This window comes from Loxodonta africana, chromosome 4 (genome assembly GCF_030014295.1).
Source record: "Loxodonta africana isolate mLoxAfr1 chromosome 4, mLoxAfr1.hap2, whole genome shotgun sequence".
Lineage (NCBI taxonomy): Eukaryota > Metazoa > Chordata > Mammalia > Proboscidea > Elephantidae > Loxodonta > Loxodonta africana.
In genome coordinates this window covers 136106945-136168601 of record NC_087345.1, presented here as the reverse complement: position 1 = coordinate 136168601, position 61657 = coordinate 136106945, and the positions used below count along the sequence as shown (strand labels likewise).

Sequence of the window (61657 nt, the reverse complement as noted above, 5' to 3'; positions counted from 1 at the left end):
CAAGGAGATCTGATCCAACAAAAGCTGATCAAAGTTTTGCTGAAGTTGCAAGAAAATTAAAACTTCAGCAGCAAAGATCGTAGGTGAGAGGGCCATTCATTTCCAGAGGACTCTGATGTAAATTTAAAATGACTGGGCAGAAGAGAGAGGCTGGGCTGAATATGAAAAGTTGTCCATCACCTGTCAATGAATTCTGCCTTTTAACCACAGAATATTCGAGAATGGGCTGTTTTATCAGTCCAGTGGGATTTCCTACCTCTGTAGCACTGGAATAGTGAGCCACAGAAGACTCCAGAATATATTTTTAAAGTCAATGAAGATGCTGGGATGTTCTTGCTCAGCTCAAGATCTTGTTTCCTCCCTCAGTCTTCCATGTACCTCCCCCTTGTTGGGACTGAAGAGTGACATCAGAATCATACCTGGTGATATCACTGTCTCCATAGCAACAGTGGTGAGCTGACCAGAAATGAGTCAAAGGACAAGGGGAGTGGGTGACAGTGAAGGCACACTCGAAGGCTCTGCTGCTTTAGTTTGGAAGGATTAGGTTTATTGTCTTCATATGAATTCTCTCCTTTGAATGTCTAATTTAGGTAGGGGATATGGGAGGGGGAGATTTTGCCAATTGATTCCACTCAAAATAACAGAGTAAGTATTGTATATTAACAAATACAGATGGTTACGGAGGAAAATAAGAATTAAAAGGAATTGAGGGTCTACTTAATTTCTGAAGCAAAGCCCATGGAATCACTTCATTTTGTGGGATCCAGCCTGGATTGCTATAAGCATCTTCTTGTTGTTAGTTACCATTGAGTCGATTCTGACTCTTGGCGACCCCATGTGTACTGAGCAGAACTACTCCATAGGGTTTTCAAGGCTTTTGGAAGCAGATTACCAGTCCTGTCTTTTGAGGCTCTTCTGGGTGGGTTTGAACAGCCAATCTTTTGACTAATAGCTGAGCACTTAACCATTCGCACCACCTAGGGACTCCTATAAGCATCTTCCATGTTGTCAAAAATAAAATTTGGGGTATTTTGCCTAAACTGGTCTTCTCTGAGCTGATTCTTCTTAGAAAGTCCTCTGCAACGCCTCAACCTCAGGAACTCTACTGGGCTAACTCAGACCAAGAGGCCTGTGGTTGGCAATTTCTTCTAGGCTTGAGGACTTTATTATGAGTACGTTCTCTTTAGATATGTTACCTTTGGTAGTCTGTAATTAATGATTAAATATAGGTATAATATAGAGTTTCCATGAAGCAGAAACAATTTCTGATCAAGGTGACAAGATTAAGATTAAAATCCTAATTCGAATTCAAAAGTGACTGGTTTATTACTCTATTAGTGATCTTTTATATCAGATCTCAGTTTCTTCAACTTTAAGATGAATGGAAATTGGATTTATCTCTTAAGATCCCTTCCAGCTGTAACCTTCCATGACTTTGATACTTCAATGATATTCAAATAGGACTGCACGTACATGCTTATAGCACTCTGAGGTTGACAAAACACCTTCACATCCATTATGTCATCTGAATCCTCACAGTAACCTTTTGAGGTAAGGGGATAGGCATTATTTTCTCTTTCAGACAGATGTGGAAGCTTGCTCAGGTCATAACTAGTAATTGGTAGAACTGGGACTGGGATCTAATACCTTAGGCTTTAACGCAGTGTTCTTTCAAATGTATCATGCAACCTTGAAACTAGTAGTGAGAACATGAGGGAATGTTTGACTTGGATGGCTCAAATAACATAATTGTTGCTAATAATACTGTGGTCTGTTGATTTATCAGAACAAGCATATTATGTTAATATTCATATTGACCTCGGAATCAAATATTAGCAAATGGTAAGTTCTGAGTGAATATAGAAAGAGGTAAAAAAAAAAAAATAACACAGTCTAGCATTAGTAAGTTTCTCTGATCAAATTTCTCAAGGGTTTCCTTTTTCTTTCAATTTATTTTGATAGGTGACTCTTAAGTAGTTTAAACAGTGGGGGAGGGGTAGAGTAGAACAACCAATATTACAAGCCTAGTATTAGGCAATTCCCACTCACTCTGTAGAGTCGCCATGAGTTGGAATTGACTCAGTGGCAATGGTTTTACTCATTTACCAACAATCATGAAGATGGACCAGAACCAGGCAATGTTTCGTTGTTACACGAAAGGTCTCCACGAGTCCAGTTGACTCAACAGCAACTAAGAAGAACACTCACTCCAGGCCTTTTGTCCATACCAGCTGTACACGCTCCCTCCCTTCCTGAAAAAAAAAAAAACACTAAAAGAATGACCGAGCCTAGACAAATCCCCCAAACTAGCTTGTTTTCAGAAAAACCCAAGGCAAATATCTTCAACAATCACTGGTTGCTATCTCCTGACAGGTATGACCAAAATATTTAAAAATGCAAGTATTTAGTCTAATCTTTCTGGAATCTCTTCAGGCTCCAGATGGCTCTTTCTAGAATAATGTAGATTCCCGAAGGGGTTCATAGTTTAAAAAAAAAAAAAAAAAAAAGTTTGAGAGAGACCCATTTGGAGTTTCTCCCTGGAAAAATGTCCAGATGGCATACGTGGCCACTAAATTTTGCATAACGTTTGAAAAGGCTCAGACCTCCTATAGCTTCCTCATGAATCACAGACTCCAGGTTAAAAACGCCCGGATTTTTTTATGGTATGTCAGGTACTGTTAAGTGCTTTGATAAATGAATAAATAATTATATAAAAAAAAGCACCGGTGGCACGACGACCACTTTGGATAGGGTGGTCAGAGAAGTCTCTGAAGAGGTTGCCTTTGTGCAGAAACATGAGTTTGTGCATACGTATGAGTGAGCATTCCAGGAAACATGAACAAGAGCAAGGGCCTGAATGTGCTTGGTGGGCTCGATGTGCATTTATTTCTCTGGGGCATATAATACATTCTAATACACATCCTCATTTCTATTTCTCTTCCCTTTTTTCTCCTAGTCCTCGCGCCCCTCCACCCCTTTTCTGGGCCCTGGTTTTTCTCTTCAAGAAATCCTCAAACACAGGGGCCACGCCTCCTCTCTAGTCTCACCAAAGCCTGCTCTACCTGACAATTTCAAGAAGCACTGCACTGACAGTCAGGAGAGCTGAACTCCTCGAGCTCGGGTTCTGTCATTTTGTATAACCTAGAGTAAGTCGTGGAAACCCTGGTGGTGCAGTGCTTAAGTGCTATGGCTGCTAACCAAGGGGTGGGGAGTTCGAATCCACCAGTCGCCCCTTGGAAACTATCGGGCAGTTCTACTCTGTCCTATAGTGTCGCTAAGAGTCGGAATCGACTCGACTACAGCCGGCTTGGTTTTTGGTTTGGAGTCACTGGCTGACTGAACTTCAGGTTCCCTATGGACAATATGACATTATCTTTACGGTTCATCCCAGGTCTGAGTATCAGACCCACGATTCTCTCCTTTTCATTTCTTCCCCCTCTCGTTCACTTTCCCTCCCCTTCGGTCTCTTCCTCTTTCCCCAGCTGTACGCTAACCTAACCTCAGACCCACGCCTTCTTTTCCCATGCAGCGCCTGCGCAGACAGGTTTGGAGGTAAATTTTGGCCCAGATTAGTCGCCGTAGCCGTAGCCGTGTCCGTGGGGATTATGGGAAAGATGGCGGCCGCCGTTCATCGTCTGGTTTTCCGGGACTTTCCAATGTCACGTAAGTCATCGGGAACGGCGGCTCCAGAGCAGGGTTCTAAGTAGGGCACTTAAAGTTGTTGGGGTGCTGTCGTGCTGCAGCGGACACGCTGACACCCTAGGCAGTCTGGTTTTTCTAGGTCTGGAGCTGCTTTTGGCCAGTCTCCCCTATCTCTTCCCCCCCCCCCGCCCCACTCATATATTGTGTTTTTGGGAAGGGGTCCGCTTTGAAAAAGCGTGAGCAGCTGGAAGGGAAGAGGAGAAAGGGGAAGAAGGAGGGAGAGCAGGTAAAGGATCGAGAGAATTCTTACAGGGTTGTCACGGTTTGGGGTTATGAGAAACGTTTTTTTTTTTTGGCGGGGGCGGGTAGGGCGAGGAAGTGAAGGATGAATCCGTAAGGGACGGAAAAGGAGGGTAGTGGAGGAAATGGATCCGAACAAGGACCTAGTGGTCAGAGGTTCTGTATGCATTGGTTTTATGACCTTGTGCAAACCTTTAATTGGTCTCAATCGTAGATTCTTCTTGTCACAATGGAAATGAGAATACCTCAACTTCAGAGAGTTTCTGAGAAGATAAAATGAAGCAATATCTATAAAAATACGTTGTTAACCAAAGGCATTTCTACAGATGTATAGTGTGTTAGGTGGAGGCACTAGGGTCGAGGGAGAGGGAATGTTTGGGGAGGGAAGAAACAGGAGCTTCATGGAAAGGAGAGAGAAGAAGAATGAAGGATATCTTAGAATTTCTCAGCATTGTTCAATTTCCTGTCTCTTGTGATTGGATCTGACTCGCATGATCCTTACATTGAGAATACATATTTGCTTTTCCACTCGCCAGAAGGCTAGAAAGAAAGAAAATCAGGAATACAGTTATACCTCATTATTCTTTCACCGTCTATTCCTCTTACCCAAAAACAAGCCCCAGTCGACCCCCCCAATTTTTTTTTTTTTTGCCGCAGTGTGTTTTAGTCGTTACAGACTGTCATATGCTCTCAAAATTGGTTGCATGTGCACCCTTAGAACTCTATAAAAAAAGTACAAATTGGGACCCCTTACAGAGCTATTGAATAAAAATTTTTGAGATTGGTTCCTTGCACTCTAAATTTAAAAAACGTTCCACAGTTAATTCTGATGTTCAGCTTAAGTGAGAACTGGAAATATTCAGAGGATCCTTTCCTTTTTTTGGTTTTCCTTGTAGGGTAGAGTTCCTGTACACCACTGAGAAGATGCTTGGTGTATATCATTTCTAGTGGATAACTTCTCTGCAAAGACATTTGTTGGGTCTTGTTAAATTATTACATTGGCGTGACACAATGTAGATTGTGGATAATAGTAAAACCCACCACTGTCAAGTTGGTTCTGACTCATAGTGACCCTGTAGGACAGGGTAGAACTTCTCCATAGGGTTTCCAGGGCTATAATCTTTACAGAAGCAGCCTGCCGCATCTTTCTACTGCAGAGTGGCTGCTGGGTTTAGAACCACCAGCCTTTTGGTTAGCAGTCAAGCACTTAAACCACTGTGCCACCAGGGCTTCTTGTGAATAATCGTAACTGCTACTTATTGAGCACTTGCTATTTGCTAACTATAGTTTTAGATATTTTTGTAGGTCCTCTCCTTTAACTTACTTGTCTTTAACTCACACGATGCTGGTGCTTTTTTTTTTTTTCCTGGAAATAGTTTTTTTTTTTCTATTGCACTTTCGGTAAAAGTTTACAGAGCAAATTAGTTTCTCATTAAACAATTAATATACAAATTGTTTTGTAACATTGGTTGCCAACCCCGCAATGGGTCAGCACTCTCCCTTTCTCGACCTCGGGTTCCCGATTTTCATTTGTCCGGTTTTTCTGTCCCCTTCCTGCCTTCTTGTCTTTGCTTTTGGGCTGGTGTGCCCATTTAATCTTGTATACCTTGTTGAGCTATGTGTATTATTGTTTGTTTTATAGGCCTGTCTAATCTTTGGCTGAGGGTGAACTTGATGAGTGACTTTAGTACTGAATTAAAAGGGTGTCTGGGTGCCATAGTTTCAGGATTTCTCTAGTCTCTGTCAGACCAGTAAGTCTGGTGTTTTTTTTTTTTTTGTGAGTTTGAATTTTGTTTTACATTTTTTTTCTGCTCTCTCTGGGACCCTCTATTGTGATCCCTATCAGAGCAGTCAGTGGTGGTAGCTGGGGACCATCTAGTTGTTCTGGAATCAGTCTGGTGGAGGCTATGGTTGTTGTGGTCCCTTAGTCCTTTGGACTGATCTTTTCCTTATGCCTTTGGTTTTCTTCATTCTACTTTGCTCCAGACGGGGCAGAACCAGTGGAGCATCCAGATAGCTGCTTACAAGCTTTTAAGACCCCAGACACTACTCATCGAAGTAGGATGTAGAATATTTTCTTTATGTTATACCAATTGAGCTAGATGTCCCCCAAGATACGCTGGAGCCCTTAACCACCATGCTGTATTGCCTCTGGTAAAGTATGCTTTTGCGTAAATTCTGGAGAGAAAAATCTAGTATGTAGTATAATCAAACACTATAGACTCAGAATCATACAACAGTGATAGAAGATAGACTTTGCCATCCCTATTTTACAGAAGAAAAACCAAGACTCAGGTTACTTGTTCGAGATCACAGAGCTTACATGTGGTAGAGAGTGATTTGATCACAGGCCTGGCTGACTCCCATGCCTTTTTTTTTTTTAATTACCTTTGCTGTATCTTGTTGATTGCCAAAGGCACCACTTTGGAATTGAGGTATTTATACAGCAAGGGATAGATGATCATCATAAACCCAAAAAAACCTGTTCCCACTGAGTTGATTCTGACTCACAGCAACCTTATAGGACAAAGTAGAACTGCCCCATAGGGTTTCCTAGGAGTGGCTGGTGGATTCGAACTGCCAACCGCTGTGCCACCAGGGCTCCAGTGGTCATCATAGGAAGTAAAATTATCAACTATAATTTTCTGCTACAAAGCTGACATATGTAACAGTACAGAATTTCTCTCAGGGTTAAAAAAAGTTTACTAAATTATAAACTGAGGTAGTTTATGTAGTATCACACACTTTGAATTGGTTTTTTTTTTTTTTTAACATTAGGAGTCACAATGTCTTTTATGATCATTTTAATAGCTACTTTAGTAGCTAGCAAAGGAGCGCAGGTGGTGCAGTGGTTAAGATTGGAGGAAGACTCATTAACAAACTGCATTATGCAGATGACACAACCTTGCTTGCTGAAAGCGAAGAGGATTCGAAGCACTTACTGATGAAAATCAAAGACTACAACCTTCAGTATGGATTACACCTCAACATAAAACAAAAATCCTCACAACTGGACCAGTAAGCAACATCATGAAAAACGGAGAAAAATGTTGAAGCTGTCAAAGATTCATTTTACTTGGATCCACAATCAACGCTCATGGAAACAGCAGTCAAGAAATCAAATGAGATATTGTATTGGGCAAATCTGCTGCAAAAGACCTCTTTAAAGTGTTAAAAAAACAAAGATGTCACTTTGAGAACTAAGGTTCTCCTGACCCAAACCATGCTTGTCTACTATGCATGTGAAAGTTGGGTGGTGAATAAGGAAGACCAAAGAATTGATGCCTTTGAGTTGTGTTGGCGAAGAATATTTAATATGCCGTGAACTCCTAGAAGAACAAGCAAATCTGTTTTGGAAGAAGTACAGCCAGAATGCTCCTTAGAAGCAAGGATGGCTAGACTTCATCTCATGTACTTTTGCATGTTATCAGGAAGGGCCAGTCCCTGGAGAAGGACATCATAGTTGATAAAGTAGAGGGTCAGCAAAAGAGAGGAAGACCCTCAACAAGATGGGTTGACCCAGTGGCTGCAACGATGGGGTCAAACATAGCAATAGTTATGAGGATGGTGCAGGACCTGGCAGTGTTTCGTTCTGTTGTACATAGGATCACTGTGAGTCAGAACTGACTTGATGGCACCTGACAACAATAACAGACTCCCCAGAGGTGTTCATAATAAATGAAAGAAAACATAGAAACGAGTCAAAGAGGATAATAACGTATTTGTTGAGCGCCTACTATTTGCGAAAAGGAGCCCTGGTGGTGCAGTGGTTAAGCTCTTGACTGCTGACCAAAAAGCTGGTGGTTCGAATCCACTGGCTACTTTGCAGGAGAAAAGACCTGGTGGTGTGCTCCTGTAAAGATTACAGCCTTGGAAATCCTATGGGGCAGTTGTACTCACGTTCCTGTAGGGTTGCTGTGAATCGGAATCGACTTGACGCATTGGGTTTGGTTTGATACTATTTGCAAGGCACCATGACGGATACTTTCTCATGTATTATTCTCGTAGCAACCCTCTAAAATATAAACTCCATGAGGGCAGGGACTTTGTCTTTTTTACTGTGGTAGTCACAGTTTCTGTATAAGTGCTTGGTCCATAATTGTTGAAAAAACAAATAACCTTGTGAGGTTAGTGGTAACTTTACTTTTTGAGGAATTCCGAACTAATAGTAAATATAAGCAGCTGTTATTCATGGAGTGCTTAATGTATCCTAGGTAATGTGCTAAATGCTTTGCGTACATGTACTCCCTTTGTGATGCTAATATTATCTAATAATATACTAATTATTACTAATACTAATATACTAATTATTTTGACTAATAATTCTTAAACGCCATCAGTGCTTTCAGTTCATTGACTCTGCCATCTCCTGTGCCCTCACTTCCTTCCTTACTCATCACACTAATCATTCCCCTTTGTATGTTCTGAACTCCCCAGCCCTTCTCCCCTTTTCATAAAAAAACATCAACCTTGGTTCAGCCAAGATTTCCACTTCTTGCTTGTACCTTAGAACAGGGCTGGGCAAAAATCCAGCCCGACTAATGGCTTTATTTTAAATCCATGAACACAAATCTCAAGTGTATTTTCAGCACTACATTTTTCCAGGAAATTTGTTTTCCCGCCTTCCATAATGATTGTTTAACATTGCCAGTCTCCTAAAACTTTGAATGTGTGCTTGTGTCTCATCCTCAGCTTTACAGAGAAATAAAAGGAATCAGATGAGAAGAGCATCTTTTTCCCACCATAAAAATCTAACAGCTGACCCGTTCTTATTCTTGTAGTGCTCTGACTTCTCTCCTGTTCTGACCTAAGGCCGGTCCCTTCACTGATGTCCTTGTTCTGTGAACTCTCGTCCCCTGCCTTCACTTATATCTAACATAAGCATATGCTATACTACTGTCTGTAAGACTGTATTCACTATATCTGTCTTACCCGTTAACCCAAAAGCACCCTTTATTTCTTTTTGGTTACTTTCTTTACTATACCTTGACCACCAGCCTGTTATGGACAAGTACCAGGCCAATCGGTTTTAAAAAGAGCTTTACCAAAGCTACCAGGACAAAGTACCAATAATTGCACATCTTTTTTCTTGTTAGCTGTTCTTACTACCATGATGGGTATTTACTTGCCATTTGTCAAGTAGCCTGGGAGATGCAGTATTGCCACAGGGCTAAGAGTGCAGGCTAGAATCAGCTGGTTCTGCCACTTACTAGCTGCATGACTTTGGGCCAGTCACTTTCGGAGCCTTAGCTTCTTCATCTGTAAAGTGGGGGTACAGATAGCATTAAATAAGATAATAATATCAAACACTTAGCACCGTGCCTGGCACCTGGTTAGAGCTCTGCAAGTTTAGCTGTTACTGTACATCTGCTTTGTGATGCTTGCTTTGAATCTCTGTGATTTCATTCACTGTGTGGTGAGCTAGGCTCTTTTTTCCAATTCCATACTTTTCGATATGGAAAAACAGCTCAAGGCAGAGTGTCACAGGGAAGTTATCCCCAGAAAACAAATGTTGCATTTTCTAAAGCAATTCCTATTTGTCTCTTTCAGCTTTCTCTGGATTTAGAAAGCACTAGACCTAAAGTCTAAACTTTGGTGCTCGAAGTAGAAAAGTTTTCAGCACTTTAAGCCCTTTGAGTTGTTTTCTGTGTATTACACGGAAGTTAGGTAACTTGCTGTAATGAGTTAGAAAACTGGTTGCTGTTGAGTTGATTCCGAGTCATAGCAACCCAGTAGAAGAGAGTAGAACTGCCCCATAGGATTCCAAGGAGCAGCTGGTGGATTTGAACCGCCGACCTTTTGCTTAACAGAATGAGTTAGAAGGGACTTGAAAATTGGAGTTATCCAGAGGGGATGTACATTTCTGCCATATGAAGACTAGTTAAAGGAACTTAGCCTGGAGAAGAGAATACTTAGCGGGAATATAATTGCTGCCTTTAAATGTGAAAGAGGGATTAGACTTGTTCTGTGGTATTTTAGAGGCATCTAGGGTTCAGAGCTGCTGGGAAGCAGTCATTGATGCCCATATGGCAGAACTTTTGTTAGAGTGGCTCAAATCAGAATGGGCCAGTGCAGGAAGTAGTGTTTTCCAGCCCTGCAGGTGATCAGGCTAAGGCCACCTGAGCTCTTTGTTCACATGCCATAGAGAAGACGTAAGCATTGATGCAGGGATTACTTGGTGCTAGGTTTCTTCTAGCACCAAGTAATTCTATGAAAAAGAAATAGTGGAAGGTCTGACAAATCACTGGCTATTAACCTTTTTAGAAGCCAGAAAATCATTTTTAATGTTCTCTTCTAACAGTTCTCTGCCTCCAACCTGTATCATTAACTTTATTTTTCATAGTCATCATTTTCAGTCTTCCAGGTAAATGTTTTGTGGCTCCCCCACACCAGGCATATTTATTTCCACATCTGCGTTATTATACGTGTTATGTGTTAACTTAGAAGTCTCTATTATTCTTCTTAAAACCTTTTTCAAAACAGTTTTTTCAGGAATCCTTCCTCATGTTAGATCCATTTGATTTTTGCTCCCTTATTTTGCATTCTCTCACCTCCCTGACTGTAGAAGTTTATACTCTGTAAATATCCATTTAATTTTTTTTCTGTGCTGTATCTTCCTAGGTAAGTAGAGCAGGGGCTTTACTTTCTAATTTTAATGTATATCCACATGTCGGGTGAATTCTTTGTTGGAATAATTTGCGTTTCCTTTTTTTTTTTAAACTTGTGTTTCTTATTATGTTGGCACTTAACAACTAATGAAAGATTGGTAGCAAACTAATATTACAGGTTTCCAGGGAAAGAAGCTACTTGTATTCATAGCATTTTGGATCAACATCTGTCATTTTTCTACTCTGGTGTTTTGTTTAAGGTTCTGGTATTACTGCAATAGCCACATCCGTGTTTCCTGGCCCCCCCCAGCGCCAGCTTCATCATGTGCTCAGGCCTCACGGGAAAGGTGGGCGTTCCTCAGTCAGTGGGATTGTGGCCACCGTGTTTGGAGCGACAGGATTCCTGGGCCGATATGTTGTCAACCACCTTGGTAAGTGAAGTTCCTAGAATTCGATATGCTCTACTGGCGTTTACTAGGGCTGCCTGATGAAAGGCCATGAGAATGTTTCTTCACATTTTAAATTCCTATCTTGAAATTATGTAATTTTTATCTACTGTGGCATTAAGAGCATACCCATGCTTCCAAACAATATACAGTAAAAGCTGCGAAAGCCAGCGCCTGTGTAAGGCATAAACCTGTCAGAGAAGGAAAGCACAAATATTTTCCACTAAAACTAGCGGTAGAAAAGTAGTTAGACGGCACCGTGTTAAAGGCGGAAAACTTTCAAGATCTGGAAAAACAAGGCAGTCCTGTCGAGTTCTGGTTCGTACAGATTTCATCGTAGGATGTTAAGACGGGCATAGAGAACTCTGAAAAGTTACGGCATTTTGAGTGCAAACTCATTGGTGTTGAGTTGATACTCGAATCATAGCAACCCTATAGGACAGAGTAGTCCTGCCCTATAGGACTTCCAAGACTGTAAATCTTTAGCAAACTGCCGCGTCTTTCTCCCGTGGAGTAGCTGGTGGATTCAGACTGCTGACCTGTCTGGTAGCGGCCAAGCGCTTACCCACTGTGCCACCACGGCTCCTATGGCATCTTTAGCATGGCACAGTATGTTTTTTTGTCAAACATAATACCAATTCGCATATCACACCAGAATTTAAATATTTACCAAGTCATTGTCTTATAATGTATCCATATGTTGATGTTGATTCTTGTTTCACTCCATCTTTTTTAGGTCGTATGGGGTCACAGGTGATCATACCCTATCGGTGTGATACATATGACCTCATGTACCTTCGTCCCATGGGTGACCTGGGCCAGATTATCTTCCTGGTAAGAGCCATTGTGACTGGTTATTAGAGCTAAAAAATGTAAATCATTAAACCTTTTTTAGGAGAGAGAAGCAGCGTAATAAAGCAACAGTTTCACCACAGAATGGACCAAGGGCATCCTCCACCCAAAAGGCATTCCTTCAGCTAGGTTCCTGCATCCCATGTGTTGCTCGTAAAAACTTTATCTATAAAGGGCCAGATAGTAAATATTTTATACTTTGTGGGCCATAGGGTCTTTATCATAATTACTCAACTCTGCTGTTTTAGCCTGAAAGCAGCCGTAGACAATACATATATGATTGGGCATGGTTATATTCCAGTAAAACTTTATTTACAGAGTTAAGCTGCAGGCTGGGTTTGACCTGTGGGCCATAGTTTGCCAGCCCTGGCTCTAGACTTACACTGTCCAGTATGGTAGCCATTAACCACTTACGGCATTGAGCACTTGAAATGTGGCTAGTCTGAATTGAGTTGTGTTGTAAGGGTAAAATACACATTAGATTTCAAAGACTTAATACAAAGAAAATAACGTGCACTATATCATTAATATTTTACATTTATTATATGTTGAAATAATATTTTGGATATGTTGAGTTAAATAAATTATTGTCTTAGTCATCTAGTGCTACTGTAACAGAAATATCACGAGTGGATGGCTTTAACAAAGAGAAATTTATTCTCTCACAGTCTAGTGGGTTACAAGTCCAAATTCAGGATGTGAGCTCCAGGGGAAGGCTTTCTCTCTCTGTCAGCTCTGGAGGATGATTCCTTGTCCTCAATGTTCCCCTGATTGAGGAGCTTCTCAGGTGCAGGGGCTCCTGGTCCAAAGGATGAGCTCTGCTCCTGGTGCTGCTTTCTTGGTGGTATGAGGTCCTCAACTCTCTGCTTGCTTCCCTTTCCTTTTATCTCTTGTGAGATAAAAGTTCGTGCAGGCCACACTCCAGGGAAGCTCCCTTTGAATCAGGGATGTGACCTGGTAAGGGTGTTAGAATTCCACCCTAATCCTCTTCAACATAAAATTACAATCACAAAATGGAGGACTACCACAGAATACTGGGAATCATGGCCTAATCAAGTTAATACACACATTTTTGGGGAGACATAATTTAATCCATGACAGTTATTAAAATGAATTTCACCTGTTTCTCTTTACTCTTTTTAATGTGACTGCTAGAAAATTCAGGATTACATATGTGCCTTGTGTTATGTTTCTATTGGACAGTTGTGCAATAGACAGAATATCACAAATAGGATGTTTTATAACTTGATTTGCTTGGCATAATTTAGAACAGCCCTTTCTGAGCATTCTCTGTCATCATTCTTTAATCTTCAGGCTGCTCTTTAGACCTGTAGTTCCTAGCAGGGCAGGTCAGGGAGAAGGAAGTGCAGGGGAGGAGGGTGGACACCACTCCTTCAAGGGAGTCAGTAAAAATACATGGAAACCTTTTTGTTTTCCACAATGACTGGAGAGCCATGCTGGTTTATTAGTCAGGGGCCAGGGATGCTAAGTGTCCTATAGTGCACAAAATAGCCCCTTTTCACAAAGAGTTGTGCTGTCCAAAATGCCTGCAACTTTACTATTGAGAAACACTGCCCTGGGCCTTGATGCTTAGGCCAACTGTTGTTTTTTTTTTTTCCCAGCAACTCTTATAGAACTGAGCTCTTCCATTTACATACTTCTCCCTTTAAAAAAATGTTTGGTAACTATGCTCAACATCTCTGGTGTTACTTTTGTACAGATTATGTTTGTACTCCTTATTTTTAATAGTATTTTCATTCTTTACTGAATTTTCAAAAGCAAAGCATAATGCTTATATTGGAAATTTCTTGTTTCTAAAATGTTTCTCTTCCAAAATCTTATTCTCAACTGTTTTCTTGATATTACAGTTATAGGAGCTTAGCTTTTTCCTACTTCTTTGTGACTTAAAGTTTATGGGTCACCTGTCATGTCCTCAGAATTAAAGTGTTTCACAAGTGACAGGTGAAAACTTTTACTAGGTTGCCAATGTGAAATCATTGGAATTGAAACATATAACATTTATTCCATTTTTCCGCAGATGTTTGTTGAGTGTCTGCCATGTGCCTGACATTGATTTAAGCTCTGAGGACGTCTTGATGAACAAGACTGCAGAGAGCTTGTAGTCTTAACAGGGAGTACAGACTCTAAATGCATAACTTGATTCCAATAATTATTAGGAAAGGGAAAGTATAGGGGCAATATAGCAGAGGGACTTCATTATTATTTGTTTTTGAGAAAGAGGGACCTTTTAGGTGTAGGATACTGTTTCCTGTCTTTAGTCTCTGTTTGAAAGTGCTATCTGAACAGCCACTTGGTTTACCAACCTGACTGCCTTCTGGGCCTTATTCCAGGGAATTTATTTGGTTTACTTTTGATTTCTTTTCTTCAGGCACTGCTCTAGGGCCATTCATGCAGCTGTGCTGTAAGCTCCTCCACCCTGAGTCATCTTGGATTCTTCCTCTCTCACCGTTGGCATTTGATATTCTCCATTAGGAGTGAACAGCCTCTTTTCTAGTTCCATCATTTGATTACCTGAGTAAATGTACTTTGACTTGTTTGCTTATAGAAGAGTCAGAGAATCAGAAGAGAGTTTGAGACCTCAGAATTATTTCTATTATAATAAATGGAGCCTGTATGAAATGACACTGTATTTTGACTACAACAGATGGCTCATTTTGAAGCTCGCCTGGGAGGGCTATACGAGTGTTAAGCGCAGGGTGCACCCCTTATGTTTTCACCTGATCAGCTATTGTCATTACAGGAATGGAATGGGAGAGACAAAGATTCCATCCGAAGAGCGGTGGAACACAGCAACGTGGTCATCAATCTTGTTGGGCAAGACTGGGAAACTAGGTAAGTCTTTGACTCTCGTTTCTTCTCCGCATAATTGTTATGGTTCAGTAGACATTTACTGAGCACGTTCAATATGCCAGGCATTATAGGGGTGACGTTTTCAATAGTCCATCAATAAGCTTTGATTGAACAACCATTTACATACCCAGTGACCCGTTAAGATACCTTGTTGATGTCTAAAAAAAAACCAAACCGGTTGGCCTTTGAGTCAGTTCGAACTTATAGCGACCCTATAGGACGTAGTAGAACTGCCTCATAGGGTTTCCAAGGAGCAGCTAGTGGGTTCAAACTGCTGATCCTTTGGTTAGCAGCTGAGCCCTTTAACCACTGCGCCACCAGGGTATGTAGTTGGCATTAAGTCTGACCTATGTCAGCAGCATGATGTGCTGCTCGTAAAAAGCCAGTGTGGGTTGAGTCAGTGTGGTTAGTGCCATCAACTTGACAGAATGCCCCATATTGGACTTGTGCCTGGATCTGTCCATCTGGGATGGAATTAGGAGGTAGGATTTTGCCTGTTCTGCTGTTCTTTGATGAGCACTGGCTCTAGATCTGGACAGTATTCTAGATCTGTTCTTTACAATGCTAATTGAAAATGGTATGAGTACTGGTTTGAGCAGTTCTCTTTAGCCTTTGTGTGAGTTGTTTATCAGAAAATAATGTTTTACTCCTATGATCCCACAACACTTTGTTTGTACTTCTTTTATGGCATTTATTAAAGTTGGACTTAAATTTATTTACATATGTGTCTGTGTCATCATATATTTTATCAGCTCTCTGATAACTGGAGGGTCATCTAGTCTTAAATATCCCCTATAATGACTAATACAGTTTCTTGTACAGAGTAAGCATTTAGTTAATGTTGTTGAATTAAATCAGCAACTGATTTTTTTAGTGTTTTTTTTTCCCCCTGAGGAGACGGAGGTGCGGGGACAAGAAGTGATTTCCCTCTCTGCTCCCCAACACGCTCTGTTCCCAGCCAGTGCACCCAGGTTATTTAAAGGGCCTCAGCATGATGGAATATTTTGCATGATGGATTTATAGCTTATACTGTTGCCATCGAGTTGATTCTGACTCATACCAACACTATAGGACAGAGTAGACCTGCTTCATATGGTTTCCAAGGAGCCGCTGGTGGTTTTGAACCGCCAATCTTTTGATTAGCAGCTGTGTTCTTAACCACTGTGCCACCAGCGTAAATTACGTATAGTAATGACAGTAAGCAGACCTGTAGAATTAAAACAACGACATTAATTTGGACTTTGGGTTAAATCATTGCTGTTTAAAAGTTTAACTGTTATGAATTCCAACACTTATGAGAACCAGCTTATCCTAGGAAACGTTGAAATCCTGAGTCATTTTGGTGTTATTAACCGATCTCTTCTTTATTCTTCCAGAAATTTTGATTTTGAGGATGTCTTTGTGAAGATTCCCCAAGCAATTGCTCAAGTGTCCAAGGAAGCTGGAGTTGAAAGACTGATTCATGTGTCTCATCTGAATGCTGATATTAAAAGCTCTTCTAGATATCTGAGAAATAAGGTAAGTAACATGTTGATTTGGAAGTGGCTCACAGAGCCAGAGTTTCTTGGCCCCTTTGAGACATGATTTAAGTGTGAAGGGTTTCTCATTGACATATCCAGAATTTTACTTCTCCATATCCAGAACTAGAAGAGTATGTATTTTGACATTTTGGTTGAGTACTTTCTGTTTGTGGAGAACTGTGCTAAGGGGCTTCAAAGATGGGTAAACCATATTATTACCTTCCCTCAAATGCTTAAAAATTTCTTGGGGGCATAAAAGAATCACACAGTAAACGTCATAAAAAAGTAGAGTATGATTCCTGCCAAAAGACTCATCATACCTGTGTCACCTACCAAGGTTAAAAAACCACCTTTCTCTGTCCCTTACCCAGCCATGGTTTTATGCCACTCTTAAAGGGATGATGTGAAGGCTGAGGATGACAGGGATAAATATTTGTCAGAGAAATGGCTACTCACATAGCGCTTTTATACTCCAGAAACCGTGTCGTATCCCAGATCATACCTAGGGATTGACCACTCAGGTTTCGAGTCAGCCTGTAACCTGAAGTGTCTTTATTATCAGGGACTCAGAAGGGATTGCAGTACTTGGGACTGCCATTGGCAATTGGTTTCTGCCATAATGACCCTGTTTTGGATCAGCCTGATAAGGGCATCAGTGTTCCTTGACAATGGCTCTATTTTTTTGGCCTACTGCATTAATGTATTCTAAAAAATTATTAGGCACCTGCTGTGTGCCAGCCGGAAACCGTGGTGGCATAGCAGTTAAGAGCTACAGCTGCCAACCAAAAGGTTGGCAGTTTGAATCCACCAGCCAGTCCTTGAAAACTCTATGGGGCAGTTCAACTCTGCCATGTAGGGTTGCTGTGAATCAGAATCAACTCGGCAATGGGGTTTTTTTTTTTCATTTTTCATGTGCCAACTATTGTGCTAGGGGTCGCTGGGGATAGAGTAGTGAATAAAACAGACAGGGTCCTAGCCCACTTCAAGCTTTCTGGTCCTTTGAGGAAAACAATTTCAGATGTACCAAGTGTTGCAAAGTGGTAAGCTGTGCTGTAGGAGCATATAATAGGGGAGAGAGAGCACCTATTAGTTAATATTGTTAGTATCAGAAAATCCAACCCAAGCTGGCTTAAAGAGAGGGAATTTTTAGGCCCACATATCTGAAAAAATCCCGTGGTAGGGAACGTTAGGCACCGATTGGTGCCAACATTCATCAGGGCCCCGGCGTCATTTCTCTGTGATTCTCTCAGATATGATTGTCTGTTTTTGTAAGCTTTGTTTCTTGTAGTCACAGAGCTGGCTTTAGGTGCGTTCAGGTGTCAGATTTTCATACTACATTGTGGAGAGGGAGAGCGAGGGAGATGGTGCATGTGTATGCATGCACCTTTGCCCTACCGCTCACAGAATTACCTGAATTTCATAAATGTTTGGAAAGAAGGAGGAGTCAGTGGTGAGAGAGAAGAGTCGAAGGTGTTCAGCCCTGTGGCTTAAGCCACTGGGTGAATGGTGGTACTACTTCATAAGATGAGAAACACTTGAGAAGGAATAGGCTTTAGGGCAGTGGTTCTTAGCCTTTGCTGCACACTAGAATCACTGAGGGAGTTTTTAAAAATCCTATGCCCAGGCTGCACCCTAGACCAGTTAAAACAGAGCCTCTGGTGATGGAACTTGGGCATCAGTGTATTTTTTTTAACTCTCCTTGGGTAATTCCGTGTGCAGCAAAGACTGACAAAGACTATTTTACAGAGAATGGAAGATGGTGATCCACTTTTGGGGTCTGGTTGCATTTCAAATGCATGTTAACCTCCAGGTAACAGTAGTGAATGGGATTTATGATCCTGGAGCTCAGGTCTGGGTTGGAGATAAATTTGAGAGTGATCAGCATTGGGAGAGGATAAGATGGTATAGTGAAGAAGTGTAGATTGAAAAGAGGGCCTTGGACTGGACTCAGAGGAATACTACTGATTAGTGATCTTGTAGAGGAGGAGGCACCTGTAAAAAACAACAAAAAGATTAAGGAGTGGACATAGAGCAGTGAGAGGGAAACCAGGAGAGTATGATGTTATAAAAGCTGAGCGACCACAGTGTTGCAAGAAGGAAGGAGTGGCTCCGTGTATTTAATGCTACTGAGAAGAAAAGTAAGATGAGAACTGTAAAGTTACCTGTGGACCTATTAATATGGAGGTCATTGGTGACTTATCAAGAATAGTTTCATGCAAGTGCGAGTTAGAATCCAGAGTACAGGTGAGTGAAGAGTGAGTGGGAGCCGAGGCAGTGGAGACAGTGAGGGTAGACGACATTTTCAAGCAGTTTGGCTGGGAGAGGAAGAAGAGATAGAGAGGGTAGATAGCTGGAAAGGGATGTGGAGTTGGAAAAAAAAATTTTTTTTCTTTTAAAATAGAAGATCTTGACATAGTTTAATGCTGGTGGGAGGAGCTGGTAAAGAGGGTGAAACTGAAGATACGAGAGAGTAAGTTGGGCAGGTGCAGAGAAAGTGAGAGAAGTTGAGCTCCAATACTGTCACTCCTCTGTTGTGATAAGAAAGGAGAAGCAAGTGGTGGCGTGTACACCGAGTTTGTAGATTTGATGGGGGCCTGGAGGTGGTTTCTTTCTGCCGGCTTATATTTTCTGTTTGAATTAGAAAGCGAAGTCATGTACTGAAGGGAAGAGGAAAGAAAGGGAGTTCTGAAATTCAAAGAGAACTGAAGGAAAGAGTAAATTAGAGGAGGAAAACAGTATTTCTGGGAAATGTTGATGGTTCAGTTAAAATAGGTGCCATAAATTTATAATGGTACCAATTTATGATTTTTATTCATTTTCCTCAGCTGCTGAAGGCAGCGGGAATGCACGGCTCAATGAAGTTGGCTAACGGGATTCTTCTAGGATTGGGAGTTTACCTGGTGAATGGAGTAACGGGAAAAAGGGCAAGGTGTTGTTATTAGTGGCCTTTGAGTCATGGCAACTATGTATAACAGAATGAGATATTGCCTGATCCTACACCATATTCATGTTTGTTGGTGTGTTCGAGCCCGTTGTTGGAACTGTTGTGTCAGTCCATCTTAGGGTTTCTCTCATGTTTTGTTGGCCTACTACTCTGTTGAACATGATGTCCTTTTCTAGCAATTGATCTTTCCTGATGATGTGTTCAAAGTAAGCAAGTAGAAGTCTTGCCATCCTTATATTTAAGAAACATCCTGATTGGTTTGTTCTTTTGGCAGAACACCATATATTCAGTATATTTTGCCAACACCACAGTTTGAATGCATCAGTTCTTCTCTCTTCCTTTTTCATTATCCAACTTTTGCACACGTATGAGGCAATTGAAAAGACCATGTCTAATGGGATTTCTCCAGGATTGGGATTTTGCCTGGTGGGTAAAGGACAAAGGGGAAAGGTAATATACAATATTGATAACAGAGGGATTGAAAAAATGGGCCATGGAATCTAATCTGGAATAAAGAGAGAGTGATAAAGGGAGAAAGCAGAGTCAGTGGACTAGAGTTCTTGAGAAGGTTGAGGAACAGATGAACAAAGGACAAACAGGCTAGAAACATAGGAGATTGTCATCTGAGAGTAGGATGTTTTCATTTAGTGTTTCAGAGGAAGGGCGCTTTTCGGGTGTTGATTTGATCCGTGGTGTGACTGTGTTTAGAGTGGCAGAAGTAGGCGGGAGAGGAGGTTATTGAAGTTGAGAAGCTGAAGGAACTGAGAGGTCCAAGGTTAGTAGATGGTAACAATCAGGGATGTTGCAGCATTGGAGATCAGGTAGGACAGTGACTTTACCCGTGACCGCCTCTGGATAGGTATACACTGCTGCTACTAACATTATTAGCCCACTGCCACCTCCCTCTCCTTTCTTTGGCAGGCTGTTAGCTTGTTGACACCAACTAGAGAATCTGTGATTAGAAGAAAAAATGAAGGCTGCAAAATTTCTACTCTGATTTTTCTCCTCCCTTAGTGTAAGGGAAACCCTGCTGGCATAGTGGTTAAGTGCTGCGGCTGCTAACCAAAAGGTCAGTAGTTCAAACCCACCAGGCACTCCTTGGAAACTCTGTGGGCAGTTCTACTCTGACCTATAGGGTCACTATGAGTTGAAATCGACTTGATGGCAACAGGCTTGGCTTGGCTTGGCTTAGTGTAAGCGTCCTGAGGATAAAAATGTGCAGAAACCCAACAAGAGCTATAAAGTAGCAGGGCATTTTTGTGTGTTTTTAAAAATTTTATGTACATTTTATGAATAAAATGATGACCTTAATCTGGCAGATAGTATGACTTTTCAAACACAAGTAGGGTCCTGATAGTAGAAAGAATGGGAGCTTTGTTCACTCATCTCAGAACCTGGAATCGTTTTTTTGGTTGTTTATTTAGGCTGTTGGAGAGAAAGAAGTGAGAGATACATTTCCGGAAGCCACTATCATAAAGCCATCGGACATCTTTGGAAGAGAAGATAGATTCCTCAACTATTTTGCAGGTACGTGTTCCTTCTTAATGGTGGAAGAGAAGGGTACCAGTTAAATGAATTGAAGTTAATAAATCCCTTTCGGGATTCATGGGACAATAGTTTCCCATCTGTTTTTCCCGGCTCTCAGGTTTCTTAAAAAAAAGACTCTCCTTTTCCCAGTAAAGGTATTTGCTGCCCTCCAGTGGGGACTTGTGTAACAGTGAAAGGTGAAAGGAATGTTCATTGAAGCAAAATACATTGGGTATCAGGCTAAATGTGAGGTAGCGCATCCAGGAAGTGTGATTGGGTAAAAATTTTTGTCTCTTTTGGCTTTTGTACAGCTAGATAAGCCTTGTAAGTATATTTATGGCTTCCTAGTTAGTGTGCCCTGATGCGTTTTGTTCTGTTGTGTTTTTTGTGTGTGTCATATTTAGAAAACCAGAGATGCCCAATGTATCCCAATGGAAGGCACCCCACAATACATCCTGGCACCCAGGTCTGGTGGAAAAGATGGGTGCCCACCAATCATGGTGCCCAAAAAAGCCCCGAGTTTTGTGGGAATATAAATTCCCACATAATATTTCTCAAAATTCATATTACCAACCAAAAATCTAAACACCCTGTAATTCAGCATGCTTGCATTAATGAAGATTAATGGTATCAAAAAAAAAAAAAAAATTCAAAGCAGGAAATTATTGAGTCTCAAAAGGATTATATACAAGCCAACAATGTTCTGTGACTTGAGGGACTAAGGTTATATTGTCATAGTCAACATGGTCCTTCTTGTGAAAAGAAGCAAGTTTTTGGTTAGCGGAAAGAGAATGATTTTGGAATTAGAGATCTGAGTTTAAATATTGGCTCAGTGTATGGCTAATTAGCTCTGTGACTTTGACAAGTCTCTGAGTGGCAGGTTCCTCATCTGTTAAAATGGAGATGATAATGCCTACCTCAGCAGTGGTGTGTTAATTAAATGAAGCTACCTTTATTATAGCACTTGACACATGTTGTTGTTGTTGTTACGTGCCATCGAGTCAGTTCTGACTCATAGCGACCCTATGCACAACAGAACAACACATTGCCCGGTCCTGCACCATCCTTAACAATTGTTGTTATGCTTGAGTTCATTGTTGCAGCCACTGTGTCAACCCGTCTTGTTGAGGGTCTTCCTCTTTTCCGCTGACCCTATACTCTGCCAAGCACGATGTCCTTCTCCAGGGACTGATCCCTCCTGACAACATGTCCAAAGTATGTAAGACGCAGTCTGGCCATTCTTGTCTCTAAGGAACATTCTGGCCACACTTCTTCCAAGACAGATTTGTTCATTCTTTTGGCAGTCCATGGTATATTCAAAATTCTTTGCCAACACCACAATTCAAAGGTGTCAACTCTTCTTCAGTCTTCTTTATTCATTGGCCACCTTTCACATGCATATGATGCGATTGAAAATACCATGGCTTGGGTCTGGCGCACCTTAGTCTTCAGGGTGACATCTTTGCTCTTCAACACTTTGAAGAGGTCCTTTGCGGCAGATTTGCCCAATGCAGTGTGTCTTTTGATTTCTTGACTGCTGCTTCCATGGCTGTTGTTTGTGAATCCAAGTAAAATGAAATCCTTGACAACTTCAATCTTTTCTCCGTTTATCATGATGTTGCTCATTGGTCCAGTTGTGAGGATTTTTGTTTTCTTTATGTTGAGGTGTAATCCATACTGAAGGCTGTGGTCTTTGATCTTCATTAGTAAGTGCTTCAAGTCCTCTTCACTTTCAGCAAGCAAGGTTGTGTCATCTGCATAACGCAGGTTGTTAATGAGTCTTCCTTCAATCCTGATGCCCTTTTCTTCTTCATATGGTCCAGCTTCTTGTATCATTTGTTCAGCATACAGGTTAAACAGGTATGGTGAAAGAATACAACCCAGACACACACCTTTCCTGACTTTAAACCAATCAGTATCCCCTTGTTCTGTCTGAACAACTGCCTCTTGATCTATGTAAAGGTTCCTCGTGAGCACAATTAAGTGTTCTGGAATTCCCATTCTTCGCAGTGTTATCCATAGTTTGTTATGACCCACACAGTCGAATGCCTTTGCATAGTCAGTAAAACACAGGTAAACATCCTTCTGGTATTCTCTGCTTTCAGCCAGGATCCATCTGACATCAGCAATGATGTCCCTGGTTCCACGTCCCCTTCTGAAACCGGACTGAATTTCTGGCAGTTCCTTGTCGATATACTGCTGCAGCTGTATTTGAATGATCTTCAGCAGAATTTTGCTTGGGTGTGATATTAATGATATTGTTCTATAATTTACACATTTGGTTGGATCACCTTTTTTGAGAATAGGCATAAATATGGATCTCTTGCAATCAGTTGGCCAGGAAGCTGTCTTCCATATTTCTTAGCATAGATGAGTGAGCACCTCCAGCACTGCATCTGTTTGTTGAAACATCGCAATTAATATTCCATCAATTCCTGGAGCCTTGTTTTTCGCCAATGCCTTCAGAGCAGCTTGGACTTCTTCCTTCAGTACCATCGGTTCCTGAGCATATGCCACCTCTTGAAATGGTTGAATATCGACTAATTCTTTTTGATATAATGAAGGTTCAAGTCCACCTAGAGGTGCCTCAAAAGAAAGGACTAGTGATCTACTTCCAAAGAAATCGGGCATTTAAAACCCGGTGGGGCAGAGTTTTACACTGACACACGTGGGGCGACAATGAGTTGGAGTCAACTGGTAACCTGGAAATAGCCGATTGGTAGCATATGCTCTGACAAACATGGAATTGCCTTGAGTTGCAATCGGCTCAGTGGCGACGGTTTTTTTTTAATCAGTAATCTGTTGATTCCTGCGTTCCTCCTTAGAAGGGGTGTGGCTGGAGTTTAGTATTGGGAGCGACCATCCATTTAGCCTCAGAGAGTAGAAGAAGCCAAATCATTTGACCTCTTTGCCTTGCTCTCTTTCTTCTTAATTTTTTTTTTGCTTTCCATGTTTATTGTCTGAAAAACAAATGGCCGCTTATGTTTACCTTCCTTAGAATCAACTACAGTTTATTTCATTATTTCTGTTATGCAAAATTATTATACTAAGCTGGAGTCTATAGGTCCTGTAGTAGCATAGGCCTTCTAAGAAGAGTTCTCATTCTTTCTTCTTACAGGTGGTCGCTGGTTTGGTGGTATGCCTCTTGTTTTCTTGGGCCTACGGGCAGAGAAACAACCAGTATATGTAAGTACACTGAGTGAAGGGCCTTGGAAAGGGGCATCAGCTGAGTTCAGATTCAGGCAGTTGGTTTTCTGGCTTCATTCCAATCCAGTAACTCCATCATTTGCTTGTCAGTTTACGTCACCTGGGGCTTCTCAGTTTAACTAAGAGGTACATGTCTTCTTTGTGTCTTCATTCAGTCATTTGTTTAAGAAAAATTTATTGAACGCTTAATGTGAACCCTTAATGTGCCAGGCACTGTATATGTCATTTGGGATACAGATACTAACTAGACAGACAGAGGCTGCTGTCCTCAAGTTGATCTCAGGTACAGGCAGGGAAGTAAAGTGATTTTTGTACAATGTGATAAGTGATGTAGTAGAGAGAAGGTTTTGTGTAATCATATCAGAAAGACACTTAGTCCAGACATAGGGATCAGGAGAGGTCTTCTAGAAGAAGTGACATCCAAGGTAAGACTTTAAAGATGACTAGCAGTAAGTCAGATGAAGGGAATTAGGGAAGAACAGTCCATGCATAGGGAACAGTATGTACAGGGTCCCAGCGCTGAGAGATAAGATTGAGTTTCATATTAAGTTGAACCAGGGTTTCTCAACCAGGGTGGCACTGTTGGAAGTTTGGGCCAGGTAATTTCTGTTGTGGGGAGCTGTTGTAGGATGTTTAGAATCATCCATAGTTTTTACCCACTAGATAGTAGAAGCATTCCGCCCCCCTCAAGTTGTGATGACTAAAAATGTTTCCAGACATTGCCAAATGGCCCTTGGGGATGAAGACCACCCCCTATTGAGGACCACTGCACTAAACCATATAAAATTTCCGTTTTTCAAGGTCAGAATAGAGTATTAAGAATTCCGTGTAGTTCAGCCTCATAGTCTGTGATGGCTTAGTAAAAGTGTTGGGAAGAGTGGTAAGAGATGAGATTGGAGAGTTGGTGGGCAGGGGCAGATCAGAAAGGCCTTGGCAGCCATCTGAAGATAAACACATTCTGACTAGACAAAGTATTTAGGTGAGCCTTCCAATGTGGAGATTATTTGAGCTGTTGAGAAGACAGGTTTTTTTTTTTTTTTTTTTTTTTTTTACTTTTTTTATTGTACTTTAGATGAAGGTTTACAGAACAAACTAGTCTCTCATTACGCAGTTAGTACACATATTGTTTTATGACATTGGTTAACAACCCCACAACGTGTCAATATTGTCCCTTCTCAACCTTGGGTTCCCTATTACCAGCTTTCTGTCCCCTCCTGCCTTCTACTCCTTGCCCCTGATGTGCCCCTTTCATCTCGTCTTGTTTTTTGGGCCTGTCTTTTGGCCGAAGGGTGAACCTAAGGAGTGACTTCATTACTGAGCTGAAAGGGTATCCAGGGGCCATACTCTCAGGATTTCTTCAGACAGGCCAGAAAGCCTCGTCTTTCTTTTTGAGTTAGAATTTTGTTCTACATTTTTCATCAGCTCTGTCTGGGACCCTCTACTGTGATTCCCGTCAGAGCAGTCAGTGGTGGTAGCCGAGCACCACCTAGTTGTGCTGGGCTCAGCCTGGTGGAGACAGTGGTAGATGTGGTCCGTTAGTCTTCTGGACTAATCTTTCCCTTGTATGTTTAGTTTTCTTCATTCTTCCTTGCTTCCAGAGGGGTGAGATCAGTGGAGTATCCTAGATGGCTGCTCACAGGCTTTTAAGACCCCAGACGCTACTCACCAAAGTAGAGTGTAGAACATTTTCCTTATAAACTGTGTTATGCCAGTTGAGCTAGATGTTCCCCAAGACCATGGTCCCTGCAGCCCTCAGCCCAGCAATCTGGTCCCTCAGGAAGTTTGGACGTGTCTATGGAGCTTCCATGATGTTGTCTTGTACAAGTTGTGCTGGCCTCCCCAGTAGAAGACAGGTTCTTTAAGAAGCTTTCTAGAGACAGAAAATGCCATTATTTTAATTCTACCTCTCTTTTTTTTTGTGATTGGTGTGTCTTACATCCCTCCCTCTTTCAACCCTCCTCCCCTTCTTTTTTTCCTCTGTTCCATTCTGTCTTTCAGCAATGACTTAAACACGTGTTATAATTTCTTATAGGTTGTAGATGTAGCCAAAGGAATTGTTAATGCAATTAAAGATCCAGATGCCTGTGGGAAAACCTTTGCCTTCACTGGGTAGGTGCCTAGAGTTTGACTTTAAAATTGTGCTACCTGTTACAGTGAAAGAATCATAATGGTTGACAGCCATAATTTCTAAACAAGTTACTAACAGATTTATTTGTTGCATTTTACAATGTCTTTCTTCCATTGTGTTTATTCTAGAAACCTTTCTCCCCTAGCTCTGAGGCCAGTGTGTCTCAAAGAGCTATTCAAAGGCCACCGGTATCAGAATCTCCTGAATGCTTACATTAAATCAGAATTTGAGAGAAATTGAGAATCTCTGTCACCAAAGTTGAGGACTACTGCCCTAGACTATTATATACACTTACTCAGTCCAGTGATCCCCAAGGGTGGTTTTATCCTGCCCCAGTATGTGCTTTTTTGATTATATACGAGGGTGTTGCTGTAAATTCTAAAATCCCAAACAACACACTTTTAAGAGAGAAATTGCTTGCAAAACCAAGTCAATTCTGATAGGGTATTACCGTGTCCCTGGTTTAGGGTACAGTATACTAGTGCTGGACGTGGCGTAGTGGTTAAGTGCTATAGCTGCTAACCAAGAGGTCGGCAGTTCAAATCCACTAGGCGCTTCTTGGAAACTCTATGGGACAGTTCTACTCTGTCCTATAGGGTCCCTGTGAGTCGGAATCGACTCGACGGCAGTGGGTTTGATTTTTTTGGTTATACTAGTGCTGTGTTGGACAGATCATTTGTTATGGACTCTCTTTGTTGAAATTTACTGTCAGAGAAACTGGGGCACCGTTAAATTTTGTGATGTATCTGAAATTATTACATCATTTCACAACTACGTTTAGAACCTTTTTGTTGAATTAAAGTCGAAAACTACGACCCAGTCTGCCAAATTGAGAGGTACCAAATTCACCTAGTAATTGATCTAGAAGCCTGTTATTCTGTGAAACAAGCTTAATGACACCTGATGTCCTATGAAAGGTGAGGATATAATTAAAAAATTAAGTGGTAGCCTAATTCCTAAAAAATACTTGTTTCTACAGAAAAACACACTTTTCTCTATAAGCTAGAAAGCGGTATATATAGAATATAGTATGTATTCTGGTAGCATATAGTCCCAGGATTAATAATCCATACATTATTGAACTATAGTTCATTGTTACTATTAATTGAGTTTACTAAATGTGTTTTTCAGTGCAAAAAACTCTATTGTTTTTCCATGTCAACTAGCTGATGGCAAGATTTATGTCTCCTTTTGGGTTCTCATTTTGGTATATTAGCATGGTATTGGTTATATATTATAGGAAAACTAGTCATAAATATGTTCATCATGATGTTCTATAAAACGTTAGACTCAAAAGACATCAGGGTCTTGTTAAAAGGTACTTAGACAAGGACTTCAAGGAATTCATGAGTCAGATGGCTTTATGAACTTAGCTTGATTAGTACTCAGTAGAAATGGCTTTGGAATAAGTTAGCCATTTTCGCTTTTACCTTTGCCTAGCCACTCTAGTCTCTTTGCCAGGCTCCAGTAAGTCATTCTTGTTTGGCACAGTGATGGGAAAAGTAGGACTGGAGGTGGCAGTATAGACATTTTTCCTTGTGAGATTGTGGATTGCCCATTCATTCTTTTTTGTCTCTTCAGCCCCAGGGAAAAGCTTATTTCTCCTATACCTTGAGGCTAAAGCAGAGGCAGATGACCTTAATTTTGCTCCTAGGTTTTTTGTAGTTATTATATGATATTGGTCCATTCTCTGTGTCATTTATTCATTAAATACGTGTTGACACCCAAAATACTATTAGAACTAACAAGCATTAAGGTCACAACATACAAGATCAGTATGTAAAAATCAATTTCTATATGCTAGCAATGAACAATCTGAGGTTGAAATTAAGAAAGAAATTTTATTGACAATAGCCTCACAAAGAATAAAATACTTAGGAATAAATTTAAAGAACTACAAAACCTGTACACTAAAAATTACATAACATTGCTGAGGGGAATTAAAGGAGAAAATGTTCATGGATTGAAAAAGTCAATATTGTTAAGATGGCAAGTCTCCCCAAATTGATCTATAGATTCAGCGCAACTTTATTAAATTCCCAGTAGGCTTTTTTTTTTTTTGCATTAATTGATAAATTGATTCTGCATTTATGTGATAATGCTTTGCAGACCCAGAATAGCCAAGACTATTTTGAAAAAGCAGAGTAAAGCTGGAGGACTTAAACTTCCTGATTTTAAAACTTACTGTAAAGCTACATTTATTAAGATGGTGTGTTACTGGCATAAAAATAGACATTAGATCAATTAAACAGAATTGAGAGTCCAGACATAAACCCTTACCTTTTGCCAGCTGAGTTTTGACACTTCAGTGGGGGAATGGATAGGCTTTTCAACAAATGGTGCTCAGATATCTACTTGCGAAAAGGTGGACTTAGACCTTTACCACATACCATATACAAAAATTAACTCAACATAAAACCAATCTTAATGTAAGAGTTAAAACTGTAAAACTTTTAGAAGGACTATATGAGAACATCATCTAGACCCTTGGGTTAAGCAAAAATTATTTAGCTACAACATCAAAAGCACAGTCCATAAAAGAAAAAAATTAATAAATTGGACTTAATCAAAGTTAAAAACTTTGCTTCAGAAGACACTGTCAAGAAAGTGAAAAGACAAGCCGGAGACTGGGAGACAATATGTACACTGATAAAGAACTTGTATCCAGAATATACAAAGAACTATTAAAACTCAATAATAAGACAGAACAACCCAGTTTAAAAATGGGCAAAAGATTTGGGTAGATATTTTACCAGAAACAATATACTGGTGGCTAGAAAACATGTGGAGTCCCTGGGTGATGAAAACTGTTAATGTGCTCAGCTGTCAACTGAGAAGAAAGGCCTGGCAGTCTATTTCCAAAAAATCAGCCATTGAAAACCCCATGGAGCACAGTTCTACTCTGACACACATGAGGCCACTATGAGTCAGAGTCAATTTGATGGCGACTGGTAACTGGTAGAAAACACATGAAAAATGCTCAGCATCGTTAGTTATTAGGGGAATGCAAATCAAAATCACAATGAGATACACTTCACAGATAGATAGTAACCAGTGCGGGCAAAGATGTGGAAAAACAGGCACTCTCATACATTGCTGCTGGGGTTGTAAAGTGGTACCACCACTTTAGAAAACAGTTCAGCAGTTTCTTAAAAAGTTAGTAAATTGACCATAAAACCAAACCTGTTGCCTTCGAGTTGATTCTGATTCATAGCTACCCTATAGGACAGAGTAGAATTGCCCCATAGGATTTCTAAGGCTGTGATCCTTAAGGAAGCAGACTGCCACATCTTTCTCACATGGAGCGGATGGTGGGTTTGAACTGCTGACCTTTCGTTTAGCAACCAACCATTTAATCACTGCACCACCAGCGCTCCTTAAATTCACCATTCAGGTCAGTAATTACACTCCTAGGTATTTACCCAAGAGGACATATGTCCACACTAAGACTTAAACGTGAATGTTCATAGCATCATTATCATAATAGCCCCAAATTGGAAACATTCCTAATGTCCATTGCTGATGAATGGATAAATAAAATATGGTATACCCATACAGTGGAATACTATTCAACAAGAAAAAGGAATGCAGTACTGACACATGTAACAACATGGATGAACCTTAAAAACATGGTAAGTGAAAGAAATCAAACACAAAAGATTGCATTTACATGAGAATCTATAAAAGGCAAATCTCTAGAGATAGAAAGTAGATTTGTGGTTGCCTGAGGCTGAGGCGGGTTGGTTTTTTTTTTTTTAAGGCTGAGGTGGAGCCCTGGTGGTGCAGTGGTTAACAGCTTGTCTTCGAACCTAAAGGCCAGCAGTTTGAATCCACCAGCTGCTCCTTGGAAACCCTGTGGGGCAGTTCTGCCCTGTCCTGTAGGGTAGCTATGAGTTGGAATTGACTCGGCAGCAACGAGTTTATTTTGCAAGGCTGAGGTTGGGAACAAGGATTAACTGTAAATGGGCATGAGGGATCTTAATGGGGTGATGGTAAATATTCTAAAGCTAGATTATAGTGGTGATTGTACAACTCAGTAAGTTTACTAATCACTTAATTGTACACTAAAGATGAGTGAATTTTACAGTATGTAAGGTATACCACGAGAGCGAATAGGATGGACAAGGTTCCTGCCTTTATAGAGCTTATAGACTAATGGCCAAACACACAAGTAACAATCAAGCAAAATAATATAAAATAAATTAAAAAAAAAAGGAAAGGTCAGTGAATTGGAAAGAAAACCAGGGAATGGGACGTCCTCAGGAGAGCAGAGAGAGTAGACTGTTTCAAGGAGGAAGTTGGCAACTATGTTGGATGCTGTTGAAAGGTTGAGTGAGTGGCAGCATGGAGATGAGTAGTAACCTTAATGAACAGTTGCACTGGGGCAATGGGACACAGGGCAGACTGGGTTGAAATTTGGGTGGCAGGAGAGGAAGTGGAGACCATAGGTAGGCAACTCTTTGGAGAGTTTTGCTGCCAAAGGGAGCAGGGGAAAGGGGTAAAGAGATGGTAATTGAAGATGAACGTGCTGCCAAGGGAGTTCTGCCTTGAATTGGGAAGATAGTAGAGCATGTTTATGATGAATGAGAATGATCCAGGAGAGAGGCAGCAGTTGAAGATTCAGGAGGTAAGGGGGAAACAAAACAAAACAAAACAGAAGCAAAGTACTTCAGTAATTGAGAAAGATTGGTTAGAGCGTGCAAGCCATGATATTGGCCTGGATGGAAGGCAAACACTTCATCTTTACAGGGAGAAGAAATCAGAGGCGGATGCAGATGCAGATAGGGTGGTAGATTTGGTTATAGGAATTTAAGGGAGTATCTTTTCTCATTGAAATGTGAGATCACCAGCTAAAAGGCAACATGGGGTGGGCCAGAGACATGTATGGAAATTTTGAGGATGGAAGAAAAAATATGAACTATTCCCTGGGAGAACAGGAAGGAGTACTTCCCAGGAGAGCAGAGTAGAATTGCAAAGCAGAATTGAGTATCCGTTTGAAGTTAGTGATCAAAAATAAGGTGCAGTCAGCCCAGTTGTTTTTTCTCTACAACTTTGTCTTGCTGGGGGTTCACGTACAGAGAAGGCAGATACTTGAATGAATGTGCTACCAGGGGAGGCCTCCCTTGGATTAGGGAGATAGTAGAGCACATTTAAAATTGTTAAGAATGACCCAGGAGAGAGGAAGCAGTTGAAGATTCAGGTTGTAAGGAAAAAAACAAAGGAACAAAATCGTTAAATGAGAGGTCAGTTACAGAGTGCAAGTCATGAGATTGCCTTGGGTGGAAGGCAGACATTTCAGTTTTTACAGGAGGAGTTTTGTTGGACAAATATAGTGAAGAGGCAGGTGAGGGACAAGATTTTGCTGAGGATATTTCCAAAGGCATGCTTATAATGCTGAACCATGCAATCGAAGCTGAGGAGGACACAAATCTTCTCTTGAGTCGCAGTTAATGCAACACAAAGTGCTTTAGAACAGTGGAAGAGCCAAGATAATTTTGTATAATTAGTTTACCCATGATGTCAGTATTGCATGTCACAGTAAAGATTACAAGTTGTTCTTTGTATTATATGCCCTGCATTGACCCTTACAAGTCACTCTGGAATTTGAAGGAAGCCATTCAGGGGCTTTGTCTGATACTTCCTTTAGCTGACATTTTCTTTTTTTTAATTAAATATATCAGAATGATGTTCTCACTGAATTAACTTCATTCATCTCTCAGCTACCCCCAACTTCCTCAGGCAAAAGGATTAGAAAAATGGGTGAAGAGATATTAAAATACATTGTAATGCAATGATAATTGATTAATTAAAACTATGTTGTACAGATACAAAAGTATTCACATCAATGGACTAGAACAGAAAGTCCTGAAGGAGACCCACATATATGTAAAAATATAGTATGTATATAATAAAGGTGACATTTCAAATTACACAGGAAGGGTAGATTATTTAGTAAAAGGTGTCGAGGCAATTGGCTAGCCATTTGGAGATAATTATATCTTTACCTTATATGCAAAATAACTTCCACTAGGAATGTATTTTCTGTTTTAAAAAAAACCTTAAAAGCGTTAGACCAAAATGTGTAGGACTTATGTCACTGGTGATTGTAGCAGAATTCCCTAAATACAAAACCAAACCATAAAAGAATAGAAATTGATAATTTGATTAAATAAAATGTTTAAATTTGTACAATGCCACAAAACACTGTAAGCAACATTAAAAGGCAACATACAAAAATATAAAAGATATTTCTAATTATATTATTAAAATATAAAGAATTCTTACCAGTCATTGTTGGAGAAAGAGACCCCAGGGAGAAAGAGAAGAAAGAAGCTATAAATGGCAAAAAAAGAAAAAGAAAAAAAAAAGCTCTAGTGTTAAAGAAATGCTAATTAAAACCTTGAGGTACCTTTTTCACTTAGCAAATGGGCAAAATTGTTTATTTTTTACGATGAAGCTCATTTTGGCGAAGGGTATGCCTAACAGCATTTTATGTTCAATGATATAACCTTTGTAGAAGACAGTTTGGAAGTATTTGTTAAGAGCCTTAAAATTTCAGAATGTGTTCTGATCCAATGCCATGTCTAGAAGTGTATCCTAAGTGTACAATCATGGATAGGTATATTTACTATAAAAATGCTCATTAAAGTATTCTTTTACAAAAGAAAAAAAATTTTAATAGCTTAAATATCCCAAAACTGGGAATTGGTAAAATAATTTATGATTATAGGCAATGGAATATGTGCAACCATTAAACATGCAATGGAATATTTAATGACATATAAAGGTGATTGTGATGTATGCTAAATGAAAAAGATGTATAATCTTGTATTTATGAAAACAAAAAAATGCATTTGCAAGGGAATGGGAAGGTTACATATTAAACATATTTATCTTTGGCTGGCCGGATTATGGGTAATTTTTCTTTTTGCTATTCCATATTTACTACAGTGCATATGTGTTTCAAATGTTGTTTTGTTAAATTAAAAAGAAAATATGTAAGGAGCAAATCATTTGAAGTTACATGTTTTCCTTTTGTAGGCCAAATCGATACCTCCTCTTGGACCTGGTGCAGTATGTCTTCGCTGTGACTCATAGATCCTTCTTCCCATACCCCTTGCCACGTTTTACCTATCAGTAAGTGAAGTGCTTCTTTGTGTACCTTGTAGAAGAGAGCTAATTTGATACACTTCTCCCTAATGTCCTCACTTAGGGTTCTGGGGAATATATTTGTTCCGGTGAAAGGCCAATATCCGACTCTCTAATAGGAAGTGCTCCTGGTGTTAGGAGGTTAGGCTGGAGAACAACCAGTAGAAAGGGAAGTATAGTAGCGTAGACAAAAATCAATGTGCATTTTGAGATTTAATCAGTCATATGTAGTAGGAGGCTAAATCTGCAGTTCTTTGAATTCTCCGTTTAGAACCCACTGAGTTGTAACTTGGAGAAGTGTCTTGCTTGGGAGATTGTATAAAGGAGCAATTTTTTTTTCCTTTGTTTTATACCACTTACCCAGAGGTGGGAAAGGGGACCTTCTTTATTAAACCAGTCTGATCATGTAGTTGGGGAAAGGAACCAGGCTGATTCAGACTTGACCTTGTGACTGCCTTATCTTGTTTCTCTGCTGCTTAGTTCAGTTCTTCACTTTGAAGGTTCAGAATCTTGTAATTATTAGGTCACACACCAGTGTTCTGGTCACGGGTACTTTCACATCAAATTTGCCAGAGACTGATTTATAAATCAACATGGCAGCTCATTCCTTCATTCATTTGCTCATTCTTTTATTTGACACGTATTTATTGAATGCCTATTTTTATTATGTCTTAGGCAGTGTACCAGGCAATCAAGATGTTACAGTAAACCCTCAAAAAGTGTATGGTATAATGAGGGATATCAGTTAGAATGCAGTGTGATGATAATATTTATTGAGCATGTGCTATTTTTCAGGCTATTTACTTGATCCCATTTAATTCTCATAGTGACTTTATGAAGTAGGTACTCTGATACTGGCATTTAACAGATGAGGAAACCAAGACATAGAGGGCTTCCTCAAGGTCATAAAGCATCTTAGTGGTTGAGTCAGGGTTTGTACCAAGGTTTTTTTTTTTCACTCCAAAGCTTGTTTTTTTGACTGTTGAATGCCTGCCTCCTTGATAAATGCTACAATGGGGGTAAGCTCAGGGTGGTGTAGGAGACCATTGTCATTAAGCTCAGTCGGGGAGGACTAAACCAAAACCTGAACCAAGACAGGAGTTAAACCAGGTGAAGGGGATGAAGGAAGGGATAGCATTCAAGAAAAAGGGAATAGCAAGTGCATAAGCTTCGTGTGTAGGAACTAAAAGTAATTGAGCATGGCTGGAGAGGAGGGAAAATACTGTGAACAGGAGTTGGTGCTGGGGGAGTTGCAGAGGTCAAATCCTAAAGGTCCTAATAATCATGTAAAAGAGTTTGGAATTTGTCTCAAGAGCAGCTGGGAGCCTTTGATGTGTTTTAAGCAGAAAAATAGCTTGCTCAGAATTATTCTTTTGAAATATCATTTTTACAGTAATGTGGAAAATGGACTGGATTTAAGGAGATCTGTTGGGGCAATGTTTAGTAACCTAAGCAAGAAATGGTTGTTGTGTTGTTGTGTGCCACTGAGTTGATTCCAACTAACAGCAAGAAACGGTAGCAGCCCTGAACTAAGGTTATGGCACCAGAGATAGAGAAAGATGGATTGTTTGATAGATACTAAGTTGATTGGGTTCAGGACTTGGCCATTAACTTGGTGAGAGAGAGGAGGAACCAAGAATGGTGCCCAAGTTTCTGCTAAAGGTACAATTTATTGAGACAAGGTCAGAATAGCTAACATTTGTTGAGTACCTCCTCAGTGGTAACTACTGTTACAGGCTCTTTACCTGCATTGTCCAATTTGTTCACTGTATCAACTCTATAAGTACTATTATTATTCTCATTTTATGGATTGGTTAACTCGGAATTTTGTTTTGAAATTGAGGAAACTGAGGCTCAAAGAGGTTAAATAACTTGCCAAATGTTACTTCATCAGCACAGATTTCACCTAAGGCAGCTTGGCTCTAGAAGTCATGCTCTTAATCACTGTACTCTGTAACAAGATAACAGGGAACACAAAGGAGAAAGAACATTTTTGGGGAAGCTGATGTATTATGTTTTAAAAATGTTGAGTTTGGTAGACCTGTGACACACTGGAGATGTCCAGTGGGTGGAGGTCCTGGTCTAGAACTCAAGGAGCCAAGTCTGGGCTGTAGAGAATGATTTGGACATCGTCAGCACACGGATGGTAATTGAGGCCAGGGGTGTAGATGTGTTTATAGACTGAGTAAAAGAGGAAGGCTGAGATCAGAATCACGATAAATACTGCCCTTTAAAGGATCAGCAGAGTAAGAGAAGCTTATTAAAGAGGCTGGAAAAGAGTGATCAGACATCGAAGTGGAAAATGAAGAGTTCGGAAGTCTAGATACCACAGGGAAGGGAGTGATTTAAGGGGAAGAATGGCTATTTTAAGAAGGAGGGTGTTACCATTACTGAACATTTTGATCAAAGATTCTATAGGAGAATTCTGATCAAAAGGGGGTAAATGTAGAACAGAATTTCAAATTCTCATGGACTCTAGACTTTCTGGAGCCAAGGGGGCTGAATGAACCCCTGAAACTATTGCCCAAGATGATCTATAAACTTAAACCAAAATTATCCCCTGAAATCTTAAAACCAAACAATACCTTAGCTTAACTACTAAAAAAAAGTCTGTCTTGGGCATTGTGCTCTTTTTAAGAACTATCTATACGGGATCAAAGTTAAGATAGCAACTTGAAAGATTTGATAGAACCTTGGGGGGCAGGGAGTTTATGTTAATGGGGAGATAGCAACTCAGAAATGGAGTGAGAATGGTTACACAACTCAAAGAATGTAATTGTTGTCACTGAATTGTATATGTAGAAACGATTGAATTGGTGTATGTTTTGCTGTGTATATTCTCAACAACAACAACAAAATTAAATAAATAAATAAAAGGAAGGCATTGCTGTTTTGCTCACAGCTGTACCGCCAATACCTAGAACGGTTCCCGGCACACAGTAGGCACTCTGTTAATATTGTGAAATGAAATGCTGTGGAAAAGTCAAATAAGGTAAAGGACCAAAATGTATCCACTGGAGTTAGTAATAAGATTTTAGTGACTGCGGTGGTTTCAGTCTGGTGTAAGCCAGAGTGCACTGAGGTACATTCATGGATGCACATAAAACAGAGAGTTAGAGATGGAATCATTTTCATCAGCATAAGAACATGTATTGCCCGCTGAGGACACTAAAAAGTAGAGACCAGAAGGGCTACGTTAACCTAGGACCAGAGCACAAAGTCGGAGGTTTGTAAGAGGGGGATTTATTTAAGCTATAACCCATCACCCATTGCTGTCGAGTCAGTTCTGACTCGTAGTGACCCTATCGGACAGAGTAGAAGTGCCCCCATAGGGTTTCCAAAGAGCGCCTGGTAGATTCAAACTGCCGACCTTTTGAGTAACAGCCATAGCACTTAACCACTATGCTACCAGGGTTTCCATTTTAGGTATAGTAGCCCAGTAAATTGCCGTTTTCTGTCATTGGAACAGGTTGTCTGGAATCTGAGGCTTTATATGTTGCTAAAGAAATTCTGACCAGTTTTCAGCTTCCTTTTTCATTTATTTTTGCCACTCAGTTGGAATGATTGTCAAGCTTTTAAAAAAACTGTGGAGCCCTGTGTTCAATGAATTTTTACGTAAAGGCCCGCTGGGTAAATCAGATAAATGCAGAGCTGGTCTGGTTGTAGTGATGGGTGATATTAAGAGCAGCTTCCCTCATCTCCTTGACCCACTCCTATGTGAGGATCACAGGGAATTCCTAGTGTTCCTCAGATACTAATTTAAAACCCACTACCCTGAGGATACTTAAAAGACAGTAACTCAGATAACCCATAAGGAAAAAAACCCTTAGTTTTCATTAGCAGAGAAGAGGGCATTGATCAAGATAGGCTACCCCCCTTGTCCTGAGTTTTATATTCTCTTCCTGCTTTGAGTCATAGGTCTTGGCCTTCTCCTTACTTTTTGGGTTTTTTTGTTCCCTAGGGTTCAGTTTAGCCGCTAACCAAAAGGTTGGCAGTTCAAATCCACCAGGAGCTCCTTGGAAACCCTATGGGGCAGTTCTGCCCTGTCCTATAGGGTCACTATGAGTTGTAATCAACTGGATGGCAAGGTTTTTTTTTTTCAGTTAGGGGTCCTTGTCCTCAGGGATTGCATTTTATATTTTGCATACCACTTAGCTTACCCTGCCCTGTGTCCTTAATAGCAGCGTATTTGAATGTCATGGGTTAAGTTAGAATAGAATTTCACAGACTTTATTGAATCTCTCTTGTTTTGCTGTTGTTGGTTTTATTTTTTACTTTAAAGTTCATTGTCTCTTTGGTGGAGAGAATGTTACAGCAGTCAGGCTGGGCTGGGTTGAAAGGAAATAAGGACTAATAAGCAGAATTAACCACACAGATGCCAAGATTGGTTATTTTCTTAAAAAAATAAAATTGAAAAAGAAAATTCCCACTTCTGCTGGAGCCTCACTTCCTATGGCTCTCATTGGCTAGATTAAATATTGGGCATGGAGACACTTTTCACATGTGCCTTGTTTATTCCATTTTCCAGATTGATAGCAAGACTCTTTGAGATGAGCCCGTTTGAGCCCTGGACGACGAGGGATAAAATGGAACGGGTGAGTTGGAGTGTGGTGCACATGCGCCTGGGCAGATGCCAGGAGAGGGCTGCAGAGAAGGATGGAATTGGATTCCTTCGTGTTTGCTGGCTCACATGCCTGGATTCTTTACATGGTCTTATCTGATATTTTTCCTCGCAGAGGTCAACCACTCTGCTTGTGCACTGAATCTCCCCTACCCACAGCCTACACCAGGGTTGTTCCTCCATTGTCTTCTCAATTTTTCTTTCTCTGCTAGGCCATTTCCATCAGCATACAAGCAAACCCTAGTAGTTCCTTTATTTTTTAAAAAGCTTTTCCTTCTTCTCATCCTGTGCTCTCTCTAGCTACTGCTCTGTTTGTGCCCCTTTATGTTGTAACTCTTACAAAGAGTTGTCTGTACCTGCCATTGACAGCTTTTCCCCTCATTCTCTCTTTAACCCATTCCAGTCGGGCTTTCATTCCTGTCTCTCCCCTAAAACTGCTGTCTTCAAGGCCACCTCTGATCTCCATGTTGCCAAATTCAGTAGTCAGTTCTCCAACCTCATTTACTCATGTGGACAGCATTTGTCAGAGGGACTGTTCTGTCCTTCTCGAAAGCCTGTCTTTCATTCTGGATCCTGGCCCATTCTACATTTTCTTGCTTTTCCTCCTCTCACTAGGCCATGCTTCTCATTCTCCCAATCTCTAAATGTTCATGTGCCCAAGGGCCCTGTCCTCAGCCCTCTCTTTTCTATCTTTACACATTCTCTAAATGACCCTCCCCTAGGCCCATGCTTGCTCTAGTTGCTGTTTATAAGCTCATGGCTGCGGTTTTATCTCCAGCCCTGATCACCCCCTTTTACCCTACCACCCTGCCTCTCCCTGAGCTTTGCACTCTTATATCCAGCTACTTAGATATACTATAATCATCTGAAGGAGCTCTGGTGGCGCAGTGGTTAAACTGCTGGGCTGCTAACCGAAAGGTCGATGGTTCGAACCCACCAACTGCTCTGCAGGAAGAAGATGTGGCAGTCTGCTTCCATAAAGATTACAGCCTCAGAAACCCTATGCAGCAGTTTTGCCCTGTCCTGTAGGGTCACTATGAGTCAGAATTGACTTGATGGCATTTCGTATAATCATCTGAAGGAGTCCTAGGTGATACAAACGATTAAGTGCTTGACTACTAACTGAAAGATTGGCAGTTTGAACTCACCAGAGGCACCTCAGAAGAAGAAGGGCCTGATCTGCTTCTGAAAGGTCATAGTCTTGAAAACCCTATGCAGTACAGTTCTGATCTACACAAAAGGTCGCCATGAGTTAGAATCAACGTGACGGAAACAGAACATGTCCATAAATAGAACTGCAAGCCTGCTTTTCTCCTAGCCTCTCTCATCTAAGTTAATGATATCACAATTTACTCTGTTACTCAAGCCAAAGATCTAGGAATCTCCTTCAGTTTCTTTCTTTTCCTTACCACTGTAGATCCAAACCAGCACTAGCTAGTAGCAACCTGAAATGTGGCTTTTACTACTGTAGAAATAAAACTTTAATTTTATTTAATTTTAATTAACTTAAATTGCCACATTTGGTTAGTGGCTACTGTAGTGAATAACACAGGTCTCACCGGAAACCCTGGTGGTGTAGTGGTTAAGAGCTATGGCTGCTAACCGAAAGGTCGGGAGTTCTAATCCATGAGGCGCTCCTTGGAATCCCTGTAAGGCAGTTCTACTCTGTCCTCTAGGGTCTCTATGAGTCGGAATCGACTTGACGGCAACGGATTTGGTTTTCTTGGTTTGGTAGACCATCACCAAATATTATTGGGGCAGCCCTCAAACTACATGACAAATGCTGATAGTTCTCCCTTTCCCTAGCTTTTTATTTAACTTCTAATTATAATAACGTTGAAAATATTCAATTAACAAAAGTAGAGTGGATAATTGCCTCCACTGTACCCACTCCAATCCAAGCTTCTGTTCCTTCTTATTCTCTCAACCACTCTCCTGAACAGCATGTAGAACCCCAAAGCTCTGGATCTTCCCTTCTTACTTGCTATCTTCCATACTCGTCTTCCTCATCGGTCATTTGCCTACTATATGTTAAAGTGTTTCTATGGAAGATACAAAGTAAAATAAAAATACTATACTGTGTCTACCTTTGAAGACCTGTAGACCTCATACTGGCAAGAAGCATCCACATTGTCCTCTGAATGTGACCTGAAAGCTAACGTGTAGAGAAGATGAGAAAATAGGCCTTAGGCATGAGATGTGAGGGCCACAGTCAACCTCCCCTCTGATGGTCTGTGTGGAAACCTGAGGCCATTCTTAAGGTGTCCCTCTATGTTTGTGAGAGATCTGGTGGGAGGACCAATTGTCAGAATGCCTCAGTTTATCCTTCACTAATGTGCCTCATACATTCGTAACTGAGAACTTGTTGATATAACAAGCTAATGGTTTTTGAATTTGGTTTGGAGACTACCTCACAGCACTGTACTAAAAAAGTTGCAGACTCTTGGGTGGGGAGGGTGAGGGATTGATGCTGCTGTACATGCAGATTGATTCTGTTTGTATACTTTTGCATGATATGGGACCTGGGTTTTTGTTTTTTTAGTTCTGTAATGAGTCCTGCGTTAGTCAGTCAGGTTAAGTATAGCTGGAATAAAAAGGTAACAATCTTAATGGACAGTAAATACTATATTCATATTTCAGTAGTTAGAAACTGAGGCAGAAAATCTATGCTTAGAGAACAAGCACAAGGGAGAACTGAGGAATCAGCTAGTTTTGCTTTGTTCTTGTTAGTTGCTGACAAGTCAATTCCAACTCATGATAGCCTCTTGTATAACAGAATAAATCATTGCCTGATCCTGTGCCATCCTCACAATTTATGGTATGAATCAGCCCATTGTTGCAGCTGCCAAGTTAATCCATTTCATGGAGGGTTTCTTTTGATTTCGCTGACCTTCTACTGTACCAAACATGATGTCCTTTTCCAGTGAAGTTCTGCTTTAGCCTCTACTTAATTCGTGAACCCTCCTGTGAAGCCACCTCTGGCAAATGTAATTGATGATCTCTGTACTCCTTGGGGTTTATTTCTGTTTAGATCTGTGGAATGGCTCATCCAGAGCCCATGTCCTGTGCTCATGGATAGTGCGAGGCACCTTTGGTCTGATCTTTGATGACCTTGCCTTTTCTTTTTTTAAGCCCTCTTTCTGTGTTCTAAGGAGCCCTGATGGTGCCAGTGGTTAAAGCACTTGGCTGCTAACCAAAAGGTCTGCAGTTTGAGCCCACCAGCTGCTCCCCAGGAGAAGGATGTGACAGTCCACTTATGTAAAGATTTACAGCCTTGGAAACCTTAAGGGGCAGTTCTGCTCTGTCCTGTAGGGCTGCTATGAGACAGAATCAATTCGACAGCAGTGGGTTTGGTTTGGTTTTGGGTTTCTGTGTTCTACTTCTAGTGAGTTCCAAGAATCAAAAACTGTCACATATTCCTTGAAAGCAGTTAAGTCTCAGTAATGGGAGTGTCCTAGTGAAAGCACTAGACCAACAATCCAATTGAAATTAAAACAAAAATTTTATTGAAGGATTAACTTTATTTCGTGAAATAGAGAAACATGGCTTTCAAAAAGAATGCAGCACGATCTCCCTTGCAGGGAGAACAGCAGCATATTTAACAGGAAGAGTAAACAAAGCCAAATAGTTTTATATCAAAGCGTGCAGGGGAAAGAAGGAGAAATTTACAAGGGGTTGTTAAACTACAAACTTTCTTAACACCAATTTCTAGCCTCACAAATCCCTTTTTCCTGATACAGTTTGACTAAGGCAGTATTTCTAATGTTAGACGTGTAAACATACTTGATATAGGAGTTTAGTGATGGATTGCAGGCTGAGTCAAACCTAGTTGTAGTCCTTGAAATGGAGAATTGACAGTTTAGTTAGGAAAGAGTGAAGATTAAATCAGCTCTAAATCTGAAGCCTTTTGAAATGTAAACATCACCCATACAGCTAAGAGGGAATGAGTCAGGGCCCAGGCATTCACTGGGTGAATTCCCTGAAAGCCGTTAAGATAGCAAGTTCGTTTACATAAGTTAAAGCTTGAATCTCTGCACTCTTGACAGCCACAGCTTCTATAGCTGCAATCTGTGTCTACCTAGTTTCATATTTACAAAAAACTAGTAGAAATACAGTGGAAAAATCCCAGCAAGCGAAGATTTAATTTGGGAGTCAGGATGTAGAACTAAGACTTAATGTATACCTATCTTGGCCATAAAGTTGTTTACAGTATCTAATTTTATTTAACATACCAGTTCTATCTTCTGACCTCCAGTTGACCAAGTTGCCTTCTCTGGGGCCAGCTGTATAAACATTTTTAACAGGCACTGAGGAATTCTTTTATCTAGGTTAGAAATTCTGACTCCTGTCTTCTTTGTTTTTCAAGTAATAAAACTTTGATTAAAAAGGCTGAGTGGTTTCTTTAGGAGAACAGAAATGAAAATCTTAGTTTAATTTTAATGAAGTTTTTAATTTAGGTCTGAAGTCACTCAAATTTAGATATGCCAGCACCTCAATTTCTAAGATTCAAATCCACAGGAGTCAGGTCAGCTTTAAATTTTAAATGTTTAACTGTTTAAATATTTGTCGGATAACACTCATTATTTTTGGCCAATTTTCAGTGTTCTCTGTGGTTCTTTGTTTATTCAAAGGTTCATCTCACAGACATGAAATTGCCTCACCTGCCTGGCTTAGAAGACCTTGGTATTCAGGCAACACCCCTGGAAGCCAAGGCCATTGAGGTGCTCCGTCGTCATCGCACTTACCGCTGGCTGTCTTCTGAAACTGAGGATGCGAAGCCGGCCAAGACAGTCAACGTTTAGTGGCCCTTGTGCAGCCCTTGGTTTTTGGTGTCATTCAGTTTCACCTGGCTAGCAACCACCTACTTTCTTCCTGTACATAGTGAATAAGATCTATTAAAATGTCTGAGATTAATTTCTGCAGCAGCATTTTCTTTTTTGATTTATTGAGTGAGAAATTCAGTCACTTAGAACTTGAGCATAAAAAAAAAAATTTTTTTTTTTTTTATAGCTTCCTGTATATACATGTATGTGTATCATTTATTCTCTCAAATAGTGGGGGGTGTGTTGAATTCCCCTATGTCAAGCTACTTCTAGCATATGTTCTGGAAGATAAGGACGTCTCTTTGATGTCAAATTATTGTGAAGACCCTGAGTGATAGGTGATTATCTTAATATCCATTAATTGAGAAAATATACAATGTCCTGTACTAATCTGAATTTATTCACACTTCGGGTTTTTAAAATTTTTCTTAATGATATCTACATACATTTGGAAAATGGTAGTACATGTACATAAGAACATTGTAGACGTGGATTCTCAAGCCCCTTGCAGTAACTGCATAGTCTTCTACTTGAATCTGAGCTGAGGCCTCCATCCCTGTGCTGTAAGGACCACATCTGGATTACTGTCTAGATTATACATGGATGTAGACAGATTCTCTTCTCTGAAAAGCAGATGTCACAGCCTCTCTGTCACTGACGCATGTTTGAATTGGGACTTTTTGCTTACATTGTTAATATTGCAGCAAAGAATGAGATGAATCATTGATTTAGTGTTGGCTGATCCCTCAGTGGAAACCCTGGTGGTGTAGTGGCTAAGTGCTACAGCTGCTATCGAAAGGTTGGCGGTTCAGATCCACCAGTTTGAATCCCTCAGTGTGGTATGACTGAAAACTCCCATATTCAGTGGTAAAGCCAACACACCACTATCCTCGGTGACCCAAGGTTCTACTGCAATCCACTAGACTTAGTTCTCTGATCTTTAGGATGCGAATGTCAGTAAAAGCCTATCCAGTTATATTAATACCCGTCTCATCTTTACAGAAACAGGTACATGAACGTTGAAGGTGAGTTCTCTACCCACCCATGTGAAGCACAAGAATCTTTCTGTCCCCAAGCAAAAATGTGCTACTCCAAGTGTGGTGTCCATGTACCAGCAGCATCAGCATCACCTGGGAGCTTGTTAGAAATACAGAATGCCAGGCCTTACTCCAGACCTGTTGAAACAGAATCTTCATTGTAACAAGGTCCCCCAGGAGATTTCGTATGCACATTAGAGAGAGAAGCACCGGCCTAGAGATCACCTGCATCACAGTTCAGGGGGCTGCTGCTTGCTAATTTAGCTCCCTGGGTCCCATCCCAGACCTACTGAACCAGACTCTCTGGAGGTGGGGCCTAGGAATTTTATCAAGCATATCAGTTTATTTGCATGTACATTAATATGAGAATCAGCGGTCTGGGGAAAGGAGCCCAAGTCCAGCTTTACTTTTTTTTTTTCCTTCAGATATAACGTCTCCTGTTACTTTGGGTGGAAACCCTGGTGGCATAGTGGTTAAGTGCTACGATTGCTAAACTAATGGTCGGCAGTTCAAATCCCCCGGAGTTGACTCAACGGCAACGGGTTACTTTGGGTGCTGGCCACAAGCAGGCCAGTAGGCACACAGAATTTGATTTTAAAAGAAATAGTGATTCTATAATGGACAGTGTCCTTTTTTATAGTATTTGTATGTTTTAGCAATACTGGTTTTCATCTCTTTAAATTTTTTTATAACCCATGATTCTAAATACTTGGTTTTTCTAAAACCATAATTCAACCAGCATAGTTTTTCTTTCCTTTCACATCTAGTACCCCCTTTTTTATAGGAAATATTTTATAATACACCCTTTATTCTGATAGAAGGATTGTAGTTACAATATAACCTATCTTTTTTTTTATACATGTAATCAAAAATAATGTAATACCTTATATAATCAAGAAGTTTAAAGGAAAGTAATACATAATAAAATAATGTATATCTCAATATATAGATGTGTGAGCACAATCACACCCAGTACAATGTTGTCAGTTGCTTACACCCCTGTGGACAATCGTCATGGATGCAACAGGGACAAATGCAGACTGTCCTGATACAGGTGTGGTTGTATTGGCCACTTAAATACCATGAACAGCATTGATACTTAAGTCAACTCCTGAAATTGTGAACAAGTTCTATAAAGCTCAGAACAAAACATGAACCTCCGTATATTTACATTATACTTGCTTTTCTAGAAAACTGGGCTTCTGTTAAACAATACCAAAAATCTTTTATATGTATCTGTAAAAAAAAGTTAGAGCCTAAGTTCAGATGACTATAAATGGGTTTTTGAATGTCACGTAGAATGTGTTTCAGTCCTTAGTTTGTGTGTTCTGATTTATACACAGTGATGTATCTACTGTTCCTGGTTCTCACTCACTAAATGCCCATAGTGCTCCTCAGTCACTGTGATACAGTTCACTCCATGACATCTTAGTCATCTAGTGCTGCTGTAATAGAAATACCACAAGTGGATGGCTTTAACAATCAGAAGTTTATTCTCTTACGGTCTAGTAGCCTACAAGTCCAAATTCAGGGCGCCAGTTTCAGGGGAAGGCTTTCTCTGTCGGCTGGAGGAAGAGCCTTGTCATCAATCTTCCCCCGGTCTAGGAGCTTCTCAGTGCAGGCACCTTGGGTCTAAAGGATGAGCCCTGCTCCTGGAGCTGCTTTCTTGGTGGTATGAGGTCCCCATGCCTCTCTACTCACTTCTCTCTTTCATATCCCAAAAGAGATTGGCTCAAAATACAATCGAATCTTGTAGATTGAGTCCTGCTTCATTAACATAACTGCCGCTAATCCCATCCCGTCAAGAGCATAGAGATAGGATTTACAACACATAGGGAAATCACATCAGATGATAAAATGGTGAACAAACACACAATACTGGGAATCATGGCCTAGCCAAATTGATACATATATTTTGGGGGGGCATTATTCAATCCATGTCATAGCTCTACATAGATTTGGGTTCAAATAACTCCACCACTTCTTAGCTATGAGATCTTGGATAAGCCACCCAACCTCTCTTTCTCAGCCTCAGTTTCCTTGTCTGTAAAGTGAGGATGATAATACTAACACTGACATGGGATTGTGGTGAGGAATTAAATAAGCTAATGCATGTAAAATGCTGAGCCTGGCACATAAAGTAAGCACTAAATAAATGCTAGCTCTTGTTATTTGTATTATGATGACATGTGTAGAGACCTGGAGATAGAAAACCAAAAGGGAAGAACATTTCTCAAGCTGAAAGCACTGAAGAAAAAATTGAAGCCTCGAGTTGCAATACTGAAGAATTCTACAGGGAGAATATTAAACAACACAGGAATCATCAAAAGAGGATGGAAGGAATACACAGAGTCACTATACCAAAAAGAATTGGTTGACGTTCAACCGTTTCGGGAGGTAACATATGATCAGGAACTGATGGTACTGAAAGAAGTCCAAACTGCGCTGAAGGCATTGGCAAAAAAACAAGGCTCTGGGAATTGACAGAATACCAATTGAGATGTTTCAACAAACGGATGCAGTGCTGGAAGTGCTCACTTGTCTATGCCAAGAAATTTGGAAGACAGCTACCCGGCCAACTGAATGGAAGAGATCCATATTTATGCCTATTCCCAAGAAAGGTTATCCCACTGAATGTGGAAATTAGCAAACAATATCATTAATATCATATGCAAGCAAAATTTTGCTGAAGATCATTCAAAAGCGGCTATAGCAGTATATGGACAAGGAACTGCCAGAAATTCAAGCCGGATTCAGAAGAGGATGTAGAACCAGGGATATCATTGCTGATGTCAGATGGATCCTGACTGAAAGCACAGAACACCAATAAGATGTTTACCTGTGTTTTATTGACTATGCTAAGGCATTCGACTGTGTGGATCATACCAAATTTTGGATAACATGCAAAGAATGGGAATTCCAGAACGCTTGTGCTCATGAGGAATCTACATGGATCAAGAGGCAGTTGTTTGAACAGAACAAGAGGATACTGCATGGTTTAAAGTCAGGAAAGATATGCATCAGGATTGTATCCTTTTACCATACCTATTCAATCTGTATGCTGAGCAAATAATTCAAGAAGTTGGACTATATGAAGGAGAACGGGGCATCAGGATTGGTGGAAGACTCATTAACAACCTGTGTTATGCAGATGACACAATGTTGCTTGCTGAAAGTGAAGAGGACTTGAAGCACTTACCGGGTGAAGATCAAAGACCACAGCCTTCAGTATGGATTACACCTCAACATAAAACAAAAATCGCCACAACTGGCCCATAAGCAACATCAAGATAAACAGAGAGGGGACAGGTTTTCAAGGATTTCATTTTACTTGGATCCACAGTCAACACCCATGGAAGCAGCAGTCAAGAAATCAAAAGATGCATTGCATTGGGCAAATCAGTTGTAAAAGATCTCTTTAAAGTGTTGAAAAGCAAGGATGTCACCTTAAGGACTAAAGTGAGCCTGACTCAAGCCATGGTGTTTTCAATTGCCTGATATGCATGTGAAAGCTGGACAATGAATAAGGAAGACCAAAGAACAATAGACACATTTGAATTGTGGTGCTGGGGAAGAATATTGAATATACCATTGACTGTTAAAAGAACTAGCAAATCTGTCTTGGAAGAAGTACAACCAGAAGCAAGGATGGCAGGACTATGTCTCACATACTTTGGACATGTTGTCAGGAAGGATCATCCCCTGGAGAAGGACATGGTGCTTGGTAAAGTAGAGGGTCACCGAAAAAGAGGAAGACCCTCACTGAGATGAATTGACACAGTGGCTGCAACAATGGCTTCAACAATAGCAACAACTGTGAGGATGGCGCAGGACCGGGCAGTGTTTCATTCTGTTGTGCATAAGGTCGCTTTGAGTTGGAACCGACTCAACAGCACCTAACAGCAACAACATTGTTTATGAGCCCTGGTGGCTCAGTGGTTAAGTGCTCAGCTGCTAACTGAAAGGTCAGCAGTTTGAACCCACTAGCCACTCTGGAAGAGAAAGATGTAGCAGTCTGCTTCCATAAAGATTTGCAGCCATGGAAATACAGGGTCGCTAGGAGTCAGAATTGACTTGATGGCAATGGGTTTGGGTTTCATTTTTTATTGTTATTTAAGTAGTGGAACACCATTTTGGAAACCCTGGTGGCATAGTGTTTAAGTGCTACGGCTGCTAACCAAAGGGTTGGCAGTTCAAATCCTCCAGGCGCTCCTTGGAAACTCTATGGGGCAGTTCTACTCTGTCCTATAAGGTAGCTATGAGTCGGAATCGACTCGACGGCACTGGGTTGGGTTATCTGAGTGCATATATTTGTTTCCTGGCTTAGTAAATAATAGCTACATTCATGAGAGGTAGGGAAGGATCTCTATTTTATAAATGCTGTAAACATGGACTTAAAAACCAAAAAACCAAACCTACTGCAGTCGAGCTGATTCTAACTCATAGCGACCCTATAGGACAGAGTAGAACTGCCCCATAGGGTTTCCAGGGCCTGCCTGGGGGATTCAAACTGCCAACCTTTTGGTTAGCAGCCATAGCTCTTAACCACTATGCCACCAAGTTTTCCAGCACAGACTAAATGTGCAAAAAAACCCGTAACCCATTGCTGTTGAGTCAATTGTGACTCATAGTGACCCTATAGAACAGAGTAGAACTGCCCCATAGAGTTTCCAAGGAGCACCTGGTGGATTTGAACTGCCAGCCCTTTGGTTAACACTATGCCGCATATGCACGTGAAAGCTGGACAGTGACTAAGGAAGACCAAAGAATAATAGACGTGTTTGAATGGTGCAGTTGGAGAACTACCACCAGGGTTTCCACACGGACTAAGAGAAGTTAAATTACGCCATTAAAGGTAGCTGAGGTGGTTTTTTGACCTAGATATATTTTTGACCTAGATACAAAACTGATGTGTTGTACCAGGAAGGATTTAAGGACACTCAGAAGGACATTATCAGATTTACATTTTAGAAGGTCAAGAAGCAAATGGGAGGTGTGGTGGAATGGAAGGCATATTTTCCGTGAAGAAAGACTCGAAAGAGAATGAGAGCAAGAGCGAGACCAAAGGTTGAAGGGGAATGCAGAAACTTGAGTACCTTGAGTTTGGGAGAGGGCAATGCCAGCAGAGAAAGAGAGGGCATCATTCATGGTGTCTGGTCCTGGAGGAAATGGATTAGCCTCAGGATCGTGTGAGTTGATAATAATAGTACATGAAAGCGTACGTTTAACCAAACATACTCCTGATTTATTCAAAGTACAACATTATTTTTTGTTCCTCAATTTTCCTTTAGACGTTCTCTATAGTAAAATGTAAACCACATGAGAACAGGAATTTTTATCTGTCTTTATTCACTGCTAACAGTGCCAGACACCTACTTCTTGTTATTGGTGCTGGTGAATAGGCACCTATTCATGTTGTTGTTGTGTGCCCTTGATTCAATTCTGACTCATAGCAACCCAGTGTGACAGAGTAGAACTGCCCTTTAGAGTTTTTTAGGCTGTAATCTTTATGGGAGAAGATTATCAGGTCTTTTCTCTCATGAGGTGGCTGGTGGGTTCCAACTGCCTACCTTTCAGTTAGCATTCAAGAGCTTAACCGTTGCAGGCCTTATATATAACAAAACAAAATATCGCCCAGTCTTGCACCATCCTCATTATTGTTGCTGTGTTTAAGCCCATTGCTGAAATCACCTAGTAGGTGCTCAATAAGTATTTGATGAATGAATGAGTGAATGGATAATGTGATGGTTAAGGTTGTGTGTCAACTTGGTTGGGCCAAGATTCTCAGTGGTTTGGCAGTTATATAATATTGTAGTTTTGCAGTTGTGCAATGGTGTAATTTGGTAGTTATGTAGTGATGTAGTTATCCTTCATTTTGTGATACAGTATAATCACCTCCGTGATGTAATCTAATGTGTTCAATCAGTCATAAAGGGAGTTTCCTTGGGGAAGTGGCCTACTCTAATATATATGAATGTTCTGGCAAAGCTCACTGGCTTTTGCTTGCTCTGGATCCTCCATCTGGCTTGTTATCATCTGACCTCTGGTTCTTGGGACTTGAGGCTAGAAGGCCGAATTCAGGGTGCCAGCTCTAGGGAAAGGCTTTCTCTCTCTGTCAGTTCCTGGGGAAAGTCCTTATCATCAATCTTCCCCTAGTCTAGGAGCTTCTCAGTGCAAGGAACCCAAGTCCAAAGGACATACTCTGCTCCCAGCTCTTCTTTCTTGGTGGCATGAGGTCCCTCCCCTCTCTGCTAGATTCTCTCTTTTATATCTAAAAAGAGATTGACTCAAGATACAACCTAATCCTATAGATTTAGTCCTGCCTCGTTAACGTAAGTGCCTCTAATCCTGCCTCATTAACATCATAGAGGTTAGGATTTACAACACGTAGGATAATCACATCAGATCACAAAATGGTGGACAATCATACAATATTGGGAATCATGGCCTAGCCAAGTTGATATACATTTTTGGGGAGCACAATTCAATCCATAACAGATGGGGAGAATACATTCTTTCCTTACCGTTAGATACAAACTCCACCCAACCCCAAATTGTTCTGGTAACAACAGTTCCATTTCTGTAATAAAATGTCAAGTAATAATAAGCTCAATTTGTAATTAGAATGCACAGTTTCATGTAATGATCAAAATCCCAGCTTGTTAGCCTCAAATCTCTTCTCAGCTTCAAGATGGAGTCCAGAAAGCCGGAATGGTCAGCTTCTTGTCTCATTTTCACCCATCTTCATCCCCTCCTTACCGCAGAGGTAGTTCTCTTTCCAGGGCTGGGCCAGGGGTGAGATGAGAGAAAAGGACACAATCTTTTCAGGGTGAGGGTCTTTGCTGACAGATCTCTGAGCCTTCTTGGCAGCATTTTCATGAAAGTGATGATGGTTTGGGATTGGTAATTGAAGCTGGGGTAGATGCTACAGAGCATAAAGTGTCATATTAATAAAATATCACCCATTAACACCTTTGCACAAATAGAAGCAGTTATATTTCACTGATAAGGACCTGACTGCCTGAATAAAGATGAATAATGTATGGAGTTGTGGGGGGGGAGTGATAGATAGAAGCAGTAGTAAGAAAGTTTAACTAACCACTTGTAAGGGTATTTAGAAATTATCTAGTCCAACCTCTACATTTTATAATTGAAAAAACTGAATAAAAGCAAGAGAAGTTTTATATAGCATCTGGGTGGCAAACACAAGCCTGTTCTGGGTCCAGGCAGTCTTTAAATAGGACAATAGGAAGTTCAACTGTAGCAGAAAATTTGCTCTTCAATGGAAAATTATGCATGCTCTGGAGTCTAGATTCTAGATCCCCACCCTAGTTATCAGATTCTGATTCTATGGGAGCTGTTTTGCAACTCTGTAAGCTGTAGATAACTGATAGCAATGCAAAACAATTTTTGTCTCTCATAAAAAGACCAAACTTAATGGTCTGACTGAGACTGGAGGAATCCCGGCGGCCATGCTCCCCAGACCTTCAGTTGACACAGGACAGGAACCATCCCCGAAGACAACTCATCAGACATGAAAGGGACTGGTTAGCGGGTGGGAGAGAGACGCTGATGAAGAGTGAGCTAAGGATATCAGGTGGACACTCAAGATTGTGTTGGCAACTCTTGTCTGGAGGGGGGATGGGAGGATAGAGAGAGAGGGAAGCAGGCAAAATTGTCAAGAAAGGAGAGACTGAAAGGGCTGACTCAAGAGGGGGAGAGCAAGTGGGAGTAGGGAGTGAGATGTATGTAAACTTATATGTGACAGACTGATTGGATTTGTAAACGTTCACTTGAAGCTTAATAAAAGTTATTAAAAAAAATAATAAAATAACTTTTGTCTATAGACATGTACAGGAGTCCCTGGGTGGTACAAATGGTTATGAGCTTGGCTAGTTATGACAGTGGAGGTTCTAGGCCACCCAGAGGTGCCTCAGAAGAAAGGTCTGGCTACCTACTTCCAAAAGGTCATAGCCATTGAAAACCCTATGGGACACTGTTCCACTGCTCAACACGTGGAGTCACCGTGAGTCAGGATTGACTTGACAGCAATTTGTTTTATAGACATGTACCTTCTGTTCAGTGGAGATTCAACTGACTTTCCTCCAGCGCTGTAGAAGAGGTCAGTTCTGCCTTCATTTGACACATTTATTTCAGTATTTCTAATCTTTGGAATGTCCTTTGAACTAGTTGTAACATCTCACCACTTTCCTTATAAATGAGTTAAATAAAATCTTTTTTTTAAATTTTATTTTGTTGTTGTTGAGAATATACCCAGCAAAACAAATACCATTCAACCGCTTCTACACGTACAGTTTAGTGACATCGATTACATTGTGCAACCATTCTCACTCTCCTTTTTTTCTGAGTTGCTCCTCTTCCATTCTCATTAACTTACTGCCCCCTAAGGCTCCTATCTAATGTTTCAAGTTACTGTTGTCAATTTGATTCCATACAGACGGTTCTAAAAAGAGCTCAATGCTCAAGGCAGACATTTTTTTTTTACTAATTAAGCTAAAATATTGTTATTTTTTTCTTCTTACATGACCTTGCCCTTGCACAAGTTGTGCTGGCTTCCCCAGTATTGTGTACCGTCTTACCCTTCACCAAAGTTACCATTTATCTCTTGTCCATTTAATGTCCTCACCCGTTCCCTTCCATATAACCATCAAAGATTGTTTCTTTTTGTGTGTAAACCTCTTCATGAATTTTTATAGTAGTGGTCTCATACAATATTTGTCCTTTTGTGATTGACTTATTTCACTCAGCATAATGCCCTCCAGATTTATCCACATTGTGATGTGTTTAGAAGATTCATCACTGTTCTTCAGTACTCCTTTGTGTGTATGTATCAGTTTGTTTATCCACTTGTCTGGTGATGGCCATCTAGGTGGTTTCTATCTTTTTGCTATTGTGAACAGTGATGCAATGAACATGGGTGTGCATATGTCTATTCATGTGACGGCTCTTATTTCTCTAGGATACATTCCTAAGGAGTGGGATTGCTGGATCATATGGTGTTTCTATTTCTAGCTTTCTGAGGAATTGCCATATTGCTTTTCAAAATGGTTATACCATTTTGCATTCCCACCGGAAGTGCATAAGAGAGCCAGTCTCCCTGCAGCCTCTCCATCATTTGTTATTTTCTGTCTTTTTGATTCTTGCCAGTTATGCCGGGTGAGATGGTATCTCATTGTGGTTTTGATTTGCATTTCTCTAATGGCTAGTGATCACCATCGTTTCCTCATGTGTCTGTTAGCTGCTTGAATGTCTTCTTTGGTGAAGTGTCTGTTCATTTCCTTTGCTTATTTTTTAATTGGATTATTTGTCTTTTTGTTGTAGAGGTATTGGATTTTCCCGTAGCTTTTAGAGATTAGATCTTTGTCAGATTTGTCATAGCCCAGTTTTTTCCCCCAGTTTGTAGGTTCTCTTTTTACTCTTTTGGTGAAGTCTTTTGTTGAGTGTAAGTGTTTAATTTGCAGAAGATCCCGGTTATCTAGCTTATCTTCTGAAATTTGTGGGTTGTTAGTTATGGTTTGTATCCTGTTAATACCGTGTATTAGGACCTCTACCGTTGATCCTATTTTTTCTTCTATGGTCTTTATAGTTTTTGTTTTTATATTTAGGTCTTTGATCCATTTTGAATTAGTTTTTGTGTATGGTGTGAGTACGGGTTTCATTTTTTTGCAAATGGGCTTCCACTTTTGCCTGCACCATTTTTTTTAAAAGACTGTCTTTTCCCCATTTGATGGACTTTGGGCCCTTAAAGAGCAGGTGACTGCAGGTGGATGGGTTTACATCTGTGTTCTCAATTCTGTCCCATTGGTCAATGTATCTGTCGGTGTACCAGTACCAGGCTGTTTTGACTACTATAGCTGTATACTAGGTTCTGAGGTCAGGTAGTGTGAGTCCTCCTACTTTATTCTTTTTCTTCGATACTGCTTTACTTATCTGGGGCCTCTTCCCTTTCCATATAAAGTTAATTACTAGTTTTTCCATCTCTTTAAAGAATGTTGTTGGTATTTGGATTGAGATTGCATTGTATTTGTAGATTGCTTTGGGTAGAAATGTCATTTTCACAATGTTGGGTCTACCTATCCATGAGCATGGTATTTTTTGCATTTATGTAGATCTCCTTTGGTTTCTTGTGGTAGTGTTTTATAGTTGTTGTTGTATAGGTCTTTTATATCCCTGGTTAGATTTATTCCTAAGTATTTTATTTTTTAAAGGGCTATTATAAATAGTATGGAAACCCTGGTGGTATAGTGGTAGAGTTCAGTGGCTAACCAAAAGGTCAGCTGTTGGAATCCACCAGGCGGTCCTTGGAAATGCTATAAGGCAGTTCTACTCTGTCCTTTTGGATGGCTATGAATCAGAATCCACTTGACGGCAATGGGTTAGTTGTTTTTTTTTTTTTTAATAAATTGTATTGTTTTCCTGATTTCCTTTTCATCATTGTCTTTATTGGTATATAGGAATCCAACTGATTTTTATGTGTTTATCTTGTATCCTGCTACTCTGTGGAATCTTTTTATCAGTTCCAGTAGTTTTCTTGTGGAGTCTTTTGGGTTTTCTGTGTATAGTATCATATCATCCACAAATAGGGGCAGTTTTACTTCTTCATTACAATTTGGATGCACTTTGTTTCCTTTTCTTGCCTTATCGCTCTAGCTAGAAATTCCAGCACAATGTTAAATAGGAGTGGTGATAAAGGGCATCCTTGTCTTGTTCCTGTTCTCAAGGGGAATGTTTTCAGCCTCTCCCCATTAAGAATGATGCTGGCTCTTGGTTTTGTATAGATGCTGTTTATTATGTTGAGGAATTTCCCTTCTATACCTATTTTATTGAGAGGTTTTTTTTTTTTTTTAAATCAAGAATGGATGTTGGACTTTGTTGAATCCCTTTTCTGCGTCAATTGAGATGATCATGTGATTCTTTTCTTTTTTTTAATTTATGTGGTGGATCACATTGATTGATTTTCTAATGTTGAACCATCCTTGCATACCTAGTATGAATCCCACCTGGTCGTGCTATATTATTTTTTTGTTATGATGCTGAATTCTATAGGCAAGAATTAAGTTGAAAATTTTTGCATCTGCATTTATAAGAGATGTTGTCGTTGTTGTTGTTACGTGCCGACAAGCCAGTTCCAACTCATAGCAACCCTATGCACAACAGAACAACACACTGCCCGGTCCTGCGCCATCCTTACAATCGTTGTTATACTTGAGCTCATTGTTGCAGCCACTGTGTCAATCCACCTCGTTGAGGATGTTCCACTTTTCCGCTGACCCTGTACTCTGCCAAGCATGATGTCCTTCTCCAGGGACTGATCCCTCCTGACAACATGTCCAAAGTATGTAAGACACAGTCTTGCCATCCTTGCTTCTGAGGAGCATTCTGGTTGTACTTCTCCTAAGACAGATTTGTTCATTCTTTTGGCAGTCCATGGTATATTCAATATTCTTCGCCAGCACCACAATTCAAAGGTGTCAACTCTTCTTTGGTCTTCCTTATTCAATTGTCCAGCTTTCACATGCATATGATGCGATTGAAAATACCATGGCTTGGGTCAGGTGCACCTTAGTCTTCGGGGTGACATCTTTGCTCTTCAACACTTTGAAGAGCTCCTTTGCAGCAGATTTGCCCAGTGCAATGTGTCTTTTGATTTCTTGACTGCTGCTTCCATGGCTGTTGATTATGAATCCAAGTAAAATGAAATCCTTGACAACTTCAATTTTTTCTCCGTTTATCATGATGTTGCTCATTGGTCCAGTTGTGAGGATTTTTGTTTTCTTTATGTTGAGGTGCAAACCATACTGAAGGCTATGGTCTTTGATCTTCGTTAGTAAGTGCTTCAAGTCCTCTTCACTTTCAGCAAGCAAGGTTGTGTCATCTGCATAACGCAGGTTGTTAATGAGTCTTCCTCCAATCCTGATGCCCCATTCTTCTTCATATAGTCCAGTTTCTCGTATTATTTGTTCAGCATACAGATTAAATAGGTATGATGAAAGAATACAACCCTGACCCACTCCTTTCCTGACTTTAAACCAATCAGTATCCCCTTGTTCCTACCAAACAACTGCCTCTTGATCTATGTGAAGGTTCCTCATGAGCACAATCAAGTGTTCTGGAATTCCCATTCTTCGCAGTGTTATCCATAGTTTGTTATGATCCACACAGTCGAATGCCTTTGCATAGTCAATAAAACACAGGTAAACATCCTTCTGGTATTCTCTGCTTTCAGCCAGGATCCATCTGACATCAGCAATGATATCCCTGGTTCCATGTCCTCTTCTGAAACCGGCCTGAATTTCTGGCAGTGCCCTGTTGATATACTGCTGCAGCTGTATTTGAATGATCTTCAGCAGAATTTTGCTTGGGTGTGATATTAATGATATTGTTCTATAATTTCCACTTTCTGTTGGATCACCTTTTTTGGGAATAAGCATAAATATGGATCTCTTGCAATCAATTGGCCACGGAGCTGTCTTCCATATTTCTTAGCATAGACGAGTGAGCACCTCCAGCACTGCATCTGTTTGTTGAAACATCGCAATTGATATTCCATCAATTCCTGAAGCCTTGTTTTTCGCCAGTGCCTTCAGAGCAGCTTGGATTTCTTCCTTCAGTACCATCGGTTCCTGAGCATGTGCCACCTCTTGAAATGGTTGAATATCGACTAATTCTTTTTGGTGTAATGACTCTGTGTATTTCTCCCATCTTCTTTTGATGCTTCCTGCATCATTTCATATTTTCCCCATGGCATCCTTCACTATTGCAACTCGAGGCTTGAATTTTTTCTTCAGTTCTTTCAGCTTGAGAAACGTCGAGCATGTTCTTCCCCTATAAGAGAATATCTTATAAGAGATATTGGTCTGTAATTTTCTTTTTTTGTGGTGTCTTTGCCTGGTTTTGGTATCAGGGTTATGCTGGCTTCATAGAATGAATTCTGAAGTATTGCTTCCTTTTCTATGTTTTGAAATAGTTTGAGTAGTACTGGTGTAAGCTCTTCTCTGAATGTTTGGTAGAATTCTCCAGGAAGCCATCAGCACCAGGGCTTTTTTTTGTTGGAAGTTTTTTTTAAAATTACCTTTTCAATCTCTTCTCTTGTTATGGGTCTGTTCAGATTTTCAACATCATTTTGTGTTAGTTTGGGTATGTAGTGTGTTTCTAGAAATTTGTCTATTTCCTGTAGGCTTTCAAATTTGTTGGAGTATAATTTTTCATAGCACTCTTTTATGAACCTTTTTATTTCAGTTGGGCCTGTTGTAATGTCCCCCATTTCATTCTTATTTGGGTTATTTGCATCCTGTCCTGTTTTTCTTTTGTCAGGTTGGCCAGTGGGTTGTCTATTTTGTTGATCCTTTCAAAGAACCAACTTTTGATTTTGTTGATTCTTTCTATTGTTTTTCTAGTCTTTATTTCATTTATTTCTGCTCTGATCTTCATTATTTTCTTTCTTCTGGTGGTTGTGGGCTTCTTTTGCTGTTCTCTTTCTATTTGTTTGAGTTGTGCAGCTAATGTTTTTATTTTGTCCCTACCCTTAATCAATGCGATTTTTCTATCACTGTTAACTGCCCCGTTTCCTTCACTCTCCCACCCCTGGTAACTACTAGTAAGCTTTGCTCTGTATACATTTCCCTTTTCTTGTCTTTTTATATAATTGAGGTTTTATATTTGTCCTTTTGGATTGACTTTTTTCACTCAGCATAATGTCTTCCAGCTCCATCCATATTTCAGCATTATCAAGACTTCATTTCTCTTGCTGGCGGAGAAGTATTTCATTGTATGCATACATCTGTTTGAGTCTCTGCTTTCAAGTCTTTGGGGTATATACCTAGTAGTGGAATTGCTGGATTGTATGGTCATTCTAATTTTAGTTTTTCAGGGAACTGCCACACTGTTTTCCACAGTGGCTGTACCATTTTGCATTCCCATCAGCAATGGGCAAGTGTTCCAATTTCTCTACATCCTAGCCAACATTTGTAATTTTCTGGTTTTTTAATCTTAGTCATCCTAGTGAGAGTGAAATGGTACCTCATTGAGGTTTTGATTTGCATCTCTCTGATGGCTAATGATGCTGGGCATCTTTTCATGTGTTTGGTGGCCCTTTGAATGTCCTCTTTGGTGAAATGTCTATTCAAGCTCTTTGCCCATTTTATGATTGGGTTATATGTCTTTTTGTTGTTAAGTTGTTGAAGTTTTTTGTATATTTTGGTTATTAGATTCTTGTCGGATATATGGTTTCCGAAGACACTCTTCCAGTTGGTAGCTTGTTTTTTCACACTTTTGGTAAATCTTCTGATGAACAAAAGTTTTTAAACTTTAGGTCCTTAATCCATTTTGAATTTGTCTTTGTGTATGGTGTGAGGCATGAATCCTGTTTCATTTTTCTGCATGTGAAAATCCAGTTTTCCCACCACCATTTATTGAGGAGGCTCTTCTTTCCCCATTGAATGGACTTAGCACCCTTGTCAAAAACCATTTGACCATAGATATATGGGTTTATTTCTGGACTCTGAATTCTATTCTATTGGTTTTTGTGTCTATTGTTATACCAGTACCAGATTGTTTTGATACTGTAGGTGTACAGTATGTTTTGATTACTGTAGGTGTATAACATGTTTTAAGGTGCCCTGGTGCTGCAGTGAGTAAGCGCTCAGCTGCTAATCAAAAAGTCAATCATTTGAACCCACCAGCTGTTCTGTGGGAGAAAGATGTGGCAGTCTGCTTCTCTAAAGATTACAGCCTTGGAAACCCTATGGGGCAGTTCTACCCTGTCCAATAGGGTTGCTGTGGGTCAGAATTGACTTGACGGCAGTGGGTTTTTTGGTTATTGTGTGTTTTAAAGTCAGGAAATGTGAATTCTCCTACTTTGTTCTTGTCTTTCAGCATTTGTTTAGTTATTCGGGAATCTCTTGCTCTTCCATATAAAGTTGAGGATTGATTTTTCTATTACCATAAAGAAGGCTGTTGCAATTTTGATTCAGACTGTGTTGAATTTATAGATCACTTTGGGTAGTACTGAGATCTTAACAATATTAAGTCTTCCAATCTGTGAACATGTAGCATCTTTCCATTTATTTAAGTCTTCTTTAATCTCTTTCAGCAGGGCTTTATAGTTTTTATTGTATAGGTCATAGTGTATGACTCTTAATATGATGTTGGATTTTGTTCACTAGTATTTTGTTGAGAACTTTTGCATCTGTATTCATAAGAGATCTTGGCCTCTAGTTTTCTTGGCTTGTGGTGTTTTTGTCTGGTTGGAGTGAATTACAGAGTATTCCTTCTCCAACTTTTGGAAGAGTGTAAGCAGTCTTGTTGTCAGTTCTTCTCTAAATGTTTGCTAAAATTCACCAGTGAGGCCATCCGTTCCAAGACTTTTTTTTTTTTGCTGGGAGCTTTCTTTTTTTTTTTTTTTTTAAATCACTGATTCGATCTCTTCACTTGTGAGTCTGTTGAGACTTTCTATTCCCATTGATTCAATTTGGGTAGGTTGTGTGCATCTAAGAATTTGTCCGTTTCATCTAGGTTATCCAGTTTGTTGCCATACAAGTTGTTCATAATATTCTGACAGTTGTAATGTTCTTTATTTCTATCAGGTCAGTTGTAATGCCCTGTCTTTCATTTCTTATTTTGGTTATTTGCACCTTTTCTCTTTTTTTTCTTTGTCACTCTAGCTAAAGGTTTATTGATATTTTCAAAGAACCAACTTCTGGTTTTATTGATTCTACTGTTTTTCTCTTTTTGATTTTATTTATATTTGCTCTGATCTTTGTTATTTCCTTTCTTCTGGTACGTTTAGGCTTAGTTTGCTCTTACTTTTCCTGGTTCCTGGAGTTGTCAAGTTAAGCTGTTCATTTGAGATCTTTCTTCTTTTTTCATGTAGGCATTTATTACTATAAGTTTCCCTCTGAATACCGCCTTTCTTGCACCCCAAAAGTTTTAGTATGTTGTGCTTTCATTTTCACTTGACTCTAAGAAATTTATGATTTCTTTTTTGATTTCTTCCTTGACCCATTGATAATTTAATAGTGTGTTGTTTAATTTCCATATGGTTGTGTATTTTCCAGGATTTTTTCCCTGCTATTGATTTCTAGCTTAACTCTGTTGTGGTCAGAAAAAATACTTTGTATGATTTCAATCTGCTTAAATTTATCAAGACTTGCTTTGTGACCTAACATGTGGTCTATCCTGGAGAATGATCCATGTGTGCTGGAGTAGAGTGTATATTGTACTGTTTTGGGGTGGAATGTTCTATGTATGTTCTATGTTAAATCTAGTTGGTTTATAGTGTCATTCAGGTCCTCTGTTTACTTGTTGATCTCCTTTCTAGATGTTTTGTCCAATATTGAAAGTGTTGTTGAAATATCCAACTATTATTGTTGTTGTTGTTAGGTGCTGTCGAGTTGGTTCTGACTCATAGTGACCCTATGTACAAAAGAATGAAACATGCCCACTCCTGCACCATCCTCTCAGTCATTGCTATGTTTGAGCTCGTTGTTGCAGCCACTATGTCAATCCATCTCTTTGAGGGTTTTTCTCCTTTCGTTAACTCTCTACTTTACCAAGCACAATGTCCTTCTCCAGGGACTGACTGATCCCTCCTGATAACATGTCCAAAGCACATGAGAAGTCTTGCCATCTTTGCTTCTAAGGAGCATTCTGGCCATACTTCTTCCAAGACAGATTTGTTTGTTCTGGCAGTCCACAATACATTCAATATTTTTTGGCAACACCATAATTCAAAGGTATCAATTCTTCTTCATTCTTCCTTATTCCTTGTCCAGCATTCTTTCACATGCATATGAGAATTTGAAAATACTGCAGCTTGAGTCAGGTGCACCATAGTCTTCAAAGTGATATCTTTACTTTTTAACACTTTAAAGAGGGAGGTCTTTTGCAGCATATTTGCCCAACGCAACGTGTCATTTGATTTCTTAACTGCTGCCTCCATGAATGTTGACTGTGGATCCAAGTAAAATTAAATCCTTGACAACCTCAGTATTTTCTCCGTTTATCATGACATTGCTTATTGGCCTAGTTGTGAAGATTTTTGTTTTCTTTATATTGAGGAGTAATCCATACTGAAGGCTGTGGTCTTTGATCTTCATCAGTAAGTGCTTCAAGTCCTCGTCGCTTTTAGCAAGCAAGGTTATGTCATCTGCATATTGTTAATGAGTCTTCCTCCAATCCTGATGCCCCGTCCTTCTTCATATAGTCCAGCCTCTCAGATTATTTGCTCAACATACAGATTGAATAAGTATGGTGAAAGTTTACAACCCTGAGGCATTATCTTTCCTGATTTTAAGCCACACAGTATCCTCTTCTGTTCAAATGACTGCTTGTTGGTCTATGTACAGGTTCCACGTGAGCACAATTAAGTTTTCTGGAATTCCCATTCTTTGCAATGTTATTACTGTAGTACTATCTATTTCTCCCTTCAATTCTATCAGTGTTTGCTTTATATATTTAGGTTCCCCAATGTTGGGTGCTATATATTTATTATTGTTAAATCTTCTTGATTAATTGACCCTTTTATCACTATATAATGTCCATCTTTATCTCTTCTAATAGATTTTGTTTTAAAGTCTACTTTATCTGATATTAAGTTTGCCACCCCAGCTCACTTTTTGTTATTTATTATTTGCATGGAATATTTTTTTCCATTCATTCACTTTCAGCCTATTTGTGTCCTTGGGTTTAATATGTGTCTCTTGTAAACAGCATATAGTTGGATCATGTTTTTTAATCCATTCTGCCACTCTCTGCCTTTTGATTGGAGTATTTAGTTCATTTACATTCACTGTGATTACTGACAATTGACTGACTTCTGCCTTTTTTTTTTTTTTTTTCAGTTTTAAGTCTTCTTTGTCTTTGTCCTTTGCTACTGATTGCTTTTGTGTTTTGTAGGTTTACTGTAGTGAGACTTTTTGGTTCTCCTTTCTGTTTGTGTATTTCTTCTTTTAATTTTATTTT

General features: G+C 40.1%; 1 protein-coding gene across 1 annotated transcript; it reads left to right on the top strand.

Annotated features, from left to right (window-relative positions):
- The first annotated feature begins 3533 nt into the window (after positions 1 to 3533).
- NDUFA9 (NADH:ubiquinone oxidoreductase subunit A9) lies at positions 3534 to 44976 on the top strand. The gene is made up of 11 exons (XM_003410633.4): positions 3534 to 3663; positions 10811 to 10981; positions 11733 to 11830; positions 14610 to 14701; positions 16096 to 16237; positions 20608 to 20710; positions 23829 to 23896; positions 25950 to 26026; positions 33087 to 33182; positions 37723 to 37789; positions 42447 to 44976. Exons 1-11 carry the CDS (start codon positions 3606 to 3608, stop codon positions 42615 to 42617), a joined length of 1143 nt encoding a protein of 380 aa, XP_003410681.1. The 5' UTR covers positions 3534 to 3605; the 3' UTR covers positions 42618 to 44976.
- Positions 44977 to 61657: the final 16681 nt, after the last annotated feature.

Bases quoted from the DNA above. Each gene is read 5' to 3' on its own strand.
- NDUFA9 (XM_003410633.4), top strand. From the start codon at position 3,606: ATGGGAAAGATGGCGGCCGCCGTTCATCGTCTGGTTTTCCGGGACTTT. The intron at 3,664-10,810 runs GTAAGTCATCGG...GTTTTGTTTAAG, and splicing joins CCGGGACTTTCCAATGTCAC to GTTCTGGTATTACTGCAATA. The intron at 11,831-14,609 runs GTAAGAGCCATT...TTGTCATTACAG, and splicing joins TGGGCCAGATTATCTTCCTG to GAATGGAATGGGAGAGACAA.